The sequence below is a fragment of the Diadema antillarum genome, unplaced genomic scaffold, assembly GCF_040938485.1.
Source record: "Diadema antillarum isolate AM-2024a unplaced genomic scaffold, OU_Dant_1.0 seq00001373_RagTag, whole genome shotgun sequence".
NCBI classification, from domain to species: domain Eukaryota; kingdom Metazoa; phylum Echinodermata; class Echinoidea; order Diadematoida; family Diadematidae; genus Diadema; species Diadema antillarum.
Genome location: NW_027272134.1, coordinates 37,176 through 100,000, shown reverse-complemented (window position 1 = coordinate 100,000; position 62,825 = coordinate 37,176). Strand labels below are relative to the sequence as shown.

Below are 62,825 nucleotides of genomic sequence, written 5' to 3'. Positions count from 1 at the left end.
ATCATGTATCTCTCTGTCTCCATCTATCTATTTATCTCTCAGCATGATACCTATATCTCTCTATCTCCATCAAACTTCTCAACGCACATCCCATGTCATTTTATCTCCATCTATATATCTATTCATCTCTCAGCATAATACCTATAGGGCCTATCTCTCTATCTCCATCTATCTATCTCTCAACATAATTATATTCTATATCTCTCTATCTCCATCAATCTATCTCTCAACATATATTCTATATCTCTCTATCTCCACATCTATCTCTCAACATATATTCTATATCTCTCTATCTCTATCTATCTATTCATCTCTCAATACATATCATGTATCCCTCTATCTCCATCCATCTATTTATCTCCCCCACACATCACGTATCTCCCTATCCCCATTTATCTATTTATCTCTCAGCATAATACCTACATCTCTCTATCTCCATCTACATATTTCTCAGCATAATTATATCCTATATCTCTCTATCTTCATACATCTATCTATCCCTCAACATATATCCTGTATCTCTCCATCTCCATCTACCTTTCCTTCGACATATTGTTATACCGTCCCTCTCTCCATCTACCTATGGCTCAACATAATTATATCCCATAATTTTCGATCTCCATCTCTCGTTCTCTCTCTCTCCTTGTCTGTTTCTCTCTCAACATACTCTCCTATTCCTAACACACCAATCGGTCTGACCAAACATACGAAATGTCCATCAGTCTTTGGATGAAATCCCTCAGAGAAACAACACCCATACAGGATGAAGACGCGATGTTCCTCTGCTGTCCTGCTAAACACTACCGGGGTACGGTCAGGATGAGCCCCGCCAACCGTCCAGCAAGGAATTTTCGTGAGTGTGTTTTGTCCCTCTGCCTGAGTGTTTATTCTGAGTGCGCGAGAGATGAAAGATAAACTAGGGCCCGGGGCGTTGACGACGAGCCAAATTGCTCGATATCTTGTTTCCTAAGGAATCCTTGAAGTGCAAAATCCACAATTTATTTCTTCATATCTAAGGACGAGCGACTCCTTGAAGTTCTACAACCTTGCCTGCATGTTCAAGCGAGTATTCCGCGAGTGATGTGACTCGTGATAGGGCGTGAAAAGTTTTGTCTCTCATTTTCATGATTGAGAAAAAGAATCAACAAACTTATTCAACATTTAAAGAAAAAAAACAACATGACACCTCATTCCTTAAACTGTCCAACATAAAAATCAGCACCATTCTGCAAATCCCGGCAAGCCAAATTAATGCACACAGACGATCAATCCAAAAATTCTTTGTAAGTTAGCCGAATGATATAAACTGATTTGATTTGATTTGATTTGATTTGAGTTATTGGTTCCTGCCTTATCATTGAACATGCAGATACATACACATGTATATATCATTGTTGGTGCCATACATATAGTACATAAACATAAGTTGTTAACAAAGTAAGTTTCTTCATTGCCTTTACAATAAACAGAATCTGGTACATTATATGACAAGTATGAGAAAATCAATCCAATTTAAAAGTTAGGTTTCGTTATGTATTATGATGTAACCATAAGAGCACTAACTTCACAAAGAAGGAAACACGCAACGACCTCCGTTCTAGTTTAGAATTATGCCTTTTTCTAACTACAGGCCCGGAGAGGGGACCGTAAACATCCAACGCCAATACACATCGTAACACCCGAGGCCCTCTCCACCACTTCCCATCCCCTTCATACCACCCTCTCCCTTCCCAATGAGGGAGAGGTAAGGGTTGAGGTTGTCTCAACGCACAACACTCGTCTTATTCATGCAATAATTTCTCCCAACACTTTGGAGAATTGCCTTGAAATATCGACCTTGGTGAGATGATAATTTCTAGAGAAAACAGCCGGACCGGCGCAAATTATCGCCCTTCCTCGGGTAACGCGCTCCGGCAAATTGGATTTTGATTCTGATTTCTTTTAATATATTCGTGCCTGAATTCGAGGAATTACTTTGGCGGCTAAACGAAAAACTGAGCGCGCTGGAACTTGAAAGAAATGTGCTCCTCCCCTCCCCTTTCTCTTCTTCTCTCACTCCTCCTCCCTCTCTCCCTTCCCTTCTCTTCATCCCAACTTCCCCTCAATCTGCTCTATTTTCTTCCTCTCCCTCTCTGTCTATCTTGATATCTATCTGTTCCTCATCTTTCCTTAATCACTTTCTTTGTCCGTGTATCTTTATATCCATCTATCTATCTATCTATCTATCTGTGTCTATCTATCTATCTATCTGTCTCTCTCTATCTCTCCCTCTATCTATCTATCTGCATCTATCTCTCTCTCTTTCTCTATCTATCTATCCATCTATCTATCTATCTATCTGCATCTTTCTTTATCTCTCTCTATCTATCCATCTATTTATCTATCTATCTATCTATATATCGATCGATCTATCTATCTCTCTATCCATCTATCTATCTCTCTATCTATCTATCCATCTATCCGTCTATCTATCTATCTATCTATCTATCTATCTATCTATCTATCTATCTATCTCTATTTCTCCCTCTCATTGTCTGTCTTTCTGGCTCTCTCTCACTCCGGAGAGACCGAGTAGAGATGTGATACTCTTAAGATGTGACGGATGGTCATCTATTTCTCGTTAGATGTGACTTGCATGCTCCCAATAACATTCGTGAAGCCAATTCAGATCACGAGCGGCATGATACGGGGGTGTGGGCGAACTGTCGGTCAATGTTGACTGCTGCATGCCATGAAACATCATAGGGAAAAATAATGCTTTCGCACATGCGTGGGCAAATACAGTATGGATCTATAATGAAGGATTCAATGAACAATGCATACAGAGTGAATGTAGAACCAACGACACGAACGAGTGAAAAGTATTAGAAAAATTATTTTATCAAGGGAACAGAAATTAAAGACAAATATTAGTTATTGCATGTCATGTTACACTTTTATGATGAATCATAACCACACAACCCAAAAGTAGACACACACACACACACACACGCACACCCTCACACTTTTTATGATATTTTATTTCAATGTACAAATCAACTCACTATAATCAAAAAGTAACTGAAAATATTTGACATGATTTTGATAATAAACCATCACGATCAGGTGATAAAGTATAGTCAAGTAAAAAAACAAAAACAAACACACACACACACGCACACACACAGACAAACACATCTCACAATGTTTGCTAACAGGCGAACAAAATGCAATGTTCCAAGAATAACACATATAGAATTCTCCCCACACAAAGTGGAGTGCATGTACGTATATCGAAAACTTCGTTCCTTTCTTTCATTCCATAGCTCACTTAAAAAGAGAACAGATCATGGTGGAAACGGAATTTTGAATGTTCATTCGAAATACGATGATTCTCAATTGCGTGGATTAAAGGCATAATTTACCATTTGCAGATGAAACAAAACCCAGCATTAGTGCTTCAAAATAGTTCTAAAATGTGAGTTAGTGATAGAAACCACCAATGTAAAAATTTGAACATGTATAATCGATGTTAAGTATTGTTAAATATACAAAATGTGAACAATATTTATAATAAAAATGTTGCCAGAATAAACCGTCTACAGTTACGGTTTATTGAGAAAAATAATGATATCTCCTTATGTTTTAGGCTTTATTGCAAAACATTTATATGGTAGGATGTTTTGTGGTAAAACAAACGTACGCATATTCAATGTGATATCTTAAACATTTTTAAAATCACTGCATCCAAAGGTAAACAGGATCTTTAAACAGCTCTGATACTCAAGAAATAGTGAATGTGGCTCATAGCAGTAAAGGGTTCTTGTCTTTATTTTGGGCAATATTTCTGACAGCTGCAGGCACGACTTCGTTCGAATGTCATCGTGTGTCAATGATTTTCAAGTTACAAAAGTATCGGCAAGGCATGTATCAAAGGTATGTTGATGAATGCAGTGGTATGTGGATGCATCATCTGGTCAATAGATGGCGTCATACATAATGAGAGTTTTTATTCTTCTTTCATTCTGTGCAGTCCGCAGCGTGAGCGAAAACGCACGTATTTATTCAAGTCGTATGCACGGCTGAGCGGTGCTTGCATACGTAATGAGCAGATACATGGTCATGAATAAATCCGTGTAGAACGAGTATTTCTCGTCAGTTTTCGACACTTTTAGTATCGACTGAAAAAGAAAACATAAGCAAATATGCTCATGATCAAAATAAACGGAAAAGAAGAATAAAGAATATCAAAATCCCTCTCGAAGTTCGGTATTGTATTCAAAAATATTCCTTCACGTTTGACGCCAAAAAATTAACCTGAAATCTTTCATGCCCCTCTAAAATATGGTGAAGACTATGTCCGCTAAGGTATATAGTATCACAATAAGGGCACGTTTTCCCATCTTCACTTCAATACGGGTCAGGAACTAGCAAAATTCAGAGACATGTCTAGCGTCGAGTTTAAAAAGATTATCCTCGCATTCGCACCGGAATTCCGGGTCTGTGATTGGTCGAAATCTGTCGCAAGACGCGGCGTGTCGCATTGCGTAGTATCCATTGGCTGCTGACTCAATGCTGTGAGTTTTAAATGTTAGGTTCCAGATTGTGATCGAATTTTCACTCTCTGTATAAAACTTGAACTTTACATAGGAACCAATGATGTGTATGTGAGTGTGCACTTACAATGACCCTGAACAATGGACCTGGCTGCCACCTGTCCCGAGCTCTGCTGCAAGGCACATGAATGCTTAATCAAGTATTCATGTGGATTGACACAGGGTGAAATGCATGCGCATGAAAGAAGTAAGCACATGTTTCCATGTGCTTGCACACACCACATTTCAGAATGAACAAAGACTAGCTGCGATAGTGGAATTCCTCATGAAACATTCCAATCCTGGCCATTGTCCACGACCATTGTCTGGGTATCAACAACACATTCCACGCGTGTTCATTCACTACCCCACTTCCAGAAAGAAAACATAATTTGCCTGGTTTTCAACAGGAAAATTCACAACCTTAAAAATGGTGCCCCTCTTCGTTTTTTAATTGATCATACTCGCTCAAGTTTCACGATTGTGAAATCGAAGAAATTACGGAGATCTATTTTCAATACCAGTCAGGAACTAGCAAAACATCAAACTATGATCTAAAAGCTTCTTGAACATTGGCAAAATAATCGTTTACTTTGATGCTAAAATGGACTACTATATTGACATCAAAAATAGGGAAATTAGGTATCAAATTAATGAGCATAATCAGCTCTATAATTTACCTAACCATCCTGGGTAAAACAATAAACTGCGAAAGCTATGAAAGCTGTTGTTGCGACCTCTGCAAAAACTCTCGCAAAGTATCGCGAAATCTCGTCAGTCTCAAGGGCACAAACTGCGTAAACGTGATTCTGAATAAAATTGTCGTTCGTGCCTCATTATCGCACACGCTGCGGACTGACTGAATATACTGTACATTGTAGGTACATAACCTTGGTCATGATTGGTAACTCCCGTGATGCGAAATACGGGAGATATTCCTCTTTTAACAAAATAATGATTTTTTTTTTTGTCTGACCCTTCTTTGTGATGTTAATATCATAATTAGATGTTAATGTATACTGGTAACGACGTTAAAATGTTTATATTGGTAAGACAATGCTAGTCACCGATTGCACCACAAGTATGATCAATCATGGGGAAAGTAAAACGTCATTGTGTCATGTTTATCAATACATGAAACAATCGGGACATCAACTTAAGCAAGATTTTTTTTTTTAAATTTGTGTGGGTTACTATTGGAAAACAAAGACCAAATAAAACGATGCATTTTGACACAATTTGCAGCATAAAGTTTACATGCGTCTTCGAAATACAGAATTAAAAACATTGATCAGAGGGTCTCTGATGAATTTGTATCATTATTTTTATACGGCCTTTTCTTCCTCGTTCCATCTCGATGTCTCAATATCTTTCAAAAGCGCCTTTTGGAAAACAGACATGATATCAGTAAAGGATCTACATCAAAGAGAGGGGGAGGGCGCTTAAGTGTGTAGCTACTGTTCAATTCTATTTAAAACTACGTGCTTTTTTCCTTCAGCCTCAGTGAGTGTTTTGTGATGTTTATAGATAATGCTAAGAGGGAAAGCTAACATTACTGTTACCGTTATCCGAGAACACACTGGGTTTAAAATCGACATTGAGTACCCCACCCCTTTACTTCATTCACCAACCGCCCTAATACCTGTTGATTTTATCGCAAACGACACAATTTAGTTACATCATTTTTCTGTCTATTGAACAGACACGACTCTTACATGATAACGATCAGACACTACAATATGAAAGTACAAAGCGTAAAAGTTACATGCGTGGCAGCGACACAAAACGCGACAAAAGCGAAAAAATGTAAGATAATAGTCAAGCACACTTCTTCATGGCAAAAAAATTGATCTACATAACGCTGAAGGTCATGCACATTGAGACACATTGCGCCGCGCTAGACAATGCAACCCAACTCCACGAGAGTGAGCCAGGGTACTGTGTGAGCATAGAAATTTAGAGTAGAGAGACAAGCGCCGCCAGCGGCTACGAGGAACATCTGTGGCAGATGTGAAGTTCTCCCGCTTCTGCATTATGACGCATCTCATCATTTTGTTTTTATTTTTTACTTCTTTTTATGGACGAGACGAAACGGAAATTGGAGCAAAGCATTCCAGTCATTCAATATCAGCAGGCTTGCAGTTGATTGTTGTTGTTGCTCATATTATTATGACACGTATGTTTGAGTGCCGACAGCCATAACTTCTTATAGAACATGTAGAATAACAACGATTACGTTGCTATTCTAAAATGCTGGGGGACTAAAGCACATCATTGTGTAACTAATGTAAGAAGTATAGAGAACATTAATATTTTATCATTACATAGCATGATGACATTCAGTTGTGGTGAAAATTAACTTATACATACTATCATACTTATGGTGAACATTAACGGGCATACCAAACTCGTTTACACATCAACGTTCCTCTTAAAGTATTAGACGTTACTTCTCTAAATGCGGTGTGGAATCTACCTTGTACTTAGTCTGTCATATCACGACCTGACCGCATGCAGGTGGATAATAATTCCCCTATATATATATATATACACATGACGCGTTGGGAGGAACCACTATACTGAGAAAAATAATCAGTATGCGGCCAATGTTTCTGTATCACAAGAACATAGGGTCATCACAGGTAAAGTATCACAATAATTATCATTGTTTCAACCTCAGACACTGTAAGAGCGAGAAAATCAACAAGTTTAATCTTCATTTCGTTGGGCAGTGTTTGAGCAAGACACCAAGCGGCGAGTCTATATAAAACCGATGACTGTCTGCGTAAAAACGCAAGTCACAGTTGATACATTATTATGTATACGCTAGCTGTCTTGCCTGACATTTAGGTCTTTCATTTTATGGTCAATTATGAATACAAAAACAAAAAACAAAAAACCCCACCACCAAGTTTCAGGCAGATTTTTAACAAGGGAGAAAAGTCATGATCGCAAACTTGTAACGAAAAAAAAAAAAGATGGGGATGACAGTAACAATCAAAAGCAAAATTATCATTTTAAGGTGACGATAATAACGACGATAACGTCACTGACTAAAGTAAAGAGTCATCACAGTCATTAGGATTGATACTGCGACTCTAATACAAAAATGATATTCACAAAAACAGGACTGACAATACACGTGTAATTATGAGTACATTAACTACGATCATGACTGCGAAAAGTGATGACAACGAAATCAATAATTACATGATTATAAACCGAAACAAAGAGGAGAGAAATGAGAAAAAGAAGAACGAGGAGTAGAAAAAGGAAAAAACGACGGGGAAGAGAAGGATCGGAAAGAAGAACTCATCAACTAGACGAACAACAAGAACAACAACAGGAATAGAAGCAATATGAAGTACACTTTGTATAGCATTCAGAATCTCCTAGGTCCGTAAGAGACCCAATCACTAAAGAAAAAGATCACACCGGTACATTCGGGTGGACAATATCTCCTCATTCGTCAGAACATGCGACGACACAGAGCAATATACATGTTGATGAAAAAGAACTATATACAGATGATAATTTCTTCAAGATCATTTCCTTTTTTTTTAAAGTGACAATGTATTCTTTGATGTTGGTATCTTCTTAGAACAGTTTTCCACACGACACACTGCTTATTTGAGATGCATCGATCGATATTTCACTGCCCTGGCGATGGCTTGGATTTCACCCAAAGTTCCTCCCAACTGGAACATCCCACTCGAAATCCTACACCTTTGTGTTGTCTGCACATTAAAAATGCGGTCTATAAAATTTCCTCCGCCATCTGTACATCCTCTCTTCCCTCTTAACGAAAAGTTGTGTTCTCTTTTAATTCTGTCTTCTTGAAACTTGAGGAATCAGCTGGGTTAATAGAGTTTGCACATGAGGTCTAAGCTCGCTTTGGGTTTTTCATGGTTCGATTCGTGATTTTACCGGCAGGGCGTTGGTAGGAAGCCGGTGAAATAACAAGTAGAAATGGAAACGCACGTTCCACATGCAAATGGGGGCTTCGATTTGCGTTCCAATCAGGTTGGTCGAACAAAAAGCTTTTAATTTTGCACGAGGAGTAGACAAAGAGAAAATGGCGGCCTCGAGACATTATGGTTCCAAACATATGCTAGTCTCGTTCGAGGGTCGGTTGGGCATCATCTCATCAATGTAAAAAGACATTCTTCATCGCAGCTTTCTCTGTCATTGAAAGAATATGGTCGGTGGTGGCAGCATTTCAGTTTTGCTGTTGGCAAGGCCGTATACTAAGTACCCTTTATTATGATTTGTAGACTTTTCTCGATTTTTTTTAGGGGGGGGGGTGAGTAAATAAAATTGTCTCCTATTGCAAAGGGAGATTGGATTGCCATTTTCTGCGATCGATACAACAGTCATTAAAACTGCAGAAAAAGAGAAATAAGGAAAAAAAAAACAAAGAACAAAGAAAATGTTTCCCTTACTCCAGCAAATGTTTAAGTTCATAGCAAGTCAGAGGAACTGAAGCAGTCGATAGGTCTTATGGACTAGTACATTCAATCTTCACGTTTACTTTTAAACATAGAGCAATAAGCATAGCGGTAGAAGCATCATTAAAGGGACTGTACAGTACTGGTTGAGATGGGGATTCATGTTTTGAACATTCCTAAGTGAGATAATGAGAAACATCTTATGAAATATGAAAGAGCATACAAAGGATTCAACGTTTATTTGATGAAAATTGGTTTTCAGATGGCTGAGATATCCAAAAAAAGTGATAATAATAAAAGGCGACAGGCCACGCCTTTTATTAGGATCTCTTTGTTTCACCTTGTTTTTGGATATCTAGCCATTTCAAAACCGATTTTCATCAAATAAACTTTTGATATCCCTTAGAATTGCATGCTCTATGACATCTCATAGAGTGGTTTCTGAATATCTCGCAAAACGTTAAAAGCTAAATCTCACCTCAACCAGAACTGTACACACCCTTTTAAATGTGACATAGGATTAGAAAGTTATGGAATTCATGGAATTTTCAAATTTCTGCAGATATGTTCACAAACTTCTCAGATTCATTTTTAAAACAAAACCAAAGAAAAATATTTAACAGGTTTTAAAACCAAAGAAAAATATGACAGTTTTTTTTCCCCCTTTTTTTTTTACAGTGTTAAGTGTAGCAACCTAAATACCAATATTACTTTTTCTAGAGGAGAAGAGCAGTTACTCCATTTTTGACCAAAAACATAAATTTTAAGAAGTTACTTAATAATGTGGGTGTAACCACCATTGCTGTTGGTGTATTGATAAGTTCTATTTGCTAGATTTTGATCTTTATGCCATAGCCAGCTTCAGCATGGGGAGACCAGTTGTAACAATAAAGCACTGGTATGGGAGAGTCATGTCTGAATGTACAGTACATGTAGCTTACAATCAATTGCACATGCACATATACATCCTCTCCTTCTAGCCATCCATCCACTTTCCATCTATCTCTCTATTTAAACATATATGTTATTTATATAAAATATCATGCATTATAAACACAATGACTATGGATACGAAGAGATTTCTTTATGAGATATAACCAGAATATCCTCACGGTCTCCACTCTCGCAATAACAGGGTTCACCTGTACATAAATACAAGCTTGTACATGGATGTGTGTGTATGTATGTGTGTGTGTGTGTGTGTGTGTGTGTGTGTGTGGCCTTAGCTATCTCTGTCTCTCTCTCTCTGTTAACACATCTATGTAGATGGATATATAACTATATAAAACTACATAATTTTTACATTAATAAAAACTGATGGATATGTAAATATATAAAACTACATAATTTTTACATTAATAAAAACTGAATCAACCAATCTATCCATCTCTCCCTCTCCCTCTCTCTCCCTCTCTCTCTCTCTCTCTCTCTCCTACACACTACATGTAGAGCCTATTTCCAAGTTGGGGTACGTTTACGCAAATATACATGTACATTGTACATGTACAGTACATGACCATACAAGGTGACTTTCAAAATGACAGTGTATGGACAAAACATTTCAAGCTGCTTTAACCTGGTTTTCTTTTTCATTTCTTTTTTTTATTATTGGTACATGCTGCCTTACGCAGAGCTGGTACAAAATACAATATGCTCGTACAGTACATAGTAACCACATGATATGTTTGAGCGCAGTAAATAGTAAAAAAGGAGTTCTTGCTTGGCAATAACCTGAATCTGCATCATTTACTGTTCATCAAACAAGTGACAAAGACATCACTGTTACAAAATCTTCTTGAAGAATATATCACTGGAAACATATACATTGTAAGTCTTGACAATTACTTCACATAATCACTACTGATTCGCAAAATTAGAAACTGGATGAAAAATCAAAACTTGTGACAGTCTGACAGCCTTTGAAAGAATTGAAGAGTTTGTTCGCAAAAAACGATAAGTCCATTTTTGAAGATTTTGAAGTACGGTCTCTGTCATAAAGTACAAAATAATACCTTTTAAATGATATATTGGTCATTACATATAAAGGTACATTCTTGAAGTTATGGTTAAAAGAAGCAAAAATTTTCTTATTATTCTCTTTATTTTTCTTGACCTTTAATTGCAAATAGCTCCATTTGGCAAATATGGAATTCTCGGTTTTTGCGAACAAACTCTTCAATTCTTCAATTAACCAATGACAAACAAGGAGATAATGGCCCACATACATGCAGACTACAGATAGTGGAAAGTGGCACTAGTACAAGTATTCTAGCTGGTGAATGACCAGTGCCCACATGGAAAGAATTTAGAACTGAAAGGGATAAAAAGAGGATATATCCAAGCCTGTACATGTGTTTCCATTACTGGTACTGTATTTAGCTTCTTCATTCCAACAAAAAAACAGCACCTGGACATTATTTGCAGGAAGAAAATTATTAGTGTACATTGTATTGATAAGTTCTGTAATCTCAGACTGCTTGCTCCTTTGTCCAAACAATTAGCATTTCTCACTACATGTATTTTCACAATATTGAGATTGGTACATTGTAGTGGTGCCTCAATGGGAAAATAAGATTGCCTCCATCCCCCACCTTGGCCACTACCCAACATCACCCCCATTTTCATGAGTTTGAAAGGTTCTATTTCCCCATTTTTTTTTTCTGCGAGGAAACACTGAGTAATTCATACGTATTTTGACATTGTAGCAACAAGACACTCCTGTGTAAATTTGAGAATCTATTGATTGACCCTAAAAACACAAGCAACAGGTGTTGTTCAAACACATTGTTTGAATATCCACAAGATCAGTAGCAGTTCAGGTTTCATGCATGCTACGGTGTCTATGTACATTGTATTACATGTGTAAATCATTTTGCACATTAAATATTGATAGGGATATCATTAAAACCTGCACAGTTTGGAGCCAGTGTAGTTTCTTGTTTTGCTTAGAGATTCATTTCATGTTCAGACAATACAGACATAATATCCATTACTATCCCCAAACAGATAACAAACAAAATTTAATGAAATGGTACAAAAACAGGGTTTCACTGCTTGTATAAAAGCAAAACATTGCCTGTAATCACTAATAAGAGATGCCTACCAGGGGTCATGTGATGTTAATGATGCAGATTATAGCTGTCAATACACTTTGAAATTCTTTGACGCAGGCTAAACATTGATTGATAAACACAAATTTTCCCACATACGTATTTGTGCACTGGATGAGCAACATCTCACTCTTGTACATCACATCTTAGACTCACAAGAATTGACAATGCTATGACACTTTTTTCTCTCTCCCTCTCTTTTCCTCTCTTTCTCTTCCTGAAAGAGAATGATGTAATATTCATTTCCTTCACAGTGTTGGCCTAGTGATATCATTTTTGCACAACTAATAAGTAATGTGCCAATTCTCCCTATCGCATATAGCCGATATCACCCTGTGATACTGATATCTAATTGATTGCTTTTGGAATGTATACTTCCAGTTTTGCGGTTCTGGAAAATCGTACCAAAGATCCTATGTAGTGTAGATCGTGCATTCCTTTCTGGAAATGTCTCGAACAAATACGCGAGTTTGACTTCAGGTCGAAGTGGTCATCCTGCGAAGCAGATTTTCCCATGCTCTCCGCTGAATTTTGTCTGTTGGGAACTTCACCCAGGTCACTTCCTTCATCTATAGATATTTTCCATAATTTCGTCACTTGGTATCATCGGCCCAGCATTGGGCTGCTTTGCAGAAGAATCCCATTTATCAAATTATGCAAAGTTACAGATTAGAAAATAACTCTATTATTCACGAGATTATAAGACAGAATTTGATACGATCTGTGAATACTCGCAGGTACTTCGACGTTCAATGTGCAGAAAAGTGTACATTTACATATCGTGCTTTCATAACTGGAAGTTTATATCCCAAGAATTAAAGGTAAAAAAAATTAGAGTGCCACACGCGTTCAGATTTGGAGAGCTACGCGATCTACTATAGACCGATTCGGGTTCGTTGAGGGCAGCAGACATTTTGCGGCACTGGGCGCAGCCATTAGCTCAAATTGTGGTGTCCCAGCCTACCCCCCTCCTCTTCCCACCCCACGGGCAACATGTTTATCACGCACTTGTAACAAAGGTTCGCGCATTTAGCAAGCTTTCGCGCACTCAGTACTAGACGCCTATTGGCTAAAACAACCATGCATCAGTTTTTCATTCTGTGCGCGTGCTAATGTAGGGAGAGGGGTGAGGGAGAGGGAGGGGGGGGGTCGGCCGGGACACCGCAGTAATGGCGCTGCCCATGCCAAAAATACATATAGCGTGTCACAGAATCGGTCAATAGGGAGAATTGGTGGAAATTTACTTTTACTGGGTGGTAAAGAAAAAGAAGGGAGACGATGATCAGAGATGTGTGATAGTCTCGATACCAGCCAGCATATTTTTCAGATGGCAGAGTTCCTCTCAAGCACTGGAAATACAGCTGTATCAAGAAATCTAGTGAATTACTAGGTTTGGTCTGGTGGAGTATCTGGTAGCCAAGGGCAACCACAAATGACGGCAACAAAATTTAGAGCACATGTATGACCGAGTGCAAAAAATATTTATATTAATTAACAATATCATGCAGAAAATGATATCCTGACAGTACAGCTGCAGAGAGTGAACAGACAATTCATGTGTGTGTTTCTGTTTCCTGTGCATATTCTTGATGTAATTTTCTACATTGAACATATCTTGTAAGTACAGTATGAAGCAAAAGTGCATGTATATCACCACTAATCAACCTAAGAATTAGGTACTTATCAAGGCTCTAGATGATTTTTGTTTTTCCTGTATTGTTGATGCTTGTAACTCTCTCTTGTTGTGGACAGGTGCTCATCCAAATATTCACATTCTTAAGGAGGCAGTGAACAGCTCTACAAAAGAAAGGTGTCTGGATTTTATGAGGCTGTGATTTAGAAGATTCTTGAAAGATTAGAGATTACAAACAGGAACACACTTTAAAAGATGAAGAACATTACAAAAACAGCTTTGATCTGTTCTGTTCAGTGAAGCAAAGTTTTCCCTCTAACACATCTTTAATTTGTTTACACATGATACAATACACAGGACTCGACACTAACGGTGGCCCGGGGCCACCAAATTTAAAAAAAGAGCAAATCTGGTGGCCCATGTCGGGCCACCAACATTTTTTGAAAAGTATGTCAATAAATTTGTAACCTTTTTGTGCCGGAAATGCATAAATGCATGCAGTCAGTGTGTGACCCATAAAAAAGAAAAAAGCAGGACTTTTAATGCATTTTTTTTTAGGGCCTCCAAATTTTTCTCTTGGGCCACCAAAAATTTGAAATTGATACAAAAAAAAAACAAAAAAAAGTTAGTGTGGAGCCCTGATATACATATCACACACACATGCTTTTGTTTTCGTTCTCTCTCCTCTTTGCAGTCATTTCAGGCCTTTTCTTCATGATTTGTTTTTTTCCAGCCATTTCCTGACTAATTCTAAGAACAGAAAAATAACTATGTAAGTACAAAAAGTGTTGAAAAGGATCTAGATATTACCTCACATATAATCATGGTCTTAGAACAGAAAAATAACTATGTAAGTACAAAAAGTGTTGAAAAGGATCTAGATATTACCTCACATATAATCATAATCTTTGACAAGACCAACTCAAACACTTTCTCATCCCCCCCCCCCCCTCCCCCTTATATACTGGTATATAAATACATGACAAAAAAGAAGAAGACAGAAATGGGAATAGAATTTAGCAAACTTTTATCTTGATTGGCATTTCTGTACTATCTGTTCTGACTAAAAATGAGTAAAATCACATCTTATTCTATGTCAAAAGCAGGTTTACATCAGCATGTTAACTGATGGCACCTGCTGCCATGGTTAAGTCCTCTTCTGCCTATATCACCCATACGCCTTTCCACTTGATAGACAAACAGCCACCACATACAGCATGTAGCACGTAGGTCTTCCTGTGTGCTGGTCCCACCGAGAACCGGTCCTTAGCTGCTGGAAGCTGTCAGTTTTCCTCCACATGGGGGTGGGGGACTCGAGGTTGTGGTGAAAGGAGGGAAGATCCAAAACATCAGCTGGACTTCTCCTGCCGCTTACTCCAGTCGGCAGGTGTGAGCGTCTTCATGGAGAAGGCGTGAATTATCTTGAGTTCCTCCTCCAGGCAGGCATTTACCATCCTGAATACCAAGAAGACAAATGAAGAGGATAGTTCTGAGGTCATGTCCTGGGTAACGTTTTCCATATGGCAAATGTAATCACACTGATGATTATGCATTATGACACTTCAACACATTGTGACACTTTAACACACAGTGATACTCATAATGCACATTTGAGGCCATTATTTGTTTTGGTGTTTTTTTAGCAGCATATGGACATCGATTACAAGAAAAATGGCCCATACAAAACAACTGCATCATGAATGTCTTTGTTTTTCTTTGTGTGCCACATTCACATGCCAAACTCAGTCAACAACTTGCAAACTAACCAACTCAAACAAACAATCTATGCTGTACATGTATATGTATGTCACAGTACCAGCTGCACAGTGCACTTAAAGCATCGTAGCTATGTCATAAAATTTACATCTCAGCAAAGCTTACAAATTTCTTTTCATCTTTGCTTTTCTTGCACACACCCTATACTGTAAAAGTGGAAATTTTCGCGGTGTTGAAATTTTTCGCGCATTTCGCGCAACCAGACACTAGCGCGAAAATAAAAGCACACATATATTTTTGCTTGCAAAATGTTCCTGTACTTGGTGTCTTGATTCCGTGGAATTAAAAACAAGCGAAAACTCTTCTTACCCGGCCAAGCGCGAAAATATCCACTTTTACAGTAATGAAAAGTTACACGGCCAGAAAAAACAACAATGCATTTCAAAAGTTCGCAATGCTGTATGGTCTCAGAATATTGTGGCACACTGAGAGGTTTACACTGTGGAACACAATGGCCCGAATTCACGAACATGGTACAATTGAAACCATGGTTTAAACCATGGACAATTTGTATGGAGCGCCAAGTGTCGCATGGCCTACTTTGTTACGAAATCAGTCATTTCGTTGACAAAATGACAATTTTGTTAATATTTTGTTACAAAAAGATTATTTTGTTGATGAAATGACTGATTTCGCATGAAATAGGCCATGCGACACTTGGCGCTCCATACAAATTGTCCATGGTTTAAACCATGGTTTCAATTGTACCACCTTTGTGAATTTGGGCCTTTGGGTTTAAAATGTTATCAGATGTTCTCTTTCAAAGACAGAATAAATTCTGAGGCGAGTACTGCTTGTGCTATTCATGGTCAACAGTCACTGAAGCTTGTGCCTACAATCAACATACTCAAACGAAACTCAAATGTTTTGTGGTCTCAGAATAATGTGGCACACAGAGGGTTTACACCGTGGCACACAACGAGCTGAAAAAGTTCTCTATTACTCTGTAATCTTTAGAAGTCCAGATACAAATGAATTCTGAGTGCTGTTCATTGCTAACAGTCACTGTTCAAAGCTAGAGATCTACTACCAACCTAGAAATACGGTGGTGTAATTGTGACACGACATTCATATCACTCAGTTTCCAACTCTCCTTGTTTATAGCTGGGACTGACAAATTCAGCCTTTCAAGCTACAGCCTGTCCCTGAAGAGAACAGTCTTCTCTTCATTGATCTTGAACTTTCTTCACTTTTCTCCCCCTCTTAATCTCCTGTACAGAGATGTATGCATGTGTGAGCAATTGTTAGTGTATATTGATGTGTGTAAGTATATAGAGGCTCTACTTATTTTGTAATAACAATTGATTTGGGTAAAAATGACTATCTGCTTGCCACCCATCTGCATGTCATTCTCACCTGTGTCTCTGCAGTAGCGGCTTGCCCTCAAATTTTTCTGAGACTATTACAGTTGAAAACTTTTGTCCGCATCCACCTGCAGTCTCATCCAGAACTTCCTGTGGAAATGGCCCAAAAAAATAAAAAAATAAAAAAATATCAATAAACATGACTACATTGCAACAAAATTTCCTGTATTTTCTAGTTAATAACAAAACAAAACAAAACAAAACACAGTTGTTTTCTGTACTTCAGTAGATCTAAACTCTGTCATTCCTGAGAAAGAATTTTATATTCTTTCATCTGCTTCAACTGTATTTGTGCTTGAATATTAAATCACTCACATTAAGTCATGATTAGCTTAATGCCTACATGTACTTCAGCATAATCGTCGTCAAATACTTTAGTAGGACATTCTAGCTACAGTTGAAGTAGAGTCCACTTTTTTTTTTTTTTTCACTGATTTTATTTGTGCATCCTGATCGAAGCAGGATCCGTTTCCTGAAGTCATCACATAAAAGTTTTTGTTAATCTCGGAATGGCCCAAGTTGCTCGTATGTAGCTAGCTAGACCTAATGTTAGTCGACCTCTATCAAGTCTGTCAGTATGGACTTTCAAATCCATTCATGGTATGAAGATTGAAGTCTTTCATAAGTTATCAAGTGAGTGTTATGAGCGAAAAGTCTCTCATTATTTTGGGTGACTGTGACGTGGATATCCCAACTCTCATTCGGGGGGGGGGGGGGGGCATTCTTAATACACTGCTAGCCACCTTGCGCCTGCAATCGAATATCCCAGTTGTGGAGTCTTGCTTGCCGTAGTCAGATTCAGAAGAAGGGTCATCACCATGCACCACTGATTTTCACATGCACTGGAAACTAGAGTACCGTACAACAAATATCAGTATCTGGGACTACACTCGCACCCCTTGAGCCTTGTTGTCTAACCCTCCCCAAGCCAAGATGTCATGTGTGGCTATTCAAGTGAATATACTTACCACATGAGTTGCTTGAAGTTCATCACGAATCTTCTTTTCAAGGCTTTCTGCTGTTACAGCCATAATTAAAATTATAGCCTAGGAAATTGCTTTTAGATGATACCAACAAGATATGAGTCAGCCCACCTACCATTACAGTTTTCGCGATCCTTGAGTTGTTCGTCGTTTCGCCGTTAGGGGGCGCAAGGCTGGAAGCATCGACATCAAGTATGTACGATTTTTCGGTGGTGTGGAGTGGCTCGTTTGTTTGCTTGGTCATTGAGGGTGGGGCCATGCGATGGGATACATATTTTCCTACAGGTCTGGGCCCTGTTTTATGAAGAGTTATAATTGATTATGTAACTGATTTCAGTCATGAGTCTATGGCAGCCTGTGTGTTAAGGAAATTTAAAATCGATTATATCTCTTGATAAAACGGGGCTCTGGAGAAGGTGATTGAGGTGGAGAATGGGGTAGTGAGTACGATGACTGATTGAGGATGGGAATGAGGGGATGAGAAAGGAATTGGACATGAGAGATGGGGCTTGGTGAGGTGTGAATAAGGGATCATGGTGATCGAATTGGGATGCTGTCAAAAGCGATTACCGGAATGGTAATTGTGTCGATGGCATAAATGGTGACTGATGACGAGTATGTGATGAATTAGGAATGTGATTGAAGTGCAATTAGTGAAAAAATATAAAGCAAATAATATTGCTAGTTCATACACCTCGATCAAATCATTTTTGACATAAACATAGGCCTACTATTACTCACACGTGCATACTTTCACATACATACGACTCGAATACGACATATTGTTATCTAGATCCCACACATACAGCTACCCCCTGCGTCCACATTCCCATGAGTTTCAAGTTCAACCTTTTTAAACACATCCAGATTTTCACACTACATATTTTTGAAAGTTTTATAGATGAAGAGTTTGTTTGCAAAAACCGATAAGTCCATTTTTGAAGATTTTGAAGTACGGTCTCTGTCATAAAGTATAAAATAATACCTTTTAAATGATACATTGGTCACTACATATAAAGGTACATTTTCGAAGTTATGGTCAAAAGAAGCAAAAATTTTCTTATAATTTTCTTTATTTTTCTTGACCTTTAATTGTAAATATCTCCATTTGGCAAATATGGACTTATCGGTTTTTGCGAACAAACTCTTCAGATGTTAAGACAGTGTTGACAAAATTACTCCTGTATGTAAAGCCCGATGTGTATGGTGGCACAGCCTCCTCATTCTAGCCCATTGCCACTTATCATAAAGCCAGGATAGAACAGCACGCTCACAATTATACAACAGTAATATATGAATAGATTTTATGTATTTTGTTTGTTTATGTAGTATTGGTCCAGTTGTTCTGATGTTTTGTACGAAGTATATTTTTAGAATATAATTTATATAGGTTGGATATATATATATATATATATATATATATATATATATATTTTTTTTTTTTTTTAATTTTTTTTTTGCTGTTGAGTAGAATGATGAAGGATGGTGTCTAATATTCATACTTTTATAATTTTGGCAAAATATGTGGTAATATTTCGTGCAATATATTCAAATTCAACTATGATTCTTTTTTTTTTAAATATAGATGTTATGTATGACAGTTCAATGTGTTTCATTTAATTTGAACGTATTCATATGCCATTGCAATGTATTTTAGCCCTCAGCCCGGGCTACGAGTTTGCAAGTTTTTTTTTTTTAAATCAAATAAACCATTCTAATAATAATAATAATAACAATAATAATAATAATAATAATAATAATAATAATAATAATAATAATAATAATAATACAATTTAATCCCCCCCCATCCAACACATAAACACACATGAGGTCTGAAACAGCAGGTTTGCCAAACTCTCTTGCCATCAATGCAAAAATTTAGCAATTCACCAAATTCTAGCTGTCTCACTCTCACTCTGATAAACAAATTCTCACACTGAACCCCCGAAATAAACAGAAAAAAAAAGAAGTAGAACATAAAAAGGCCCTTTCATCTATGAGCTGAAATCCTGGCTGAAGGATGCACCAGAATGCACCAATAAAGCTGTAAAATTGACCAAGCTCACTACTATGGAAGAGTGAAGGCTCCCTTCCACATCATACTGTAAAACGAGAAATGTTCGCATGCATTTTAATTTCGTGAATTTCGCGAGCGCCAAGATTCGCGAAATTAAAATGCACGCGAAATTTCTTACTGTATCTACACCATATGCATTGAACGCAAGAGGCAATTCGCGAAAATTTCTCACCACGAAAAAGGCCGTCGGCTCCAATTCGCGAAAATTTCGTGGCGCGAATATATCATGTTTTACAGTACTCCCCTCCTGCCCCTGTCCTCAGGCTTGGACACTCCACTCCCTCGCAATTGTTTCACTTCAAACTTTCACTCAGCTTGCAGCCCTGCACATAAACACACAGATCAGAGGGGACATGCAGTCACTCTTCTTTACATGTTCATTGTCTACATGCGATCTCAACTCACAGATAACCATGCATATGTAAAAAAAAAACAAAAAAAATTCCAGTAAACATTCTAGGCAGATTCTGAAGCACAAATTACAAACACACACACAAAAAAGGCATTTCTCTGAAGAACTTATACTTGGATATAATATTTCATACTTTTCATATAGCACAGAAGAGAAGATGTGACATACTCTCACACATTTTAGAGAAATAAATTTAACATGATGTTTGTGGTAGCATTGCAACCCATCAACATAATAACTAATTAATTTAAGTCTTCTCCATGTACAACGCAACATAAATGAAAGCATCATTTCCTTGCTCGGAATCACTATCGCTAATATGATACTTCCTAAGAAGTATGGGGGTAGATATTCAAATTACACCAGAGATTCGACGAGTTCATCCATATTCATAAGGATCTACACTACAGTCTGCCATTAGCAAATCAGATACAATACAGCTGCAAATAACTGTGGGAAGAAAAGGGGAGGCTAAAGGAAATGTGCACAATATTCTGACAGCTCTACCATGTTCTGATTGTGCAAACAGGAAATATTTCTTGCCCTCAGTCGAACATTGAGCTTTACATAAATATTCCATAAAATGGCTGCTCGATATTCCCCTGCATTCCTACATTATACACAAATGTGACTTGAACCATAAATGTATTTTCTCAGAAACCACATTATTCTGCCTTTTTTTCAAACAAAGTAGGCCTATAGTCAGTGACCCTTGTTTTATCGACTGCTACCAATGATGACAGTTACCATGACTACAGCTAATAACTGTACAGGTCAGCGCCTACTGCAAATAACAAATCACTGCTCTGACTACTGCAGTGACTATGAATTGAATATTCTACCTACAAATCTCTTGTGAGAATAATGCCTTAGTGCATATGATTATGCAATGTATTTAGCCTTCCACATAACACTATATGTTTTCAGTCAAATGAGTCTTCCCTACTTGGTATTAGTACATTTGAGTCCGGCATAATGGCAGTCCTTTTGCAATGTATACATATAGGTATGTAAAACCAAACAAAAAAGATAAATTGTATGCTGCTGACAAACTTTTACACTGTTTACACCCTTCTGCTTATGAATCAACAAAATCGCCTCTAATCCAAGCTTTAGCATATTTGATCTGAATAACATGATAGCGAATAGCTCTCAGTCCTTGTTGTTGGTCGTTGTTACTTTGTGCTGAACACAGGGATGCCAGTAAAACGCAGTTTCCCCATGTCAAAGATTTGCAGAGCTTCCTTGTACATGAAAAAGCCTGAACTTTGAAGCTGCCAAGACCTGAATTTAGGCTTTTGCCTGAAAACTGGCATCCCTGTGAAAACATCTATTCAACTCCCCTAAATTCACTCCGTCAAACCTCTCTGCACCATCTCACTGCATTACTGCCCCACACTATTGTATGTATTGCACATTTAGTTCAGTCTCATTGGAGACTGTGCTGTGTGTAGGAGCAATCTAAAGGGGTCAACTGGTGTACCCCCAACGTTCGGAATTGGAACAAAATAGTCCACACTGCGGTGTTCCTACCTACTCATCCTCAAGAATACCCTGAATATCAGATCCACGCCAAATCAAGATTTCCTCACTATACCAGCATCAAATATTGGTAGCATTATTATCATTATTTTTTTTTCTTCTGAATTCAGACTCCCCAGATCAAGTTTTTTATTTGGGAGACTGGGGTACTATCTTCATGTCTACTTTGTTCAGCTGTGGTATAAGGCACTACAGAGTGTCAGCAAATACATTGGCCGTTCCAGCACGAACAATGCATACATCTTGAAAGCTTGTGAGAGAAGACTGCCGGGGTAAACTTTTCTCCTCTGCTTCTACAAATCTTTAACTTCTTTTACCACACGCAGAATATATATCACACATCTTTTTTATTTTTTTTAAATTTATGCCTCAGATAAAGAATATTTATCCATAAAGAACAATTTGTTCAGTCAGGAGAATAGCAAGAAAAATCTGTAAAACGACAGCAAGAAATTTGTATGATATTGAGCAAAAGACTGTAGTCTTATGCAAATGACCTCACAAGTTGATGTAATTATGTAAGAAGCATTGTCAAGTGTCCACTTATCACCATATTAGAAAAGTTCCTGTACACTTCTAACAGCCATCATATAACTAAAATTCTGACAGATTTATTGTTATTTCACTGCTATCTCACAACTATGATCTTTCCCTTGGGACACATTTTGTGCGAGTAACTGTTGATTATATATTTTTAAAAGAGAAAAAAGTCATTCTTCTATATCAAGAAGTATTGTTTGACAGCATGAGCAGGCCAAATTACTCTCACGGAGAAGTCACAAATACAGCTTTGCCACACAAAACTTTGCTGACATTTCCTTACACGACACAGAAATATTGCGCAACAAGTACTCCTGCAAAACTATGAAGAAACCTTGTCACACCCCATTCATCAGTCTAGCACATCTTTCATCTACCCTGATAATTTCTGAATAAATGATTGAACATCTGAGAAATCTATCTTTTTTTTTCTACACATTTTCTTTGTACGACACTCTGCTAGAATATGATATATTAGATCCTCTCTTGTTTGCATATTTACAAATGCTTTACATATACAGAAGAGTAAGAAATTTGTGTGTATCTACAGAATTAGAAAAAGATATCAAACACAATATTACAGATCTGAACACCCTTCACACCCCTGAATACACCGACGATCTAGATTTATAAAAGCTCTCCTCACAAATAACACCTTTGGAAGATAAAAGCGAGTATGAAATCAAAGGGGCAGGAATCCACACTACACAAACTGTGACATGAGTAAGACTCAACGACAACCACCCTTGCCCTATGACAATCTCCGCTTTATATGTGGTGCAACGCATAATAACATAAACTATAACAACGATAAAAATAACAAATTATGAGGATGACACAGGAAAGTAATGGTAATCATGGTAATTATCAATTCCCTTGGCTATGATTATTACTGCCATTTTTATCGGCATTCATTTTCCACCAAGATGAAAAATTACAACTCACAAGTGTTTTCCTGGCTTATATAAGTAGCAAAACTGCTGACAATAAATCTGTATTACCTATTACACAGGTTATGCACATGTCAGACTCGAGAGTATTTACAATGGTGCGTGTTGCACCAAGAGTGTGCTGCATCTCCACTAACATCACACACTTAAACCTGTGCATTATTTGTTTTATCAATATATAAACTACAAACTCTGCAATCTGCGATGCAGACCATGCTAGTCACAGCAATTGTTTGGATTCATACCATCCCACCGCTGCACAGAGCAATGGTAATCTGCCACAGGATAATGAGCAGTGCAGTTATGCTTTTCTGCTGTGCACTCTTTGCACTCCCATTTATTAGTGGAAATATAAAGAGAGCATGTAAGACTCATTTTCAGCACTTCTGATTGATTACATTCTTAAACCCATTTCATAAACTTATTGAACAAAAGAAAATCATTAAAGCATACAAATAATGAGCACATAAATCAACCATACAAACAATAAAATAACAATCAAAACATAATAATCCTGGCATTTTGTTATCACCTTCAAGTGAAGAAACTTCATACAAATAAGACACTTTAATGAAGAATCAGGGACTCGTGGGAAGCATCCGTCCAGTATTTTACGCAGGTTCCTGCCCCTTGGATTAGAATGTCTATTACCACACACATTGCAAAGTATGTTCTCAGTATGAATCAAGCTATTCTCAATTTTCAGTGACTAAACAGGTCTGACTAGTCAGACAAAACAGCCTGCCATCAAATAAATGAAATATAATAATTGAAATAATTCCTTAAAGGAATGATTTACCAAGTAGCAATGGATATGTACAGGCAATCCACTGGAGATTACTCTTCTTCTTAAAAAGAAAAAAAAGGCAAATAAAGATACCAAACACAAAGAAAAAAAAAAAGAGCAAAAACTTTTGCAGCCCTGTAAATCACAGGAATTATGTTACACTGATTTCAGTTTGGCACGAGAAAAGTCCTTTCTTCAGAATACCCAAGATTCTCACTTGATTCTTCATGGCTTGTTGTTCATTAAACCACATACGTGCAGAGGAGCTGTACGATGTACAGTATGTCTTTAATGTGCACTCCCAAGCAAGCTTCAAGTTGCAGTTTTCCAATGTCATCTCATACTCAGATCAATGAGATGTGTCACATAGTTCATCCACCCTGGATGGCTTTGTTTGCAGCCAACAGTGGCTTTTTGCACTGTTTTACTTTTCCCACACAGAACTGGTGCAGCACTAAACGGTCTGCTACTATCAGGAGGTACTCAATACTACCTCCGACATGTATAAGGGCATTCACTACCTGTAGCAGAGTGATGCTGGCAAATCAACACTGGTAGTTTCAGCAAGGAATTTCTCAAAAGCTATAGGAAGAGAATATTTTTAAAGAACATGACATGCTACAGAAAACTATGGCACATATTAACCATGGGAGAAATACAGTCAAACCTGTCTATAGCGGCCACCCAAGGGATACGGAAAAAGTGGCCGTTATAGACAGGTGGCCGCTATAGACAGGTAATCCAACTTTGTGTGCATTGCCTACATGTACATGTATCATCGTTGTATACATGTACATTTATGTGTGTACGTATGCACACGTGTGTATCATGCATAGCACAATGCCGGTGTTTATGAAATTGTTGCACAGTACACTAGATGTAGCATGTGCACAGTCATGAATTAGTGCATTATTGTGACTGAATAAGTGATGAATGCAACGGTGGCGATCACTGAATGTTGCCCAGAAATGACTGGCACAGCTAAAAAGCAGAAAAACACCCTGAATTATCAGCTCGGCTACGGCTCCATCGGGTTTTTGGCCGCTATAGACAGGTTAAAATCTACCGCGGGAAACAAAATTTGTGGCCGCTGGCCGCGTTAGACAGGTGGCCGCTATATACAGGGTCTTTAACATGGCTTTTCTCTCGGGGGGATTTTTCAGTGGCCGCTATAGACAGGTGGCCGCTATAGAGAGGTGGCCGCTAAGGCAGGTTTGACTGTACTTCAACAAGATCATTCCTCTTCCTCCAAAAGCTTTGAGATGACAAACAACTCTATCTCACCAAAAAACCCAATATCTTCATTCATTTCTTCTTCTTCTTTTTTGTCAGATGACCTGTCCAACAACAGAAAGCCGAGTCTTTGTGAATATCTTGAGAAAGGCAAACTTGTAAAATTGACAATTTTTTGTGCAGATTATCTTCCCTGCTCTATCAGGAAAGTTGGAAATTCACTACTAGTGGCTGGAATTCATAACCACTAGGCTCAATTTTGATAGAAACTGTTGACCTTTGACCTGTGATCATATAATTTGACGATGACAAAACACAGAAAGCAAAATGTGTGCAAGTCTCAATTTTGCCTTGGTATCACAGAGTGTGGATTGGAGAAAGAAATATCCACACCTCAAGATATCCCACATTAAACAGCAGTGACACTGGCGTTGACATAAAACGACCCACAAATGATCATAAGCTCATAGAGTAAGACAGGTGGATGAGGTCAGTTTCATGAAAGTCATAAGAGAGACTTTTTGCTCACAAGACACACTTATGAGAGACTTCATGCAATAGATTTTACCTCTCTTTGAAAGTCTTTTGTAGCTACATACATTGTATGAGCAGCTTTGGCCATTCTGAGATTGATGTGATGGCTTCATGATAAGGGCCCATGGTCTGTCAAAGGTTATGAGATAAAATGCACCTTTTTTTTCTCTCTCTCTCTGATGTGCCATAGATCTATGACATGCAAACACCACAATGTACATCTGAGAAACTCTCATTACAAGAATACATGAGCCGTTTCTTTCAAAAAGAGAAGTAAAGAAAAGTGAACAGCTTTTTAACATAAACAAGAAATGCAGGCCACTCCTCTAGTACCCCTATAAGGACTAAAACTTGTTATTAGTCTCTCAGAATTGCTTGTTAGTTTTGCAGAGTCTGTCTATTATTGTGTAAAGGCATGCATATCTTCATCTACATGTATGCCCCCTGTCAAGTTGAGGATCGAAAAGAATGTACTGCAAAGCACACAAAAATGTTACAACTGAAGCAGCCAAGTAAATGCCCCAATTGGCAGCCAATAAAATCAAAGAAGCTACAAAATCCATTGTCTTACGCCTCGTGTGTTCGAGTGTGACTATTATTTCGGCACACATAACAGACAGTGACATGCAAGTAGTAATAAACTATAGCAAGTTTCACCTGACTGTCTCTACATGTGTATTACTTACTCCCTTTCAACCAACACTGTTTTACACATAAACTCTGCCAAATAAATCTTACAGAGAAAAGTACTGTAATGGAGACCACAGAAAAATAAGAGTAGTCCCTTCTCAAAATACATCCTGCTTTGGCAGGGAAATTGTGACCATAATGTAATTAAAGACAGTTTTTTTTTGTGCTGGATGGAACAAGACTAGAGATTTGCCCCATTATTATGCAATCCCTGACAGGCTTGCATGAAGCAAATATGAAAGAAAGAAAAATAAAAAACATTCTCTCTGCTCGTCGAGTTCCGTTCCTGGTTGGTCTTTTTCGGCTGAAGGCAAGGTCAGTGGTCTAATCCAAGGGTGGGGCTGGGGGTGCTGGGCCGGGATCCTGCAGGAGAGTACAACAGAGACTGGAGACTTTGACCTTGGACTTTTATAGACCGATTCGGGTTCTTTAAGGGCAGCAGACATTTCATGGCACTGGGCGCAGCCATAGTGGGTGTCTGAGCCGACCCCCCCTGCTCTCCCCCACCCCAGGCAACATGTTTATCATGTACTTGTAACAAAGGTTTGCGCACTAAGCAAGCATTCACGCACTCAGTACGAGACGCCCATTGGCTAAAGCAGTTTTTCATTCTGCGCGCGTGCTAATGTAGGGAGAGGGGTGGGGAATGGGAAGGGGGGGGGGGGGTCGGCTAAGACACCCACTATATGGCTGCGCCCATGCCAAAATACACATAGCGCGTCACAGAATCGGTCTATACAGTAATTCAACGTGGCCATTGTTGAAGCGATCAAATGCTTGTGAACTACAACTGCTGTAGGATTCTAACTACGGAGAAATTTCAATGTGACCACAGTAGAAGCAGTCAGGACATACATCACAATGATATATATAGAGTCAACACCAAACATACCACTGTACTACAGTGCTCTCCCGTTATAACGAACAAGGTCATACAAAATTATCGTCACAACAAAGTAAAAAAGTCCCAAAATTATCGTCTAGAAATGCTTGTACTTTAATGTTTGGCTACAATGAAATTTTGATATAATGAAAGAAAACTGCCAGTCCCGAGGCCTTCGTTATCATGGGAATCGTCTCTGGTACTTTTCAATTTAGTGCTGTTTACTGTGAGACATAAAGTAAACTACATCAGATGGGAAGTTATCCCACACGGTCTGACAGCAGTATGAAAACACAGATTGTGATCGATATCAAACCCAAACACAGTGAGAATCTTAACATCTGCTGCCCAACCTCTGATAAATACAAACTGGCAGGAGAGCTAGTCTCCCTCCCAGACTTTAACAGCTGCTTTTGCAGGCTGGCACAAACATTATCACTCATCACTGCTACAGGAATGACCCATCCATGTACACATGTATTCTTCTGATTTCAACAAACATTAACAAACCTTCACCCAAAACCCAATCAAGAGTGCCTATAAAAAGAAGAAAAGTGTATTTGTGTTTTTTTTTTCCAAGGGGTAACTTTTTATGGATAAAAGTAAAAGTTCTTTTTTTTTTTACGACAGATAGTTTGTCACTCCATGAAGTGCTAGCTGTACTCCATTAAAAGTTAGATATCAAAAGAGCTCTGATTAATGAAAACCACAAATCCCCAATCTGACACCTGTTTTCAGGTGGTGGGTGGGTGAATGGTGTGAAAAGAAAATGATCATCTCGCTGACGTAAAGTACTTTATGAACACTTGGGAGTACCTGATTTAGCGGCCTTGGTTTCTCATCCCCTTCGGTCCTATTGCGGCCAGGCCTCATGAGGAACAGAACTAGGGAAAGGACCAGCCAGCCCATCATGAAGAGGAACATGGTGTAGTCCCCATCTTGTTGAGGCTGTGGACCTGGAACTGAATTCGAAGAAGATGACAAAAGCAAAGGAAAAAAGGACATTCATTTTTCTGTGTTAGACAAATATTATAGCCAATAATGTATTAAAAAACATTTATATTGGTGAGGATTTAACATTTGTGAATTTCAAAAATCTATCTTTTTTTTAAGATGACATTTTCCAAATAGTACACTAATTCATGAAATGATGTCACAAAGCAATTGTGACATCACAAAGCACATGAGATATTGCATGCTGCTTCACACTGTCACTTTGTGAAATGTCACAAAGCAATTGTGAAATCGCGCCCTGCTTCGTAAGGTCACTGTAGGATCCCTCCACAAAATCACATCCACCACACAACTTCTTGCCTCATTTCCCCCCTTCGTTTGTTAAAATTGATCCAAAATACACATGTATGAAACAGTATATACTTTGCCAGATTTTGAGTTTCTGGTTAAAACTACAGGCTTTGGAGCCTCCAACAGTACTATTTTACACTCACCTCCACCCATAGTTTAACCAGAAACTCTCAAAGGCAAAGTATATTTGTATACTATCCATACTTATCTGTGTTCTCATAAAGCTGAGTTGAAAATTCCCTTTCACTTGAGCTCTTTTTGTCAATCAAAGTTGTGATTCAGCATCTGAATCAGTTGCAGTATTTTTAAAAGCCTCTTGAATGTGAGATTCATAATGAACTTTTCATATTGGCAACACACTTAGAAACTGTTGTTCCTGTCTCTCTCACACTGGAAATCTTTCCAAATTTCTGAACTTTGCGCAGATGCAACCTAATTTTAACATAATCCATCTCCAAATAAGTCTTTATCCCATATCAAACATCTGTAATGAAATTCAGAGGCCGCAACTTACTGATGACAAAAATAAAATCTGCAGCAAAGTTAATGAGTGAACAGCTTTAAATCGTGGAAGCTGATTGGATGCTGCTTGTTATCAAGTACAAGCAAGAATTGTGTGTTACCAATCTCTTTCTCTGTGTCTGTGTGTATGTCTGTCATACCTCCCCTCCCTTTCATCTGTATGTTTGTAGTTTACATATATTTCAAAAGCATCAAGGTCACCTTCATACATTGTACATGTACCAACATATTTCACACTTACATTGCAGGTCACACTGTGAGTCACTACAAGAATTCTGTTCCCTGAGCTGTGTGAAGACGAGAGAAACGAAAAGAAAAAATGATTAACACTGATCAGGCAAAAGCAATATTAAAGACAAGGGCAATATTTTCTCATCACTGTCAACTGTCTATTTACAATCACCCTACATTCATCACTCCTTTCACAGATTAAAGTAAAGAATATTGCTACAATTACCATCACCCAGTACATAATGAAGATACAAGCAAAACCTCAATAAACATTTCATATTAACTGTGTATAATATGTTTGTACCAAATCAACATTCCATTTCAAAGCATATGAATAAATAGATCTGAGGTGTATAGTATCATGGTACGACAGCACAGCTAGATGACAGCTGCAATGTACAGTACTTAGGAAATCAGTCCACATTACAAGTGAAAAAAATATTTTACCACATTGAACCCAGTTTAAAATTTACACATCGAGCTGTGACTACACAATTTGTACCTGGATTGAGTCAGATCAATATGAGGTCATGTATTTTTTCTTTAAATGATCTGAATGTTTGGAACTTAGGAGAGCATTGGTCCATCAGGTCCAAATAACATTTCTGTCATCCTTTATCTTCAAAAAAAATTCGGCAATACCATTTTTGTAAGGGTTTTACCCATTTTTATTGACTATACTTTTATGTCTTGATCTTGATATCCAAATAAACACTTTATATTGTAGGTCTTTTCAGTAAAATTGTGTTTGCATCATGATTTGTATGACAACATAAGATTTGACAGAATTCCATCACATAAAACTGTCTAACTTGTCTCAAGCTTGGACAGTCTTTGAATTTGAAACAAGGAAAAGTAGAAATTACGCGGTGCGTAACATATGTCCCCGCCGGAAGTAGCATTTTGTAACAAAATGTGCAATATAGGTAAAAAATCAAGGTCAAAGGTCAAAGAAGTCAAAGGTCAAAATTCTGTGTAGAAGTTTTGAAGCCCTCACCTAGTGCCATCACATAAAGCAAATGGAATCGAAATTGGGTTAGAAATGGCGAAGGAGTAGCATTTTGTAGCCAATGTACAATATAGGTCAAAAATCAAGGTCAAAGGTCAAAGAAGACAAAGGTCAAAATTCTGTGTAGAAGTTTTGAAGCCCTCACCTAGTGCTATCACATAAAGCAAACGGAATCGAAATCGGGTTAGAAATGGCGAAGGAGTAGCATTCTGTAGCAAAATGCACAATATAGGTCAAAAATCAAGGTCAAAGGTCAAAGAAGTCAAAGGTCAAAATTCTGTGTAGAAGTTTTGAAGCCCTCAACTAGTGCCATCATATAAAGCAAACGGAATCGAAATCGGGTTAAAAATGGCGAAGGAGTAGCATTTCGTAGCAAAATGTACAATATAGGTCAAAAATCAAGGTCAAAGGTCAAAGAAGTCAAAGGTCAAAATTCTGTGTAGAAGTTTTGAAGCCCTCACCTAGTGCCATCACATAAAGCAAACGGAATCGAAATCGGGTTAGAAATGGCGAAGGAGTAGCATTTTGTAGCAAAATGTACAATATAGGTCAAAAAATCAAGGTCAAAGGTCAAAGAAGTCAAAGGTCAAAATTCTGTGTAGAAGTTTTGAAGCCCTCACCTAGTGCCATCACATAAAGCAAACGGAATCGAAATCGGGTTAGAAATGGCGAAGGAGTAGCATTTTGTAGCAAAATGTACAATATAGGTCAAAGGTCAAGGTCAAAGGTCACGACTGAAATTCTGTGTAGAAGTTTCAAAGCTCCCATGTAGTGCTATCATATAAAGCAAACAGAATCAAAATTGGCTCATAAATGACAGAGAAGTAGCAAATTGAAGATTTTGATCACACACGGACGCACACACGGACACACGGACACACGGACGGACGGACGGACAGACGGACGGACGGACACACGGACACACACACGTACGGAGCCCGTTTCATAGTCCCCTGCTCGAACTCGTTCGGCGGGGACAATAAACTGAACCATGTTATATCCATGAAACTGCTGCTGAACAGTTAAACCTTCTGTCTGCACAATATAAAACTTTTTTTTTATCGCAGGTATCCATGTCAAATGTTTATTGACCTTGGCAAACAGAATAATGATAATAATACAGTTCTCTTTCAGAATTTTGTGACCTCTGCACTGAGCCAGATTTACTTGAAAATCCAAGACATTAAAACATACTGTGTACAAAATGTACATAGTTTGCAAACTGTGTATTCACCACAACTCTGAGTTCTGGCCTGTTTATTAATAGTACACAAATTTGTGGCGCTTCCTATGTACATTAACATCTGCCATTTCATTTTGTGTTATGATTTTAGTGATAGCTGAGTGTTGGTTATTAATATTACTGTCATGCTGTGATCAGCAGCTCCACAGAATTGTACAGTTCACAATTGGCCATTTTACAGATGTATAATTTATAACTTAGATTTCATATTTCATTTATAAACCATCAATGACATACAGCCTTTGTAGGCACAATTGTGATAACATGCTCCAGAATACAACCTTTTGCACTTCTGCTCCAAAAAAAATAAAAAAATAAAAAAATAATAATATTTTTATGATGATCTCCTACATTGTATCTGTCACCACCAACTGTTCTTGTCACTTTGGAGTTTGCTGTTACCACGTATTAACCACAGCTCCTACAATTATATTTTGAAATTATTTCTACTTGCAAAATATGTTTCTTTCTAACTGTATCTCACAATGACACATGAAGCTTGATTGAACTTAGAACTACAAATGAATGCAGTTCTTGAATTGAGTACTGGTATTCCCATTGGCAGACAGAACAAGCACAGCTATATACCGATGTCCCCCCCCCCCCCCCCAAAAAAAAAAAAAAAAAAAAAAAAAAGATTACAACAGGACCCTCCACAATGATAACTTTAAAAATAGTGAATCAATCCAAATACAATTTCAGGGTATGAAACTATAACTTATTACCCACATCTTTAAGAAAACCCCATCCGATTTGCTTCAGTGGTAAAAGAGAAATGAAGAGTTTTGCAGAGCATGTCAGGAATCCCTTCCCTCCAAGTTCCGTCCACTGTGTTCACACATTATACAGTTCCAAGAACATCTATGTGCTAAATTTGGAGAAATCAGGCCCATGTCATGCTTTACAATGATCCTTATTTCTCTGTGACCGCTTAACCAAATTGAATGGGGTTTTCTGCAAAATAAAGCTAAGATCTTATATTCTAAGACCCTGAAGTAGCATTTAGACAGTTTGATCATATTGGAAATTACATCACTGCGAAATCCGATTGTAATTCTTTTGGGGGGACATACTGTACAATACAAGTGGGTAAACTTTTTTTTAAAAAAACCTAATCTCACAATCATACATGTACATGTATGAGGCTTCATTAAATTTTTACATATGCATACACCTATAAAACTGAGTCCTTGAATTGGATTTTGGACTCGGACCTTCATCTTGAATCCAAGTACATATCCACACCTTTCTTTTAACATGCCTACACGGTTCCACACGTTCCCCAACACGTGGGATTTGTAAACATTCTGTATTGAGTACAATGTACATGTCAGTTGATTTCTGTAAACTGTACAACTGTACAGATTTTGTATTTTTGCTTGGGCATCGTCTATCCCAGTGCTTGGTTTGTTTTGTTCCACTGTTGTAATTTTTTTTTTTTGCTCGTTTGTTTGTTTGATTTGTTTTGTTTTGTTTTGTTTTTTTTTTGTTTTTTTTGTTTGTTTTTTTTTGGGGGGGGGGTTCATGTATTTTTTTTAAAATGATCATGAACATACAAGGTTTGTATGTGTCCATGATTGTATGTTACACTTTTATGTACAGCTTGGTATCATTTCATCACATGACCTTTCTGTAAAGTTGTAGCTTCAGAGCTGGTAGCCCACTTTTGAATATTATTTATCACATATTAAAGCTTACCTCAAATCATCTCACCTTTTGACCTCACTACAAAAATGGATTCAAATGGTATGTGCTGTAGTAGAGGACATGTACTTGAGTTGTTTTTTTTTTTTTTTTTTTTTTTTTTTAAAAGATGCCTCATTTTTTTTTTCAAGTTGTGGTTGATATGAAAAAGAGGAAACTATTACACAGACATACCAGATACATGTAAACCCAAAGACAATACCAATGCCAATGTCTCCTCATCTGCTATGGCGGAAACGCGTGGTAATATTAAATACTGTGCTTGGTGGCAATCCAGTTTATGGTACAGTATCAGTTAAGATGGGGCTACAGGTTTCCAATCTTTTTTATGATGATTTTTTTTGAGATAATGAGAACCTACAAGTGTATTATAAAATATGACAGATCATTTAATGCTAAAGAGAAATTCATCTAGTTTATTTGATGAAAATTGGTTTTGAAATAGCTGAGATATCCAAAACAGAGCAATCCTAATTAAAGGTGGGAACCGCCTTTTATTTAGGATCACTTTGTTTACTTTGTTTTTTGATATTTCAGCCATAGAATAACTGAATTTCATCAAATGAACTTAGAATTTCTCTAGAATTACAAGCTCTTTGACATTTCGTACAGTGGTTTCTATCATATCTTGCAAAAAGTTAAAGGCTGAATCCTCACCTCAACCAATACTATACCATCCTTTTAATAGTTGCCTTCTTTTTTCCAAATATTTTTTCCCGGTTGGAATGCAACACCGGAAACTCATCATCTTGTACAAACTCATGGCTTTGTACAATGTACAGTATATACTGTATTGTGAACTCTGACACATACATGTGCGTATTCAAATGAAACTACTGCATTCCAATACGTGGAAAAAAAAAGAAAGATCAAATTAGGACAAATCATTGGGATAAGAATGCATGCAATAACAGTAGAGGCAATACACCTACACTGTATATGTGTCGCTTCTAGTGCATGGCCTCCATGTACACTATCACTGCACCAGTAGGAGTGGATTATCTCATCGACAGTGTGCAGAGAGCCCATACCATGTTCATTCATCATGTTGATTAAAAAATGACAGCTCTACGATCCTCTCTCAATTATTGCAATGCCACAGACCCCATATTGAATTGCAAATTGCTATCAATGCAGTCACTGAAGATACACAAATACTACAAGCATAGTAGCATGCCTAGTACTATTTTGTGTATGTAGCCATGTCGTAAAGTACAACACACCTACGTACTGTACATGTTGAAAGTTCTATTATGTGCTGTGAGAACAGTGCAGACTCACAACCACCGGCCATCATGATAAGATACTTTTCCCACTTGCACATATTGTAACAGAACAATTTGTTGTGAGGTCATTGAGCAAGGACCCCATATCTTGTTGGAACCTGTAATTGTCCAATCATTATACTTGCCAACATATACCGGTATGAATAAACAAACAAACAAATATGAGTTTTTGCTGCCCCAAGGCAACAACAAGTGGATTTGTGCACACTCGTGTACCAGTACAACTGTAAACAAGTGTGATAATATACCAGCAATGTAACTGTATTGTATCAAGCATCATTATCATCAAGCACATACACATATTTAATGTCTGCAACTGAATTGAGCAATGTCTTTTGAAACAACTACACACTTTTACTCTGCAAAGTGTATTTAAAAGATAATGAAGTAAATGTATGTATTTGTATGTCTTATGATAGCACATCAAGCTCATTCGGTAAGTTTATGTGCTCTGAAGAAAAAACAAACAACTTGTAACTGACAATGGGCTAACATTGTTTTGATCGTTATTACTATACATGTAAGGTAAAGATGGGCACAGTTTGTAGGAAAGGCTTAAAGTTTGCAGCCAAGTTCCACATCCAAGAGAAGTCTGAATGCAGCTTGACTATCATGACAGGCTTGAGAAGTGTACGATTGATGTGGTGAAGATGTGGTGAAGAGGGCTTTACTTCGTTCCGTCTGGTGATCGCGTTCGCGTCGGGTGGTCGCGTTACCCGACCTTTCGTGAATAACATGCCGTAATATACGAAGGGTCGGGTAAGGTGGGGTAAAATAATCACAATTTAATACAGAAAGTCCTTGACATAAGGCTGATCGTGTAACGCAACCGTATGTAAAAAAGTGTCATTCAAGTGGCGAAGTATCGGGTGAATCAGGGACGGCGAATCCAGTAAATAAATCAAAGCAAAAGACATCAAACAAGCCACAAAAATACAAGATGGCAATAGCAAATAAAAGATTATGAAATATCCACAGAAACATAATTCTATGGCTAAATAAAACAATCGCAATACAGGATGGAGAAAATGATGCACAAATATAGAAAAGCTTTAGTGTATAGGCCCTAATTCCGATCAAAACAGCAAATGTATAAGCGTTAACTAACATAATTATGAAAAGTTTTATCGCGCAAAGCGCTATTAACTCCATTCTTGTTAAGTTGAGATATTTGTGATTACCGGTAAGCCTGCTAGAAAACAAAGAAAATAATAAGAAAATGTGGAATATTGAGGTATCACTAGACAGGTTTTATTTTGCTCTGACGATGGACATACTTTAAAATGTTTAAAATGGCGCTTAGCTCATTTTGCAATGAAACTCTTCATGATATAATATATAGGTCTTTCATTGTTTGCACCTACACGAGCAAAGAGCTTGACACAAAATGCCTACACGCACGCACACACACAATCCCTTGCATTCAATACTCATGATGTTATTGAATTTAATAATCCTTTAACTTTTGACTTTTTCCATGGTTTGTGTTAATTACAGTACCGCTACATTGTATAATTCAGGGTGAGAATATATGTGAAGTCGTATTTCCCTTTTTAACCCTATAGACAACAAAGCCCAAGCTATTTTGACCCTTCCCAGGTCCAAGGGGGAGGGGCACATTGTGCCTCCATATAATTTCTTTATTATTAGATCTGTCACCGTCATATTTGGCACATGGATAGAGCAACTCAAACTCTACATGACCCTACATTTGAACTTTCTCAAGGTCACCATTGAGGGTGCTATTTACCAAAATATAAATAGATACATAAGAATTCTGCTAAAAACATGATTTTTCTTTATCATTTTTTTTTTAGCCAAAGTATATATGTCTCTATTTTGGACCAATCATTTTCATATTTGTCACAATACAAAAGCAGGTCAAACTTCTTTGTCTGTCATGGTTTGAATTTCTCAAGGTCACCACATGGGGCGCAATTCATTATTGAATATAAAGAACTATATTCTGAGACCAGTGATGCATTGTTTGAGTTAGGTACACATTTAGTTATCACATTTCACATTTCCATGTCATAAGAACTTTGAGTTTGCAGATTGATATTATGATAGAGAGATGATACTAGAGGCAAAACCTGTGTGAAAGCTAGAGTCAAAATGACACAAAGTAAGATGGTTATTTTGGAAAAATACCGCTTTTTTAAAAATCATCTCTATTCTATCTATTGTTTGATGCCTATGTCACATAAAAATAAAGCAAATAATAAGAAAAACATTTCAGGGCCATTAACAGCCATGTATATTTACTTGCTACAGAATTGTATTTTGCTAATTCAGCAAATTGCAGCCAAGAATTAAAACCCCATTTCATCCACTAATAGGTCCTATGGAACAAAAAATCACGCAAAATCTGACTGACATGGTTGTCAGTTTATGCTTGCTATGGCAACCAGAAATATGGACATGGCTATTATATATGTCAAAATGTTTGCAACAAAATTTTAGGTAAAGTCAACAAATTTGGTTGAAATCGGAAAAAGAATGTAGGAGTGGCAAATTGAAAACATGGTAGGGGGCATGTTCCCCCCCCCCCCCTTGGGCTTTAGGGTTAACATAAAAGTCTTGCTATTGTACTCAGTTATGATAATTAATTCAAAGTTGTTGGACAGATGACGAAACAAAGAATAGTTTGGCATATGACTTCTGAAATCACGTACACAGAATCTATGATCATTCAATCCCAAAGTTTGCATTTTGCACAGTCTCTAGGGCCTACAAAACATGTACATGGTAAAGCAGGAGAACATAAACTGATCGAACCAATCAATCAAGAGTTCTGCAAGTCTACTTTGACCCACCAAACAAACTAATCAGTTTTGAATAATATTTCAGAAAGGGGTTGAAAAGGTTTCACAATCTTATCAAATTTTGAAGGGATTCTTTCATGCACCAGTAACTAGATTCTGATCATATCTGAGAGAATTCCATCTTGTCAGTCAAATAACACAAGCATTCGCAGAGATCTGAAAGAATGTTTCCATAGTGATACTACGTGGTTTTGTACAAAGGGCATGGTCTGAAATAGAAAGATCCGTCTGTTCCGAGGAGTCTTTTATTTTTATTGACGTTATCACTCTCCTCCGTATAGGAGGGGATCCGTGAAGCCAGATGCAGTCTCTGCGGAACATGTCCCCGACGACCAGATACAGACCGATCATTCGGTCAATCCCTGAAAAACAGTGTATGTAGGTCCCCACTCCATTCATCGCCATTCATTTTGTCATAGCTGGTGACTGCTATCCACCTCCAGAGACTTTGCACAAGGTGAAGACTCTATGGAGGTGGGATGAGTTAGCTGCCACCAGCAGTGAAGAAATGAGTGGAGACAGAAACCATGACAATGCCAATAACATTGTTGTCAAGAGCTTCAGATACAACTGTACGTGTAAAACAAGGAGGACCAGATCGTTGTAATCCACAAATCGACTAAACCCTTCGTCGCACATACATGGATGGCCGTCCACAGATTGATACCTGCATATCACTTTATCGCACGAGAGAATATATCGCTTTGCCATAGTTATGCACGGTGAGCATTTGAACAGTACTGTGCTGCTAGCCTTGTATACAAACGCTTGTGATAATTTTTTCACAGTAAAAACATAGGAATACCATCGTGTAAAACACGCGAACATTTGTACACTTGCACTGGCTTTTTCGCAAAGATTCGGGTAAGCTGTACCCGATACTTCGTAAATAATAGGGGTCTAATTCTCAAATGCTCTACCCGACCCTTCGTATATTAGTGCATACATGTATAATCTACGAAAGCTCGTGTATCGCGACCACCCGACCCGAACGCGATCACCCGATGAAACGAAGTAAGCCCGTGAAGAGAGCTGAGCCTGGTATCAATCATGAGAGTTGGTACTTTGGGATACCTTTTACAGCTGAATTGGCTGATAAAAACATGCCCTCTGCACCTACTCAATATCAACAGCCATGACATGTCTGGTACCTTCCATCTTGTTTTCATTTTCAGACCACAAAACAAATGACAGATTCACTTACACTATTTCACAGATATGAACGTATTATAAACCAAAAATTTAAACTAGAACAAAAGTTAACATCACTGTTTAGGAATGAAAACAGCATACTTGTACACCTGTATGTAACCGTAAATGTCAAACCTATCAACAAATCTTTCTTTCCGAGGGGGGAAATTTTTTTTTCCCCCTTCTTTTCACTTTCTGTCCATAGAACAGATGATCTTTACTCTCGCTAAACTATTTCACAGTTAGGTTTACAACCGATCATTTAAAACTACAACAAAAGTCAACATCGCACTATTGAGAACAGCTTACAGGGTATATGTTCATGTGCACCTATAATAACCATAAATGTCAAACCTAGATCTTAAACCTTTCTGTTCTAGCAGGCCAAATTCTTTTCACCTTCTTTTCACAAAATGTAGATGACTAGCTGTTTATAACACAAGTAATCTGAAGCATGATTTCTTGCCATCTCTGCTCAACTAGAGATGTGGTTTTAACTTTCAAACTCGATACATATTTGGTATCCTGTTGCCTCTTCCATGTTTTGTGACACTGTACTTCCTGCTGTGTAACCATTATCCATTTCCATTTGGTACAGTATCTCAGATAGCATCTACAGAACCAGAGACTCCAACTCTCCCGCTTTCGACGGGAGATCTCCCGCCGAAAGCCCATTTTTGCAGAATCTCCCGTTCTCCCGCTTGAGACTAAATTTCTCCCGCTTGAAATGATTTCTTACTTAATTTCATTGTATGTTGAAAAATAAGCCTTACATAGCGCGAGAGAGCATCTAGAACCCTAGACCACAAAGGACTTTGCGCTCGTGGATGTGCGCAAGTTGGAGTCTCCCGTTTGCTAGGGGTTTCAGGCGGGAGAATCTCCAGATCAGAAGGTGCTTGGGGTTGGAGTCTCTGCAGAACATCAAGGAATTTAGACCTGACTGGCTGTCTCCCAAGTGAAGATGACAAATTTCTCGAGAGCTGTTACTGGTGAAGGCTCTCAACAAGGCAATAGTGTTAACAATTTTATTATGATTCAAAATGGATCTTTATATGAAACATTGTAATTTCCCATCATTTATGATGTAGCCAATTACATATTATTGCATAATCTACAAAAGTAGTGTACTGTGTATGACTATGACTTACAATACTGAGTTTTTGTGGGTTTTTTTTTTCTGAAAGTGCAACCTGGCATTGTTTTAGAACATGTACGATGTAAGGGTCCTAACTTCTGCTTCGTGCTGTGTACAATACTTCATGTCTGTGTGGGCTTTAATACCCTACAATGTATGCATCATTTTGGGTGCAGTCAAACTACATTCTCTTTTCTGCCAGCATCTGCACCTGTAATTGACATCTGATTGATGTACAGCATTTATACATACTGTAATGTTAATGACACCTAAATATGATATTATATTTGGGAGCCTGGAATGTGTGGCAAACATGTGTCTGTCAATGAGATAAGCTTGGTTCAAATATGAGCATGATATGTGCATGATAAGCAAAGAACAGAATTCTGTGAACTAATGGGACAGAAAGATCAGGGATCTGACAACTCAAGAGAATAGCAGCTATGAAAGTCCATATCCATCTGAAGAATTCAAACCCTCTTTAATACATGGATGTTATGTGATCTTATCCATACCTTACATGTACGAAAAGAACGGAAAGTCTCTATCGATCCTGATTGCAGCATTAGGTATCTCGGGGTAAAGAGTATCAACTTGTCAAGTGCAGTAATGACTTACCTTTGTCCACAAAAAATCTACATCCATGCCATGCCTTAATTCTTGTAGTGTCCTGATGAATGAAACACTACACACCACATCAGCTACATGTATGATACTGCACATATCAACTGCAGCAAATTATTCTAATTGTAATGATACTGACAAAAAGATCTAAAAAAAAAGACAATCATTTATACCCCAAACCAACATTTGTACCTGAATATTGTAGACAAATTGCCGACTTACCATATTTATTAACCTCCTCATGGCATTCTCATGTGACCATATACACTCACACGGGTCATAACCTCCTTCTGCCATGTTGATACTAGATGCTGCGGTACAAGAAGGGAATAAAAAACAAACAAACAATGACAAACTATAATTTCAACAATGCCTGAAACATCTACGTATTCAAAAAGTCACTTTGAAATAACTTGCATTACAGTTGCTATCACCAGGCTATCCTTGGTTGCCGGCAGTGACACAATGAACTGAGAACAAATTAACCAAATAACAAGAATATAACATCCTTGTTTCACATCCTTCTATGGTAATATTCACTCTTATAGTTTGCTCGCTTTATGTTCTTTGGTTGTGTGTGTGTGCATTTTTTTTTTTTTTTTTTTGGGGGGGGGGGGGTGGAATAGACAGTCATAGAGCTACATGTGTAGGTCATGGACCATTTAGACTTCATTTCCAGTACACTGTACTTCATGGACTGGATGTACAAAATGTGTATGTACATTGTACATGTACATGTACATTGTACATGTACATTGTACATGTATCCACATTGTTTTGAACAAAAGAACTTTCCATTGTAGCAATTGCAGAAAATAACAAACAGTGTACATACAATGTCATATGTTACAAGTATTACATCGTAATCAATGCAAACAGCTGCATTATAAATCAATCAAGGAAATCACAACAAAAGGCATAATAGGCTACATCCCTACTCTCCAAAACATTATTTACAACTGAACAGGACTGTGGTGTTGACTGCCATCCTTTGCAACATTTTTTTTTTTGCCTTTTCCTCCTATCCTTTACAGTGTACAAAACTGTACATGTACATATTGTACATGCATGTACTGTAAGTACAATTAAGGGTATCGCCAATACGTAGGTGCCGTGCGCAGAGCAGCGTTTTAGATGCATTATGGGATAGCTCATGGGACAAACTTGCCCCGGTTTTGGCTGCACATGCACTTACATCACGCTCTGTCTTTATAAAGAGGTACCGGTATATTTTGTTGAAGATTTCTCGCTTTCCATCATGTGACCAGCACATTGAAGCCTTGCAGTAGTGAACCATGACTCTAGTGACCGCAAATCAGTAAAGCTTAGACACTTTCAACTCTTTTAAGCTGAATTATAGCCAAGAAAAAAAAAACGGCTAACAACGGAAAAGCAGACAAACTCCATTGAATCGTATGGGAACTGCGACTCGCGTGCGACAACCGGAAGCGAACAAGGGACCGAGGAATCCCACAGTGCACCTGTGACAGAGCTCTTGTTCAGCGTGCGCAGGAGTTTTTTACGTCATTGGCGATAGCGAGAATTGTATATGTACAAAGAGCTCTGTACAAATGTCTCAATTTGGATACATTTGCAGGCCAATACCACAGACAGAAGTGTGCTTCACAGATTGTTTAAACATAATGCCAGGTTACCATTTTCATTGACTTCTTTCACTGTGCTCACTGAATACACACTTTACTTTATACCACACAACAATCTTTTTCCAAAAATACAACAAAGCACAACAAAGATGCACATAGTATACACACAAACACACACACACAAACATTGTACAGCACACATGCACACACGTGCATAGTAGTTCACATTTTTCCCTCTCTTTCCACACATTAGTTTGATCAGCACTGGTTTGTTTACATTAATCACTCACAGTACACTGTACTTTACACTGATAAGACAGCAATATAGGCCTAATGCTTGCTTACATGATTGAAAAAAAAAAAAACCCAGCCTATTTCCTGACCTTTTCAGAGTTGATTGAGCCCTGTACAGTGGTTTAGAGATCTCTGATAAATTTGAGACAAACTACAAAGTTGTAAAATCTGTCTTCTTTTAAAAACAATAAAAACAAACATGGATATTCTGAGGTCTCCTTCTTATCCTACATTTTCTCCTTATTTCTCTTCATACAGTGTATTTCATTTTCTTATTCCTCCTACTATCCTTCACTTCTTCCTCCTCTCCTGCTTCATGTAATAATTCCTCTAAAATCTGGTGTGACTAAACTTAAAAAAAGGTGTTCAATCTACTGTTGTAATTGTGTGTCCAAGCTCATTTTCAAAAGAGTTACAGAAGACTTCTGGATGCTTTTCAGACTTTTACGTTTGCACATAAATTAGCTATGATACTGAGTACAGAGCTTCAGAATTTATAGTGATTGGGATGAGGAATACAAATTGCAGTGTATGGTGATGACATGGCAGCCTCACCATAAGAATGCATTCATGAGTTGAGTCTCAAGGAAGCAAAACAAAAGAAGGCATGTATAGATTTTACACAGTGAACTTGTCATTGAATGTTAAGCAAGTAGTGTGTAATACCATACTGTAATGTCTGATAGTACTACATTTTTGAAATAATATGTGTGAGCCTGATATGTCATCAACACTGTTCAGTGTTATTTGTTTAAGGTTTTTTAGAGTATTGGTTCCTCTGCTCAAGGACCACAATAAATTCCACAAATCTGCACATGGGGCTGTTGATTTATGCATTAAATGCACATGATGTGAAATTATGAAAATTGTCGGGAATGTCCCTCAAATTTAACTTTAAAGGGCCCCTAAAATCCAAATGCATGTTGATTTATGATACCCTCAACATCACTTTTGCGGTAAAACGAATATCTAGAAACATTCCATATATTTTTACTGATTTTTTCTTCTATTTTTCTTCAGATTTTTCGGGAATGCTCACAAAAAATTCTTTCAAACCAATATTCCTCAGATGACCTCATCTGTCAATCATTGCTAAAGTACTGAAATGTTTAACAAAAGACATTAGAATGCACCTTCCCCTTGACTCAGCATAACTTGCATGTTCCCTCACCATGTCTTTTGTTAGTCACATTAATATCACAGGAACATGCAAGTTATGCTGAGTCGAGGGGAAGGTGCATTCCAATGTCTTTTGTTACATTTCAGTACTTTAGCAATGATTGACAGATGAGGTCATCTGAGGAATATTGGTTTGGAAGGATTTTTTTGTGGGGATTCCCAAGTAATCTGAAAAAAAATAGAAGAAAAAAAAATTGTTAAAAATATATGGAATGTTTCTAGATAATTGTTTCACCGCAAAAGTGATGTTGAGGGTATCACACAGTGTAAATCAACACATACAGTCTGTATCAACATGCATTTGGATTTCAGGGGCCATTTAACTTTAACTAGGCAAGTTATGTTCCACCTACAATTTTACTAGTAGAATTGTATCATACAACAATTTTTGCTTTCTAGGCAATGGCCTCCTTCAGTGTACTCTACAAATTAGGGTTTTTCTTTCTAGTTTTTAGTGACATACAAAAGTGTACTACAGTGCATTGCATATGTACATATTCACATTGTATTTCTTTTTTACTCTGAGGCATGGAACTCTGTTTTCATGTGGGATTAGAAATGGGAGTACTAAAGGCAACTCCCATTTAATATAACAAAGTCCTTGGGATGGGCAGTCTTCTTACAATACATTATATCGGCATTGTGTTAAAGCTGAAACATTTAGCTATGGTGCCTACATGTATTTGTAAAGATATACACGTAAATGATAGAGGACCTGAATTTTTATTTTGTTACAGCCATGGGATGTTCATTAATAAACAGGACTGCACTTTTCACACAACTCCCATTCATAAACACAATGTGCACTATTTCATTGTGTGTAGTCTGAAAGGTTCAGCTTATTCCTTTGAGGATTTTTTTTTTTTTTTGCTGAAAAGTCTGGCTAAAGTAGAAGGGAAAAAAAAATCTGGTGTACTGCGAGGGTGGTGGAACCACACTCGTCAGCAGAACGAACATCCCAATACATGTTAAAGAAACAGGCTGAAACTTTTGGATTTTTTTTTTCAAGTTTCATATCCGCAATGAAGTAGCCACATACACTGTATTTTTAATTAAAATAGACTGATTAAGTAACCGAGATCTTGGCTAGTCCACCTTGATTTTGGTTTTGGCTACTCTTGTACCCACTGGCTAGTGTAGTGGAATAATGATAATTTTGAACCTTGTCTATAAATTAGCTTGGACTTGAATTTACCAATGTTCTAGTAGTAGTAACCATCCCTCTCTTCTCTACGGACTCTACATTGTATGAGCTGTATTTGTGTGATTGCACTAGATTCTACTAATGCCAATTTTTTTTTCCTTTTAATAGGCTAGGACGATTTTCATACAGTTCTAGATTTATGGAAAACACACTCACACACACAACACCCCCCCCCCCCCAGAAACCATGGCCTGATATGATTTGGTTTAGTAGGTGATGGCAATGCGAACACATCTAAAAACTGTCTGTAGTAGGTACAGGTAGGGTGTAACGTTAGGCCTAAATGGTCAGTTATGGATGATGCATGCTTCTACTACACTGTAGCAGAAAAGGATAAAACATTGGGATGTGTATGTCCACTGGACATCCAGTTAGTTGTTGTACAGTGAGCCGAGTTACCCATAAAGGCATAAATAATGATTATGTCACTTGTCTTGTCAGTGGATTTCCGGTGTCTTCACAAGAAATTGTAACGTTTATCCACTAACGTTACATCTAACGGTTAACTACTAACACGTTAGTAGTTACTCAGCTCAGCTCAGATGAATATGGCCTAGCTAGAGAGTCGAGAGAGTCCCTGTCTGTAGAGTCTACTTTCGTGAAAATAAATAAATAAATGCAACATCGTTTGTTTTATGGCTAACTGCCTGATCTTGATAGAGAGAATCAACGTTTAGGATGAAAACACGGCGCTAGGGTAGGCCTACTTTGGCACCATCTCGCCGAAAACCCTACCAACAAAATATTGTGATTTTATACCAGACCCGCAGAGGTGATGCTACCTCACGGGCCGGGTAAAATGCTCGCCGCGCCGCTTATTTACTGTGATGTGACAGCCAGCCAGCCGGCTTCCGGCAAGGTATTAGCCCATCGTAGCGCAAGCTTGGTTTTGCCTTTAGAGAAAGTCTTCATAAAGTTCTTACCAGGTCTTTTTCCGTTTGGACAGCTAAGTTCTTGACTTCATCTAGATAATGACATTTGACAGACAAATTCTAAACGGCGTTTCACTGTCGTCCAAGACACAAACTCTCATGTAAACACGACGGTGCCGGGTAAGGTAATGCAATTTCTGAACATAACGAACGTACCGTTGTACGATTTTTATACGGTGTTTGTACGGCACGCACGGGGGGTACTGTATGTATATGTTGACGATGTAACGTTAGGTGGCTCGTGAAAGTCGTGGCACAGTGTACAGTGCAGTGGAATAGGCATTGCATGTATGTGTGTAGTGTGTGAGCGCGTGTGTGTATGATGTACACGGAAAAAGATTACAAAACACAGGACGAATCCCAGTGTAACACATCATCACAACAACAGATGGCGCTATTGATCGTATAAGAATTGAAAAAAAAACCCAACAACAACAACAACAGTAAAAATCATTTTCTTCCGAAGAGATTTTTCTCCTCCATCACTGGGGAAAATCTCTTTGTTTTCTTCCCTGACGTGACAGGGTTTACAAGTCATACAATGTACTACTGTTTATTTTACCTTTCTGTCTGAGCGCTCAAAATGCCTAACACAATGCCGATTGGAAAAAAAAAAATCATCAGAAAAAGAATCAGTTAAAGTAACGAAGTGAAAAAAAAGGCAAGTTTTTGCCGCCACGTGAAATATCAGACTACATGTAGTTAGTGTCCAGATTTTTAATGAAAGTCTGCCAGTACATGTCACCATGCAATTCCTAACTCTGAATCTATGATAGATAGTCTGGGATGAACAATAGTGACTGCTTTCTATTCTGAAATTTGACTATGTCGATGAAGCAGGGACAATGTGCTCTTCTGGGCTTCAAATTTGCTACATTAAAGGGAATGTATAGGTTTGGTTGAGACCTAACTTCAGGTTTCAAACTTTTTTTGTGTGAGATAATGAGAAACCTCTTATGAAATATGAAAGAGTATGTCATTCAAGAGGGATTCAACATTTATTTGATGAAAATTGGTTTTGAAACAGCTGAGATATCGAAAACAAGGCCATTCTAATAAAAGGTGGGACCCACCTTTTACTTGGATCGCTTTATTTTACTTTGTTTTTTAATGTCTCAGCCATTCCAAAACCGATTTTCATCTAATAAACTTTGAATTCCTTGTAGAATGGTATGCTCTGTATTATTCACATAAGTGGTTTCTTGGTATCTCGCAAAAAAAAAAAAAAAAAAATTAAAAACCCAATCCACCAATACTATATAACCATCCCTTTAACTGACTGGAGATGAGAACAGCACCACGAGAAATCTTAAGTGCCCAAATGAAACATCAAATGTTTGAAAATTCAAATCCAGCTTCAGTTTGTCATGTCTACCTTTTTTTCCTTTCTCTTTCAAATAGCCTGGCCTAGGGAAGATCATAGTTTCTTCTACATTATTTTTTATCTAATCCTTGCCACTACGAATGTCACAATAAAGTCTCCTTTATATCATGCTCTCACTGAAATTGAAATGCAAGCCCTACCATACCAACAAACCGTTGATGAGTTGTTGGTTTTTTTTAAAGTAAAAAAATGAGCTTCCATTACACCATGAACAGTGAAAGAAACAAGCATCAGACACTTACACAGACAAAACAATACACACACACATGCTTCCATGAAGGCAGGCTTCTCACCTCCCTGTTCCAAGATAATCTAGCTAGTCTAGCTTTCAGGCCGTCTGCTTGTATTATTGAACTTCCCAGAAAATTAACACCCTCCAACCCAATGATGAGAGAAAACTAGTACTGGTAGCAGGTTTAGCTGGATGGTATACTTCCATCGCTGGGAAGGGCACATTGGTGGAAAGGATTACATAGGGCAGAGGGTCTGGAAACCAGACTGATATCTCATTACAGATAAATAATTACACTTACGAGACTGCATGGCACAGCAAAATTTTTTGAAAATAGTGTGTAAATTACAGGATTTTAAAATGTTCACATCTTATAACCTTATTCAATAAATTTGTGTAAATTTAGATGTGGCAGCAATCATATAGGATACACTGCGTGAAGGGACGTTATGAGGGTATTATTTTAAGTTGACATAATAGATTATGTAATCTTTGTAATTTAGGTATGATTGGGGACGAATTACATTATCTTTTTGAGTGCGCATAGATTCTTGAGGAGATAAGGACAAATATGTCCTGAGTGTACAAAACTCCAAGACACGCTGAAAATGCCTAACCTATACAGTGTAGTTGATACTAAAGATGTCAAAACACTGTCGAATCTTGTCAAGTTTGTTCACATTATCATGCTAAAGTTTAGGAGATCATTGGTATTAAATGTGCATGTATATAAAGTGATTATATACCTGGTATATATATATATATATATATATATATATGTGTGTGTGTGTGTATTATATATATATATATATGTGTGTGTATTGGTAATTACAGCATGAACTTGGTTTCAGTTTCATTTTTTATATCATCACACCAACATGTGTACAACTTACTTCTTTATGTAAAATACATATAATATGTATATATATATATATAAATATACATATGTATATGTTATATATATATTTATATGTTGCGAATTCACGTATTGGCTCCAATTTAACGAAGAATAAACCGGTAATGCAATATTTCGCCAATATAGAGTTTATTGAGGAACTCAAATTTTCGGTGGCTTCCATCCACCTTCTTCAGGAGTCTCGACGCGGAAGAGACTCCTGAAGAAGGTGGATGGAAGCCACCGAAAATTTGAGTTCCTCAATAAACTCTATATTGGCGAAATATTGCATTACCGGTTTATTCTTCGTTATATATATTTATATATATACATATGTATATGTTATATATATATATTTATATATATTTTTTCAATGGGAATTCAATTGGATTTTCGCCCTATATCTATATATATATATATATATATATATATATATATGAAGAGTTTGTTCGCAAATACCGATAAGTCCATTTTTAAAGATTTTAAAGTACGGTCTCTGTCATAAAGTACAAAATAACACCTTTTAAATGATATATTGGTCACTACATATAAAGGTACATTTTTGAAGTTATGGTCAAAAGAAGCAAAAATTTTCTCATTATTCTCTTTATTTTTCTTGACCTTTAATCGCAAATATCTCCATTTGGCAAATATGGACTTATCGATTTTTGCGAACAAACTCTTCATACACACACACACATATATATATATATATATATATATATATATATATATATGTATATATGTACACATGTTTCCGAGTTACAAGCATCTTTTTACAATCTTATCTAATCATTATGTCTTGTTATAATTTATTGCCTGGCGGTCAATCAGCATCTAAAAAGGTCAGCGGGATCATGTCATTGTGACAGGCTTTGCACAAGACTTCCATCTTCTTTTTGTATACAAAATGTCTGTTACTTCATCAGTATTTTTCTGCTGCTGAGAATAGTGTTATCTCAGACATCTTCAATGCAGAACCCGATTTTTGAAGAATTGAAGACAAAGCGAAAATAATAATCATAATATTTTGTGTGTATGTGTGTGGGTGGGTTTACCTGGTGTGAGCTTGCATAAAAAAAACAACAACGTGCATGCATGTGTGTTGTGTGTGTGTATGTGCCTCTTTGTGTGCATGTGTACGCATTAAACACACTGGTGACTCTTGAACATCTATTAAATGTGCTTTCCAATATGACAAGTACTACATGTAGCTACTTTCTGTTCCCGAAATGTTTCACCGATACACAAACTGTTCTTATTTTCTTCGCATTAATTTAATATCACTTCAAACTCCTGCTGCTGTGTTAAGTCCACTTTCATAATTTTTATTCAAAGAATTCTCAATTCAAAGTAAATTTCCCTTTATGAACATATCTATATAATATATCTATATATATATATATACATATATCTATATATCTATACATATATATATATATATATATATATACATATATATATGAAGGGTTTGTTTGCAAAAACCGATAAGTCCATTTTTGAAGATTTTGAAGTACGATCTCTGTCATGAAGTACAAAATAATACCTTTTAAATGATATATTGGTCACTACATATAAAGGTATATTTTTGAAGTTATGGTCAAAAGAAGCGAAAAATTTCTTATTATTCTGTTTATTTTTCTTGACCTTTAATCGCAAATATCTCCATTTGGCAAATATGGACTTATCGGTTTTTGCAAACAAACTCTTCATATATATATATATATATATATATATATATATATATATATGTATATATATATATATATATATATATATATATATATATAATTTCTTGTTGTTTTTTAATGAGGTCCATCTCTCTATAAACAGGTGGCCTGCTTTATAGAGTAATGTCAGTCATTTTCTATCCAACCAAGGAGGTTCAATAGATGGAGTCACAACAGCTTCATTCCCTTTGAACCAATTTTGATGCAGCCACTCAAAAATATTGGAAGCTTGTGCCAAACTGGATCTGCCTCACACAGATAGGAAGACAATCAATTCAAGTCTCATTGCACAGTGACCAGCCACTCTCTCCAAGAAGATACATGTATATCTTTATGATGGTACCACATAATTACTTATTGCCACCCTTACTAATAAACTATGACAGTACATAATGGTAAAGACACAAGGATGCACAAATAGAAATTGCACGAAGACCTATAATTTGACAAGATAGTTAGTCAAAATTACTTGACTGGACATGTCTGGCCACTAATCTGGCATATCAATTTACAAAAACTCTGCGTGAAGGTTACACCATATCCCATTTGCTTGAAGAAATTATATAGGAAAAGTCAATTCTCCAGGAGGTACAGTTTCAAACACTTTCACAACATTCAGCTCTGATTTACACTTTTGCATTTATTTCTGGACAGGTTTGACTTTTCTTTTTAAGGTTTATCATGAGGTGAAATTTCATTTCATTTGATGACTAAAGAAGCAAAATATGTACCCAACATTATGTTAAGAGTTCAAAATGAATCTTCAGATTGCTCAGAAAGATGGAAGCATCAGATCCCAATCATCAAAGGCACAAAAACACCTGTGAAATTCTTCTGTGCATCCCTAAAAGAAAAGAAAAAAAGAACTGTTTGAATAATCATAGCCAGTTGGAACTCCAGGTCTCAAACCTCCTTGACTCAACACACTAGACCAGTACCCCAACATGTTTTTTACATCATGCATACCTTTATTACAAAAACTTTTCAAACACCAAAAAGCTTGCATAACATTTGCCCATAATAACTTAGCAAAAACCAAGCACTGAAATGCATCGAGTATGAACTGGTGGGTGGAATTGCTTGTTAAACCGCCCCGACACTTTCACATACATGTATATGGGTTTGCGCATGGTTTCTGCATTGGCGCGTACAATTTCATGCCAATGCAGAAAACATCCATGACAATGTGTGGAAGGACGCTGGTCAATGCATGAAATGCAAGACAAAATTATCAACATGTTCAAATTTTGACATTGATTATATTTTGGGGCGAATTCTTTGAACCTTTCGGGAATCATGCATCATCCTCCAGGAACTACATGTATGTGCAGTGCATGCTCAAGCTTTTGCCTTTCCAGTGTGTGTCATATTGGGGCAGTGCGGAATTACATGAACCAGTTGAAACAAATCATGTGACAAAAAAAAAAAAAGAGAGAGAAAAAAAAAGAAAAGGTCACCACTCAAAGTATGCCGTGGCATTGAATACCAATGCATGAACAATCTATGCATGTGTCACGGCGGCTTTACTAAGTCCTTTGTAGACTCGTTTGGTTGGTTATAACAAAATTTTGTTATAATGAAAGAAAACTGCCAGTCCGGAGGACTTTTGTTATATCGGGAGTCTAGTATACTCAAGTCTAGTATACTCTAGCTCATTGGCTGATTGAGAGGAGGTTAAATTCTATTTGTTACATAAATGAAAGTTTGAGAATTTATATACTTCTAGGAAGCATTCAAATAGGTTGAATATGAACATCATTTATCATTACATTTATCATCATACATCACTGTACTTCAAACATCATGTGCATATTTTCCATTTCACATTCTGACAAAATACACAGGTATGTTTTTATATTCATCACATTTGTCCAGCAGATATTGAACTACACCTGGCAAATATGACCACAGCTCTTACCCTCTTCACATGTCATCATCTCACAGTAATTTCCATGCTAATCACATTTCTTCATTGTATCAGACATCAGTGTTGAAGTAAATCTATGTCCATACTGTTACTTCTCTTTTCTCAAGATAAAAAGGATCTTCATTTCTTTGCTGACATTTTCAAATGATGCCTTACATACTCACACTTTTTGTTCAGAGACAAGCCATGTATCATTCACTGCTGAATAAAAAAGAAAAGAAATAATACAAACACCATGCCCTCCAGAAGTTTAGCTATACTGCAGTATCCCATTGGTCAGAGGAGGACTGTATCTGCACACTTCTACAGCTTGCCCCATTGTCCATGGTAGTTCCTTTGTGACAAGAAGTCCAATGGTGGTTAGATGTCAACCAAGTCTTTACTGTCCTCAAGGGGGCTCATTGAAGTCTGGTCATGTTTTCTCAATCTCGTCCTTGTTGAGGGCATCTTTCAATAGCTTAGCGAGCCCACCCAGCTCTGGAGGAGCATCTGGAGTCCTTGCCTGGAAACAAACACATACACACACAAAAAAAAAGGGGGGGGGGGGGGGGGAACACATCAATATGGACTCACAAGACACCTGCAGAGATACATCTGAGTAAAAGGATGTTCTTACAGCTTTGGAATAGGAGGGTGGTGAAGTGCAGTGAGTGATCAATTCCTGCATATATCCTTTGGCATGCAATGAAACTTTTCCTCTGGTTTTTTTTTTTGATATTATTATTATTTCCTGCTAAGAAAATAAATTTGTTCTTTACTTGCTATCTTTGAATCAGTAAGATGATATCAAGAGATAACTGCATGCTTCTTACTCACAAATTGAAATATTTGGAGGGTCAGGGTTCTAAATTCCTAACTATCTGGTTCTTAGATAGTAACTTCAAATTTTCAAGTGGCACAATTACACAAAAAGCAAACACCTAAAGTTTAATATGCACCGATATGGGGAAATCAGAATGGTATCCTACAGTATGGGGACTGAAAAAGAGAACAAACAACGCAAACCCCAAGCAGGTCTAGCCTGCATATTATGACAATTTGTGATTATAGCATTTTTTCACTGTAAGTTCATTGACATTTTGACCTTTGACCATGTCAGACTTCACCCACATTCAAACTTGACTGACATCTTTAGGTTATGTACCTGTGGTGTGAGTTTGCAGGTCTTAGCTCAAAGCTGTGTAAGTTTAAATAGAGAGAATTCACCAAATTGTTGACAATGCCAATGCCAATGAGGAGGAAAAGTGACGCCTATGTCTCGCTTCCACTATGAGGGCTAGACAGAAGTAAAACATCAGACGGACAAAAAAACACCTTAAAATCTGAAGGTACAAAAACAGGAAATTGTTGAAGATACGATGCCAGTTGAGAGGGAGTTCTGGAAATATCAATTACGGTAAATTACACAGAGATTCTTTTCTAAACCTGAGCCAAAACTCACCTCCACCTTTGGCTTTTTCTGTGGAGCTCCCTTTCTCCGCAGGTTAATGCCATCTGCAGCCAAGGCAGCTTCTGTTGCAACCATCAGTTCTTCCTCTGTCTGACTACCAGCTGCTTCAAGTTCCTGGTACTTCTGAATGTATCTGAGTTTAAAGGGATTATTTGGTATACAGGGAGATTTCATCTACACTCCATCGAGTCAGTAGAATTACGTAAATAACTGAAACATAGTTTAAGCAAATGTGTTTTATATCTTTGAATGTACCTGAGTTTAAAGGGATTATTTGGTATACAGGGAGTTACACACATGTATCCGTCTACACTCCATCGGATCGGTAGAATTACCTGAATAACTGAAACATAGTTTAAGCAAATGTGTCTTATATCTTTAAACATGCACACACACACACACACACACATATAACACACACACACGCACACCACAGAAACACTGTATGGGGTTTCTTTGGATTTCAAATGGATCCAGAGGACAAAGTTGTGTCCATAAAATGCACCTGGATGTACACAAAGTCTTAAGTTGCTGGCATGAGAGGTCAGACATCAAGGGAGCCAATTTGATGGGTGCTTTCCAAAAAAGTTTCAGCGGTAATACATGTATTGTCGACCCTCTCAAACCCTCCCCCATCCAAATTTCAAAATGTTTTATGAGACAATGTCAAAAGACAAAAGTTTGCCCACAAGCAAAAGATGCTTTATATTTCAAAGTGGGTATCTCATTCGGCTGGAGACTAGCTGGCGAACTGATGCTGACTCGAGTCTTCCTCGTCCTATTCTCCTGGAATGTAGCTGAGTCTCTAGGGAGTCATGAGAGAATTTCAGATGTTCAATTTTTTGAAGACTCTTTCCACTCCAGTCTCCAGCTGGTTGTGGAGACATCTCGCAGACATCTCCTTCTAGTCGCAGCCAAGGTGCAGAGACTTATTTCATTCACAAGGTCTCCAAGATGTATCTGTGCCTTTGCGGAGACCCATTGGTGAAACTACTGGAGACATTGCGGATCCGTCTCAGCAACTAAGAAGGTGTCTCAGCGATGTCATGGCAACATCTTGGAGACTTTTGAACTAATAAATTATCATCTTTTTGGAGATGCCTCTGAAGATGCCGTCCAGTCACCTTCTTGGTGAGAGAGCAAGCCATTTTTGTCTCCTGAGTCACATGAGTTTCACCAATTGATCAGTTGTGTCAATTGCGGCAGTCGTGGCGATTAGTAAGATACGCCCTTTTAACTTTAAAACTTTTTAAAACTTAGCTTGTCACTTAATTCTTTGCTACTGTTACAGTGGATATGTTTGTGCGAGTATTTTTTTAACTTTTTGTGCATGGCTGGGTAAGATGAGTTTTGTGTGTTTCTAATTCCATGGAATCAAGGCATCAACAAATGAAACAAATGGCAAGCAAAAATATTCACATGCTTTAATGCTTGTGCTGGTGTTTGGCTGCATGAAATGCGCAAAAATTCAAACTCTGTAAAAATTTCCACTTTTGCAATAGATGATGATTTTTAAGATTCCTCAATCTGGGTGAGGGCCATGTTGCCTATCGGGGCAAAGTGATATCCTTTCACCCGAAAGATGCTACAAACTTTGTACCTGGCAAACTAAGTGAAAATCAATCACTGGGTTTTCAAGAACAAGCTGAAAATGTAAAAAGTTTAGCTCAACATATGGATGCACAATCTGAATTGCATTTTAAAGAAAATGCTGACAGAAGTGGAAATTATCTGTGGAACCACATGCTAAGTTTGGTGAAAATCTGATCTTAGATGAGAAGATAGATGCGTCTTATTCATGTCCCAGGCCACAGTCCCACTCATATCATAGACCTATCAGAGCACCAGTGCAGTAATCATGAACAACATTCTTTCTGCTGAGAATCATCTCAATGCAATATCACTTGGTTGTACTACTTGCGGATCAGGAAAATGATTTAAGTAGATCTTCGTAATTGACAACCACACTCAGCCCTCATGGGAGTCAAAAGAAAAAAGTCATAACAACTTTGCATGTCCTGCCCACACAGAAAAATTTCTCCAAGGTTTAGTTAACATCCAATAAATGAGTACAGTATCAAAGAAAACAAACATGTAAAATGTCATGGGATAACATGAAAACAATGCACAACATATCACAGAGAAAGATCACAACAGCTTACTTTAGCCCATATGGTTTAAGAGAGGAAATAAACATCTCTTGAAAAGCTGATTTCTTTCATTTTTTACCAAACGTCCACTGTCCTTGGTACAGTGCACTCCCGTTATAACGAAATGCTCGGGACCGGCAGTTTTCTTTCGTTATAACGAAATTTCGTTATAACCGAACAAATACAATATATAACGCAAACATGGAAACCACGTGTATAATATCATATTCTGTTTGCTGAATACTCATCATACACTGGAAACCTATGTGAAATGTGATGGGATAACTGTATTACAATAATAAACGCAAGTTCCCCTCAGAAACTCTGCGTGACACAAGGAGCAAACACACAGTGGTGTGAAGCGTTAACCCATGCAGAGATGCTATATAATATGCTTGATCCGCTACGTATTTTCGAAAGCAATTCGCATTTCGTTATAACGGAGCACATTTCTTTTGTTTTTCTTTGTCTGTGGCGCTCGGAAAAGACTTCGTTATAACGGAAATTTCGCTATAACCGTGTTCGTTATAAGCGAATTTTGTACCATAGACTTTAATGGTGATAATTTTGGGACCAGAAGATTTACTTCGTTATGACGAAATTTCGTTATAACCGTGTTCGTTGTAACGAGAGTGCACTGTAAATATTCACAGGAATGGCATGTGGTAATATCTATGTGAAATAGTTTGCAAATTTAAAACCGCAAATCTAAAACCGCAAAACTGCTCGCAAGCCATATTTCTTTGGAGTAGTGCAACTTTCCATGTTGACATTACAATGCGATCATAATTTCAAATAAATTATTGTGTCAGTGAGATTGGATGCTAGCTCAGTGTAAGATCCATCTATGAATACAATCAACACATATCCAAAGGAATGACCTTTCAAGGAATAATGTCACTACACACATACATCATACTTTTAAAACTAGTACAACCTTTTTCATACCTGTAACATATTGATTGATGGACTGCACTCTGGTTAGCCAGGTCTATGGTCTGCTGGTTTCTGTATGTTTGATAGAATTTCCTGCAAAACGAGAAAACAGCGAAAGACCCACGTCATCCTTTTTTTATCAAATAAACTTTATTTTGCAAGATCAACACTCATATCTTTCCTTTTTTCCCCTCATACATTTTCTAGCAATATCCCTTGCAGAACTTCTTTTTCTTTTTTTTTTAAAAGAAGAAATGCATGATTCTAGCTGTGTGATACATTTACATTGCATAAAAATAAAAAGAGGAAGGAATTGCTGTTGAGGTGAATGATTGATGTCACATGATATCTAATACATTCAGATCACATTCCAACAGGCATTTAATTTATGACCCCATAATTTTGTTTGAAAACTATATCAGTGCTTCGGCATGAATAAGGAAGGACAAAGCATCAATAACTTTTTCCGCAATGCCCAATCTTGAATACGTACGCCCGTATTCTGTCCTCTGGATAAAGCAGTTCTTGAAGCGGCTCCGCATCGATGGACTGGTGGAAGGTTGGCTCTTGTTTGGGAGGAAAAGCTGCCATGACGTCATACCAGACAGGCTTGTCGGCTGGCTTCATCACACCAGCCCTAATTAGATCCCGCACTCTGCAGGATGAAAAGGAAGGTGACTGTAAAGTTATTCAGTTCTCAGAGTCAATAAATAAAGCTGACATGGCTCACAGGCAGGTTTTCTTTTCTTTCTTTTTTTTAGTGAAGAATGATGAGAAAGTCAGTTAGTCCTCTGCCCTTTCATAATGTTTGAGTCAAGACCATGTAGTTATATAATCAATCTCAGGTAGACAATGACCTATAGTATTTTTGTCAAACAGAGGGCAAGTTTTCTTTGCATCTGGTTGCAAGTACAAGTATGTCTGCCCATTGCTCACAAAAAAAAAAAAAAATAGAAATGACATGCAACAAACATGATTCCCTAACCTGTTTGAATTGCCATCATCTGACTCCATGAGTCATGACTCTGCTACAACTTGTATGAGAAGTTACCTCACCCATGGCAATAGCCCCTCACCTATTAACAATAGAAAAGATTTAATTTTTGATTCTTCACACGCAAAGCCAAACATTATTGCTTTCTCTAGAAAGATTTAATTTTCATAATTTAAATACAACACCACTTTTGACTTCAATTAGACTTGACCTACAAACAGTACAAGCCCTGCATTGTGCATTAGTACCATAATCACCACCCATGGCATGAGCCATCATATCTGATTCTGAGTTCATTGACCCAGAACAAAGAGGTCCAGCCAGGTTATACTACTACTACTACTACTACTAGTTATGTTACTAGAACTACTTTACTACATGCATACAATAGTTCTTAATCATAGTATTAGCATATACATTGTAGATGGGTATGCTATCCCCTATATTCTACTAGACTAGAGTCAAATGATCTCAGAGATCTTGGACTTTGTTATGCAATGTAGACCCACAATGTAAAATTTATACACGATTTGCAAAGGACTACACTAGTGAGTGTAGAAATGTTGGCATTCTTTTAAGTTTTAGTTTTGCCTTGCTGTGGCCTTTGTAAAAGTCAGAGTCTACTTTTTGCTTTGCTCTGCTTTGCTTTGAGGACAAGTCCGAAGTGGGTGTATACTCGCTCGGGCAAGTGTCTATAAATATGGGAAATGCAGGTTGTAGCAAATCAAACCATCCTCGACGGGTTAAGTGCTATACACAGCCCAGTCGCTGTAAAAATGCGCGCAGACACGAGACACTGTGCAGATAGAGAGCATGGCAGCGTCTGGTCGGTGATGTACCCTTTGCTTAACTGCGACTTGACCGAAAGATCGGTCTGTATCGTGTCGTCAGCGATAGGCCTATGTTCCTCAGAGACTACATCTAACTTGTTACTAATGTTAGGTTCAATAGATATGTAATGATTAAAAAAAAAAAATCCTCTAACATTAGAGTCTAACTGTTAGGCTCTAACACTACTAGAGTAAAATATCCCGTTTGCGGCAGTTTAAGCATTGTTAAGGGTTTTTCCAACTTGTAAACAAATCAGGCAAATTATTTTCAACCATTTCATATATCATAGACAAGATTATTCATTAACGCAATTGTTTTCGTAAAAGAAATTAACCATTGACCAACGTAGTTTTCATGATTACCAGGGCAAAACCCGGCACAATTTTCGCCGATAAGGGCGATATGCGACGTAGTATTTCTGCTTGCGGCACGATGTACAATCCCTATGCAATACGCGCGTGCTCCGCGATCTTTAGCTGAAACGCCTTCACATGTCTCGCGAACATTGCGTAAGCGCCAATTCCCATTGCGAAAGCACGTGAAAATAGCGTGCGCACATGCATTGGCCGCAAACAAGATCGCAATTCTGGCGGTGTTGTTGATGTCTTTCTCGTGTTTTTCCCGTTTTTTTTCGATGGTAACATCCACTTTCCGAAAAAAATGGCGGCCCACATCGGCTCGCGAAAGTTCTATTTTACGTGAGGATGTGTTTTCAAAATCCATGAACATCGAGAAAACGACAAAAAATCCAGTTTCTTGGACCATTGTTTCTTAACTGTTATGTTAAGAAGTACCGAAAATTTCATTTTGGATGCGATATGTTGTCATTTCGGTGAGAAAATTTCACTTTCGTCAGAGATTGTGCCCATTTTATCGGTTGGTTTTTGTTGATTGCTAGTGTGTTAGTATATGTGTAGTGTGCATGTAACAGTGCAGTGCTGTATTTAGCGGTATATTACCGTGTATGTTGTACCTGCCGCGAACGGCTGCACGGCCGCTTACTGACGCAGTTACTCTAGATCTAGTCTTATCTGATCTGGTCAGTCTGGACAGACGGATTTTTGTGTCTAACGTTAAACTGCGACTGCGACCAGCCCGAATGAAAAGCATTCAACCTCCCCCAGTTTACAACTGTACAACAGGGGAGCACCCCAGGGCTACCATTTGCTATGATGTGCAATACATATATTATTCGAACAACAGCGACAGCCAACACAAGGAGCCTTCTATAATGACCAGTAAGTTGCTTGTGAGGAGTAGAACTTCCCACACAGTATTGCAGGTATGGGACTAAATTTAGATATTCACTCATATCTCGTGACTACGTAACTATCTACTTACTAAAGTATAATACATACAGCAGTGGTAGCGTCAATAACAGCAAACGAAATTGTCATGATCTGTGGGTACTCACCTTGTAAAAATAGTGCCGAGCTTTTCTAACCTACTTAGACTTGTCATTTTGACTTTTAATTTTCACAGCCAGCTTCAAGCTCGTATCGTAGACGCACGTAAAACACTGTACACACTACATACTCACGTGTGTGAAAATCCGCTCAACCTTATCGATAGAGCTATCAGAGTTTGTAGAAGCTAGCGCTTGGATCAAATCTTCGACTTCGTTCGAGAGAGGGAGCTCCGAGCCCGCGCCGAGCGCTAGCTTGGACGGTGTACACCTGCTTCCGAAACTTTGGCTTCTCTCCAAAAATGTTTTAGTCGAAAAACATTTACAATACATTCCCTCTTCACTTCAACCTCATAGATGACATGAAAAGTTTAGCTTCCTTCACCAAACTGGTGATAAACTCATTTCACTGATGCTCTTGCCATAAATTGTTTGCTCTTTTTCTCCTTTTCTTGCCGTTGACTGCTAATGCTCTGATGTGAGTGTTACCTTATCTTGTTTATAGCTTTACATAAGTTTATGTTGAATCTCCTCACAGTGTATTTCTCTTGTAATCTTGTTCCATATACAGAGACTCCAACCCCAAGCCCCTTCTGATCTGGAGATTCTCCCGCCTGAAACCCCTATATAGCGAACGGGAGACTTTAACTTGATATGCGCAAAGAGCGAAGTTCTAGGGTTCTAGATTCTCTCTCCGTGCTATCTAAGGCTTATATTTTTCAACATACGTTGACAATAAGTAAGAAATCATTTCAAGCGGGAGACACAGAGCCAGGGCGGGAGAAATTAAATCTCAAGCGGGAGAACGGGGGATTTTGCAAAAATGGGCTTTCGGTGAGAGATCTCCCGTCGAAAGCGGGAGAGTTGGAGTCTCTGCATATACCTTGCGGCCACCGGGTCCCCGCCCCCTCCCCTATATAGTCTATTATACACATGGCTCATTTATTATTATCGCATTTTTTTTCTAGATCCAGTACTGTACACTCCAATTTCATTGTTTTAAGGTTCTACACAAATCACACAGTGTTGTGTTTATATTACCTGGTATCCATCCATGACAATGTAAAGTAACACATAAATTATAAATTATAAGTTCAGTATCATGGCCGGCGGAACCGTGGGGGCTGTGGGGGCTCGGGCCCCCACACTTTTTGTGCATCATACAAAGGAATACATAAGCTGTCAGCACTTTGGGCCCCCACAGACCTTTTTTTTTTTTTCTTGTCAGCTGAAGAAACCCGGAAATGAAAGGGAAAAGATGATCTGGGGACCTTTTCTTGGGGGGCCCCCACACTTTTGAAAACGCTCCGCCGGCCCTGAGTATAATCTACAGCCTAGGATGGAGAGAATATTGTTTGTAAGTTTGTACATGAATTTTCCTAAATGTGAAAAATACTAAATCATTTATTTGTAGAATGTTATTTTCACAAAATAAAACACCAGTATAGGGCTTCTCCATGATTCATTACAAATATTATGAAGACTCGAATTTTTAGTGCAATTAAATTCATTATGGGGTATGAAATAATCTGTTTATAGGCCTTGTTTGACGTAAAGCAACACCTCCTCTCATTCCATGATCCCCGCTATAGAAGTGAATGTGTAGTAGTGTAAAACTCCGAATGTTTTATGTTTCGCTAAGACTTTATAGAGAAAAAAAAAAGTGATTCACTGGAGTGTGTTATCCATAAAAAGACGAAAAACATCAAAATGATAGTGCAAACTTCGTATAGTCAGATGCATAAAAAAGAAACAACCATTAAAATCATTTACTCTAAATCAAAGATTTAAATTGATTTGATTTGATTTGATTTATTTTCGCACTCAATCAAGTATATGAATAGAATACATAATGCACAAAGACAATGAATAACAAGAGTAACATTACACAAAAAAAGGATACACATAAGCAATATATTGAGCAGTATACATAAACAGAAACATGCCGTAAGATATATAGTATTTTTCAGTATAAAGAGATAAGGGAATGCAGGAGACCACCATCGTGAGCGATTACACTTGAAATGGAGGGGGCCTCATAAAATGATTTATTGATTATAAATCGTCTGAACTTGAATATTGTTCACTGTCATCCCTACAAAAATTTGCACAGTCTATACATGGAAAATCAAATAATATAAGGTAACTGATGATAATTATTTGTCGAGTCATCTATTGCACTAAACGGTATTTCTGGATCATAGAAACATGTCAAACAATCATCACTATCTAATGAGTTAAACGCAAAGTTTTCAACTCGTTTCAGCGAGCACTATATAGAGTGCATTCGAGCGCATGTGGAGGATTAGTGAAGAGAGAGCAAGAAAATAATGACAGAAGAAGACGAGGAAGACACTAGAAGAAGTATAGTGCAAGTAAGCATTCTGGTAAGTGAAAGAAGAAAAATAAGAAAAAAAAACCCGGAGAACTATAAGAAAGCAAACTATCGACAGTGGACAAGAAAAGATAAAAACACAATGAAACACATACCCAGAAAACATACGATCCACGTGTAGGCCTATGTACCCAAAAGCAGAGCCCAAATGTCGCTCTCCCTAAATACCCCCTTCTCGGCCTCCCAAGAAAATTACTATTTTCTACGTGTATACTGAAAACTGATACTCGTTAAAAAACAAACAACTAAAAAATTGATCAAGTACATGAGACGCAACTCCAAGGAACAGAGAACAATATGCCATGTATAGTCACGTAAAGGAAGATGAGAATATTCTGTAAAAAAACCGAACAAACCCAAAAACATTCTTGACGAGAAGAATGAGCTTCAAAACACGCAGGTGAGGCCAACCAACTGTGCAGGATCATCAGTCAGCAGAATACAAACTATACGTGAAAGTACAGGACTAGAAAGCGCCGCATGTCATGTCCATAATCGGCCAGTCATTAATGATTGTTGGCGTAACTGTCAGATATAAATAGATTAGTAAATAGACGGTGACAGATGGATGTAACGGATATACTTGAGATATAGACTGACAGACATTATCATTATGATTATGACAGGACATACATGTACATTCATGTAAATACATACGTATACGTACATACA

At 37.6% G+C, this 62,825-nt stretch overlaps 3 protein-coding genes across 3 annotated transcripts; all 3 read right to left on the bottom strand.

The window, feature by feature from the left end:
• Positions 1–14,723: 14,723 nt before the first annotated feature.
• Positions 14,724–18,011, bottom strand: LOC139708771 (bolA-like protein 2). The gene is made up of 3 exons (XM_071620719.1): positions 17,874–18,011; positions 16,898–16,995; positions 14,724–15,220 (listed from the first exon to the last, which is right to left on the bottom strand). The coding sequence occupies exons 1-3, from the start codon at positions 17,934–17,936 to the stop codon at positions 15,115–15,117; spliced, it is 267 nt and encodes an 88-aa protein (XP_071476820.1). The 5' UTR covers positions 17,937–18,011; the 3' UTR covers positions 14,724–15,114.
• Positions 18,012–25,423: 7,412 nt separating this feature from the next.
• Positions 25,424–45,936, bottom strand: LOC139708769 (small integral membrane protein 14-like). Its single transcript, XM_071620718.1, has 5 exons — positions 45,816–45,936; positions 40,834–40,922; positions 29,605–29,650; positions 28,353–28,498; positions 25,424–27,016 (listed from the first exon to the last, which is right to left on the bottom strand). Exons 2-5 carry the CDS (start codon positions 40,906–40,908, stop codon positions 26,978–26,980), a joined length of 306 nt encoding a protein of 101 aa, XP_071476819.1. The 5' UTR covers positions 40,909–40,922; positions 45,816–45,936; the 3' UTR covers positions 25,424–26,977.
• Positions 45,937–52,019: 6,083 nt separating this feature from the next.
• On the bottom strand, positions 52,020–59,855 carry LOC139708768 (small ribosomal subunit protein mS23-like). The gene is made up of 5 exons (XM_071620717.1): positions 59,768–59,855; positions 57,022–57,183; positions 56,541–56,621; positions 53,434–53,575; positions 52,020–52,494 (listed from the first exon to the last, which is right to left on the bottom strand). The coding sequence occupies exons 1-5, from the start codon at positions 59,812–59,814 to the stop codon at positions 52,405–52,407; spliced, it is 522 nt and encodes a 173-aa protein (XP_071476818.1). The 5' UTR covers positions 59,815–59,855; the 3' UTR covers positions 52,020–52,404.
• Between the last annotated feature and the right edge of the window lie 2,970 nt (positions 59,856–62,825).

What these genes read in the sequence shown, in the direction of transcription:
- LOC139708771 (XM_071620719.1), bottom strand. Translation starts at nt 17,936, where the DNA reads ATGGCTGTAACAGCAGAAAGCCTTGAAAAGAAGATTCGTGATGAACTT. An exon ending in AACTTCAAGCAACTCATGTG is followed by an intron (nt 16,996 to 17,873) that starts GTAAGTATATTC and finishes CCATTTCCACAG; the next exon opens with GAAGTTCTGGATGAGACTGC. An exon ending in CCGCTACTGCAGAGACACAG is followed by an intron (nt 15,221 to 16,897) that starts GTGAGAATGACA and finishes CTTGGTATTCAG; the next exon opens with GATGGTAAATGCCTGCCTGG.
- LOC139708769 (XM_071620718.1), bottom strand. Translation starts at nt 40,908, where the DNA reads ATGGCAGAAGGAGGTTATGACCCGTGTGAGTGTATATGGTCACATGAG. An exon ending in CTCACAGTGTGACCTGCAAT is followed by an intron (nt 28,499 to 29,604) that starts GTAAGTGTGAAA and finishes CTTCGAATTCAG; the next exon opens with TTCCAGGTCCACAGCCTCAA. An exon ending in AACCAAGGCCGCTAAATCAG is followed by an intron (nt 27,017 to 28,352) that starts GTACTCCCAAGT and finishes ACTCTCCTGCAG; the next exon opens with GATCCCGGCCCAGCACCCCC.
- LOC139708768 (XM_071620717.1), bottom strand. Translation starts at nt 59,814, where the DNA reads ATGACAAGTCTAAGTAGGTTAGAAAAGCTCGGCACTATTTTTACAAG. An exon ending in CCAGAGGACAGAATACGGGC is followed by an intron (nt 56,622 to 57,021) that starts GTACGTATTCAA and finishes CTCGTTTTGCAG; the next exon opens with GAAATTCTATCAAACATACA. An exon ending in AGAAAAAGCCAAAGGTGGAG is followed by an intron (nt 52,495 to 53,433) that starts GTGAGTTTTGGC and finishes GTTTGTTTCCAG; the next exon opens with GCAAGGACTCCAGATGCTCC.